General features: G+C 37.8%; 1 protein-coding gene across 2 annotated transcripts; it reads right to left on the bottom strand.

The window, feature by feature from the left end:
- Nucleotides 1-8663: 8663 nt before the first annotated feature.
- On the bottom strand, nt 8664-49850 carry LOC126765224 (uncharacterized). 2 transcript variants are annotated; one of them, XM_050482867.1, is made up of 10 exons: nt 49679-49850; nt 39016-39205; nt 38432-38957; nt 38191-38373; nt 38028-38135; nt 37844-37973; nt 21542-21676; nt 21088-21478; nt 20882-20964; nt 8850-8937 (listed from the first exon to the last, which is right to left on the bottom strand). In XM_050482867.1, the coding sequence occupies exons 1-9, from the start codon at nt 49781-49783 to the stop codon at nt 20885-20887; spliced, it is 1848 nt and encodes a 615-aa protein (XP_050338824.1). In that variant the 5' UTR covers nt 49784-49850; the 3' UTR covers nt 8850-8937; nt 20882-20884. The 2 variants fall into 2 exon arrangements, with proteins under 2 accessions (XP_050338823.1, XP_050338824.1); XM_050482866.1 differs by lacking the exon at nt 20882-20964 and having other exon boundaries at nt 8664-8937.
- Between the last annotated feature and the right edge of the window lie 19228 nt (nt 49851-69078).

Genomic DNA, 69078 nt, shown 5'->3' with positions numbered 1-69078 from the left:
GGGGCCGGGATGGCTAAATGAGCCTTAGTCGCCTGCCCCACACCACACTTACACCCATCACTAACACGCACACTCACCACACTCACTTCGACACCACCACACTCCACATCAACACCACCCACACGCGAGAACCCAGGATCCACACACTCCAACTCACACCACACTACTCAGCAGGAAAAGGGTCAGGCTCTACACAGTTCAGTTAAGATTCGATCGCCTTGGCATCAACTACGCTTTCCCGCCACCGCTACGCAGCGTCCCATCGTGAAATATAAAAATTTGTTAAAGAAAAAGAAACCCCACTAATCGAGTGTTCAACTCATATTGTGAAAAACTATATTGCGTGAATTAATATTATAAAAGAAAAAATAAATTCAACCAATCGAGTGTGCCCTTTATATTGTAAAACCGAAATATACCAGTTTTATTTTCAAACACCTAAAGCGCACAAGTGGTAAGTAAAGCGGGCAGTGAATCCAACACCATTTGTCTTGAGTAGACAGAGCTTTAAATTTATAACAATAAAATATATTGTGTGAATTATTACATCCCATTATGCATTTAAATTCTGCATTTTGAAATTTTGGTGATGTTTTTGAAACTTGTGCTGCTTCTAGTGCATTCAGAAACATCTGTAGTGAATTTAAGGTAGGTATTTCCTTAGGATTTTTAAGGGAATTTTCATACCTAAGTCTTAAATTGTTGTCTAATTTTTGCACAAGCGTATAATTTAATAAAGCTTGTAGCAAATTATCTGCAGACAAACTGAGACTTTCCAATGCTTGTGTACTTTCAGAAATTTTTTCTTGAAAATTTCGTACACTAAAAGCAGTCTCAGTCACTACTGGTGCATCTAAAATTTGTTTAAAATAGGTATTTGCGAGTAACCTTCTATTCGTAAATTTTTCATTAAGAAGGTTCCAGGCAACTGAAAAATTTGTCGAGGTTGAAGGCAAATTTGCAATACAACTTGCAGCCGATCCTCTTAATTTTGTTTTTAAAATACTCATTTTATATGTGTCTGAAACATTTTGAGATACTACGAGTTGCTCAAGCAATTCTTTAAAAGTTTGTCACTGAGCGTAATCTCCTGAAAAGATGGGAATGTCTACTTGAGGCAGCGTAAAATTAGTAGCATTTTTTTTGCTAATGGATTTTAATTTAAGTTTGTAAAATCTATTTCTTAAATCATAGAATTTACTCGTTAACTCATCATTTTCGTGCTGGCTAATAAATTCAAGCACAGTATCACGAGTTTTTTCTATAAGTCTCTCTATACTGTCTAGAGAGACTATTTCGTTTAATTCGCAGTCTTCAATATTCTTTTCTAATTCTGTTAATAAGAATTGAAGCCTGCGAACTAAACCAGGATTTGGAAGGCATTCCATTTTCCTGGGAGCACTATTTTCTTTAATAATAGCGATCAATTCGCTTAACTTGGCGTGGAGTTTTTCCAAATTTATTAAATCTTCATTTATATCCATACTCATGGACTTAAATTGTCCTGCTGAAATGAAGTTTTTGCAGTTCTTCTGCTAATTTTATTTGGTTCTCCATTTTCCCAAAAATAAAATAAACAATTGTATATGAATTATAAAAAAAAAAAATGAAAGATGCTCTTACCTTGTTCAAATATGAATGTGGAATGTGTTGCTGTAAATTTGGTAAAATTTTTCTTTTTTAATATTATTATAATATATATAATAAAAATATACATATATTAATTTTTTTTTTAACACGCTTTTTTTAACACACTTTCTCACAAACACACTTTCACTGTAAGATTTTGAGAACTTTTTTTTTATATATTATTATATTTACAGAATATTTCACTTTCACTCGCGTGTTTTTAAAAAACTACGGGGTCACCAATGAATAAAATGAGACGCGTTTGGTTCGGATTTAAAAATGTACTCAGCTCTGGTTGCCCAGAGCTACTTTATTTATAAAATTTCTTATCCTAATTTGTGTATGCACCACATGCAGAGTACATACACCAATCTTAATACTAATCTATTGTACATACTGAAGTATGTACACATATCTTAAACATAAGTGTTCTCAACGGCATACACACTATTTCTTATCTTTTAATAGTTTAGGATCATTTCCGTTCCTTTACATTGAGTGCATTAAATATTGCAGTCTCTAATCAATATGCCTGTTCAAATATATTGAACAGGCTTATCTTCGCCAGTGTTGAGGCAGTACAAAGCAATACATAAACAACGCATAGAGATACATATAATACATTTATATGAGGCACGTATGCATTTATGTGCAATACGTATGCACTCAACAATTAACGACAAAGATATTTACTTAAGATAACATATTGACTTAAGATATGTATTTAGGCAATTGAATACAAATGTGCATGTGCACTTGAAAACAACCCTATACCATGTAACATAAAAAATACCCGAAATGGGTATTTGTACATATTTATATTTATGACTGTATTTTTATGTGTTAGCGATAATGCATACAAATATTTGACATATGAGATCCGTTTCTATACAGATTTATCCCATTTACAATTGTAGCCGTTAAGAACTGTTCAGAAATCTGAACACCCAGTCATCAGATAACCCACTTCTGCGGGCCTTGTTGAAAAGCCGTCTACAAGACGCCCTGATATCCGAGAGCTCCGTAGTCCACCATAGAGGTTTCTCTTTGCCCTTCGGCGATCTCAGTGGACAAGACCTCTCCAGCGCAGCCTTGCACGCCGAGCTAAAGACTTCAACCCACTCCTCCACCACATCGGTAGTGGCCAACGAGTCCACCCTCGGTGCGCGTGGGAGAGTTTGCCGAAGTCTCCTGCGGTAACCTTCCCAGTCCGTGTTCCTAGGGTTCCTGAAAGATTTCCTGGGCGGACCTTCTCCGACTAGACTAAACTCGATGTACCTGTGATCCGAAAAGGAGTGATCGTCGAGGACCCTCCAGTTCGAGATCAGCAAGGCAATCGCTTGTGAGGTTAGGGTGAGGTCAAGGACCTCCTTCCTGCCTGCGGTCACAAAAGTAGGAGAGTTTCCTCTATTACAAATGCGAAGATCTTCGCCAATAATGAAATCAAAAAGCGACTCACCTCTACTGTTAGTATCTGAGCTTCCCAGATCCGGTGCCGCGAGTTAGCGTCGGAACCGATGATGACGCCAGTGCCAGTCTTAGACGCTTCGGCTAAGGTCCTCCTCAGCAGTAAGGGAGGTGGCTCCACCACATCATCGTGTGGCATGTATGCGGAGATAAGCCAGAGACATCAGCTCCGTCTTTGTCCACACAGAGCAATAGATAGGCGGAGGCCGCCTTCGCATGCTGGAGGTTAATCTGGAGGAATTTCATCCTACAGGAGCGCTATTTCAGCGCCCAAGTCGTGATCGACCCGAACGTCCTAAAACAGTTGTTCGCGGCTGAAGACGGAGTCGCCAATCGACGAACCGCCCCCAACACTCGCCACATCCGAGAGATTCGGATGGACTTCCACAGTCATTTGACCGTCGGCGAACTCTGTCGCATCGATTTCCACGGTCGTTTGACCGTCAGTACCCTTTGTTACATCCACCGCAGCCACCGCAGCTTGGGGGCCATCAGCTCTGGCATCCGATGAAAGTACTTTCAGCACTACCATCTCAAAACCATAGCTTATGGCTCACTTTGTTTTGCTGAGAGGACCGATGGATTCCGTGTTTAGCATTATCAGCGCTTGCCAATACGGTAAGTGAGGGATTACATTATCTGAGGATTTCCTCAATCTCTCTCGGAGTGGAAGGTTCGGCCGGCAGCCAAACGCGAGCCCTAGGACGAAGAGGAAGATCCTCTTTGGTCACGGCCTCCAGTCTGGCTCCCTTTCAAACCTCCCCCACCCGAGAGACTTCCTTCTTGTATAAGATTGCCGATCTCTCGTCAGCACAACTTGTGAGCTGTGCAGCCCCTGGTGCCAACTGGCACTCACACATTTCGGGGGTGGCCCCGGGTTTTCCTTGACCACCCTCAGGATGACCGATGAGATAGCCGCCGCTACCCTCTTCCATTCATCATGAGAGATGGCACCGTCCTCCCTACTACGGTCGAGCACCCCCAGTACTATGGCCCCAGCGCCTTTAGCGATTTCGCTAAAGGTTGGCGCCTTTCCTGTTCGCGGTTTCTTAACAAGGGAGGTTTCTCCCTCATGCGACCTCTGCCGCTTAACCGCCGGTTCTGTCCTGCTGGTTTCCTGTTATTGTTATTTAAATTGTCCATGCAAAAAGGGTCCCCATTCAGAGCTGCTATCCGTCCCCCGGAAAGGTAGTCGCCTTGTCCCAAGGTTATCTCGATGACGAGGCCAAGGCGAGGGTTGACGTACGCCCTAATGAGGCAATACGTTCAGAGCCGACCAGCGCAAAGAAGGAGTCATCTCAACATACACCTACCACGCCAACTTAACGACGACGGGAGAGGAACGTACTCTGAGGCCTGCCAGGGTTTTAACGGGACGGAGGCAGTTGCGACATTAGCCTATCAACCATTTCTGATGAGTGTCACCTCATCATACTCAGGTGTCAGAATGCCGCCACCACCAGCCCAGGGTTCTACCAAATCCAATAAAAAGTTTCTCAAAAACCGGTCCAAAGCCAAAGTCGTCCAGGGAGTTGTTAGGCCGTGAAGGCATCATGATTACTTTGAGGTGGACGACGTTGATTGTGACGAATAAATTAACACTTTTAAAATTATAAACAAAGTCACACTTGAAAAAACAATGAAGTCGTTTTCAATGATTAATAATTGTTTGTGTTTTCCAATCCCGAAATATAAAAACCAACCCTCGTATGCACATATAAATATATAATAAAAGTGAACCTAAATAACTTCACCTTGCATTGGAAATAATTTCGAGATTCCCTTTTTTTAAAGACAAAACTTTTGGCATTTATTTTTTGAAGATACTTCACCTGTAGAGTCCAATTTTGGATGACTCCTTTGAGCATTTCGACTGGTAACTGGAGAATGACAAGCGTGATGTTTTTCGGGATTGTCGGCATAAACTTTAGACCTTACATATCCTCACATGAAAAAGTCTAACGGTGTGATATAACCCGATCTTGGTGGTCAATCGACCGGTCCAAAACGTTGTTGTTGTTGTTGTAACGGTTTATCAATCCTCATTAGGATGGTAAAGGTTATCCATGTTGTCGTCGATAATAAAATAAGAACTAGTTGTGAATATTATTTCCTTGACTTTTCATTTAAAAACGGTTTCTTGTTAATTGGAGATTGTTCACTACTCCTAAATGCTTGTTGCACATTCTCTTAAATTTTTATTAATGATCATTATTAAGAACATTTACTTAAGCTGCCTTCGATTGTCCATTTCTCTGCTCGCATCTGCTCTCTTGTTAAAAAATTTGTAAGTAAAACAACAACAAAGTTATTGAGTTGGATTGAAGCAAGATATTATGCGGATACCTTATTAAAGTGGTATAACTTTTATCTTCAATGCAGCCAAGCTTTGTTTTATATAATTTAGCCTTTCACTTTTACTATTTTGAGTGGTTCAAATTTAATAAAAAATTTCTTTTTTTTGTATTTTTAAAATATAACACTTAAAATCAATTATATAATTTATACAAATCCAAAATAATCAAACGTGCTTCGTCAGGTTCGTGATGGTGAGTCGGATTTGAGATTCATATGCGCTGGTGGTGCTCAAGATAGTAATTAAGTCTAAATCCACATTACCAGTGCGGATGACACTGCATACTCGATTGGCAATCCTATTGCCCCCTCCAGGAAAGTACAAACGTAATTGATCGCTCTAGGATTCTGACTCACCAAACGAAACATTGCCATTAATACCACATTAATACCAAAATTCCATAAAAGTGGTACGAAATCGGCTCACAGTTGCTACTAACAAACACCAGTTCAAACCATCTGGGACTCACAATTAACAAGAGACGTACAGAAAGAGACTACATAAAAATTAAGAGAACCTCGAATTAATACGAAAATACGAACTAATGAAAATTTGTATATGTAGTATATGGGAGCTGGGGTAATCGATTACGTACATTTTAAGCATAACAGTAAAGAGTCAATTCTCTCTTATCCGCCTGTGTCTTGCATCTCACCCATTTTTAAAAATGCATAGAAATCACTCTTTAAGTACCACTCTTTTATGTACCATACAATTGTGAGTTTCATGAAAAATATGTACATAAAAATTATTCTTTCAAAACCATTCATGTTATTTACTATATATATTTAAACACATGCATGTGTCCTTGTGTTAATCGAAATTTAATTAGTAAACAATGGGTCTAATTATTGAATCCGCATTGAAATCGAATTCGTTGCGGAAAGACGAAAACGTTTGTCGTGAGCGCTGAAATTTGAGGAATATTTCAAAAGACGTTTTGGAAATGGATGACTATAAGTGAGTTGAATTATTTAAGCTAAAAAAAAAACAACATTTTATTTACATATGTACATATTTATGTATGCACATATGTAAGTAGTTTCATCAAAAATTTTCGGATCAACAAAAGGGCATTTATATACATTTTGGGGGAATGCGAAATTGAATTTGGAAATGACAAAAGGCAATGTTCTCTGTCTCCAAAAAAATAAACTTGCTGCATGTCTACGTTTCTTAGCCACAGTAGTTGTCAACATTATATTGGAAAGGACTTCAATATAAATATGGCCCAATCGACATTTTGTGTTGTATCGGGTGATTTTTTAAGAGCTTGATAACTTTTTTTAAAAAAAAACGCATAAAATTTGCAAAATCTCATCGGTTCTTTATTTGAAACGTTAGATTGGTTCATGACATTTACTTTTTGAAGATAATTTCATTTAAATGTTGACCGCGGCTGCGTCTTAGGTGGTCCATTCGGAAAGTCCAATTTTGGGCAACTTTTTCGAGCATTTCGGCCGGAATAGCCCGAATTTCTTCGGAAATGTTGTCTTCCAAAGCTAGAATAGTTGCTGGCTTATTTCTGTAGACTTTAGACTTGACGTAGCCCCACAAAAAATAGTCTAAAGGCGTTAAATCGCATGATCTTGGTGGCCAACTGCCCATGCATCCCGAAAAATGCACTGTTTGGTGTGGTTTGTACGCTGGTGGAATCATTGGACCGTATTTTTTCAAAGATGCTGTTGGACGCAACGTTACGGTGAATGGCGATCGCTATCGTTCGATGCTAACAAACTTTTTGTTGCCAAAAATGGAAGAACTGAACTTGGTTGACATGTGGTTTCAACAAGATGGCGCTACATGCCACACAGCTCGCGATTCTATGGCCATTTTGAGGGAAAACTTCGGAGAACAATTCATCTCAAGAAATGGACCCGTAAGTTGGCCACCAAGATCATGCGATTTAACGCCTTTAGACTATTTTTTGTGGGGCTACGTCAAGTCTAAAGTCTACAGAAATAAGCCAGCAACTATTCCAGCTTTGGAAGACAACATTTCCGAAGAAATTCGGGCTATTCCGGCCGAAATGCTCGAAAAAGTTGCCCAAAATTGGACTTTCCGAATGGACCACCTAAGACGCAGCCGCGGTCAACATTTAAATGAAATTATCTTCAAAAAGTAAATGTCATGAACCAATCTAACGTTTCAAATAAAGAACCGATGAGATTTTGCAAATTTTATGCATTTTTTTTTAAAAAAAAGTTATCAAGCTCTTAAAAAATCACCCGATATATAATAAAAGGGAACCTAAATAACTTAACTTTTGCATTGGAAATAAATTCGATAATCCCTACTTTTTAAAAGACAAAACATAGAAAGTTCAAATTTAATGGGAATGGAAATAACATTTTTTGGCATTTTTTTACGATGTTCCATCAGTTGAGTCCAATTTTGGATGACTCGTTCGAACATTTCGTCTGGGAACTGGCGAATGATACGCGTGATGTTTTTCGGGATTTTTCTCATAGACTTTAGACTAACGGTGTGATATAACGCGATCTTGGTAGTCAATCGACCGGCCCAAAACGTGATATTGTCTGCTCACCGACGATTTTATCATCTCACAAACAACACCAAAACGTTGTTTTCTCTGGATGAAATGACAACTCTTGAATCTCTTGCTCTTCGGCAGTTTTGATCGTTTACATACCCATTGACCCAAAAATGGACTTCATCGCTGAACAAAGTTTGGCTCGCAAACGTCGGATCTTCTTGGAACTTTTCGAAAGCCCATAGAACGAAGGAATGTCGCTTGGGATGGTCTAGCGACTTCAGTTTTGGCACAAGCTGTACGCTTTCAATTTAAGATCTCGACGTAAAATACACCAAGTCGTTTCATACATCAGTCCCAGTTGCTGCGAACGGCTCCGAATCGACTCTCCATGGTCTTCGTGTACACTACCAGCTACGGAAGCTCTATTTTCTTCACTGAGTGGTGGACGTGGTCTGTTCGGTCGTATATTATCCAATAATGAATGTTGGGTCTCAGGTTGGGTGATAGTGTTGCGAATAGTACGCTCAGTAAGCCGATTATGTTGACCATAAGTTGAGGGAAGCGAGCGAAAAACATTCTTTACAGTTCATAAACGTTGTTCAGGCGTAAGTCTTTCCATGATGAAATGCCAAACAAAACTGAACAAATATAACATGACAGTTTAATACAGAAAAAAGTGCCTCTACTTGGATAATCCGTTAGAAAAAAGTTCAATTTACTTTTGTGTAATATTTGTACAACAGGTATATTTTTTGTACATACAATAAATTTTACTGAAATATACGACTGAAACACTATTACTAAAACGATTTTATTTAATATAAATCATCCACAAAAGTTGTAAAAATGTTTGCAACCAATTGGTCATCGGCTGAAATATGATCTGAATGAATTTTATTCTCAGCTCCCGAGTTAGTTTCAGCTAAACATCTTGTGGAAGGTGTATCATTCTTACTGATTTTATTCATTGCTTCTGATCGTTGAGTTTCTATAATTAAATATGCAAAAGAAAAATTTAAGTTTATTAGTAACAGGCATAATTTTATTAATGCAAGATATAGTACAAATGTAAGTAACGAATATGTTTAACATTTACATATATTAGAAATATTTGTACTTTTTAAGTATGTATGCAAGAAAACTTTTATGGCTGATTCATATACTTGTATCTGGAATGGTGAAATGGTGATAGACCCAAGTCTCATCCATAGTGATGAATCGACGTACAAAATCCACTTTATCGTGTTTAAAACGCACCAAATGTTGCTGAGGAAGTCGCATTCGAATGTGTTTTTGTTCTATTATTAGGGCATGCGGCAGCCATTGTGCACACAGCTTTCTAAACCCAATATTTCACTTAAAATATGGCCTAATGAGATATGTGGAGCCTCTACTACATCTCTCTCAGTCAATCGACGATCTTCCAAAATAATATCCTGTGTTTTGGCTTTGATTTCTGGTGTTGATGTCCTTTTTGGACGTCCTTCACGTGAATCGTCTTCAAGGCTTGTACGACCACGTTTAAATTCAGCAACCCATTTTTCTACTGTTTTAATTTTAGGTGAACAATCATTTACACTTTTAACATTCGTTCGTGTATTTCTTTTGGTGCTAAATCTTCCAAAAATAAGAATTTTATCACTACACCATATTCAATTTTTTTCCAATGTAAAAAAATACTGTGACACGGCGACAATAAATGGCTTGTAAACAACGAATGAATTGACAGATTGAAATGAAACTTCATATACGTTCATATGAAGAGTGTACCAACAAAACAAAAAAAAATTGGGCTAGTACATAGCAACCCCCTCTATTATCGAGCGATAAAACTTATTGAACAACCTGGTATGCTTCTGCATGAGTACGTTCACATCAAAACGAAATGAAGTAAAGCGAAGCACAACGTTGGGTCATTCTCATCTTTTTACACATTGCCAAGCGACACAGCAAAGCGTTCATTTTGACATACATACCCCTACATATTACCTCAGCGTCGACGTCATAGCTACCTTCGTTGGGCTTAGTAACCTCCAACTCAAGTATGTTAGATTTACTCAAAATATTACCTTTGGTAAAATACATACACCCTGCCATCTACTGGCTCTGAGACTTATAACATAATAAAGGATTCTCGATAATATGTTTTTTTACCGCATCGATTGATACATACTTCTTATGTTTTTTTTAATCATCAGACATAACTATTTAGTTCATTTATAAACCTTTAGCTAAAGTATAGCAAAACTGAGAAGCAATTTAATAAATAAAATAATAAATTGTTGTGAATATTATTTTCTTGACTTTCCATTAACACTTTGAGCCCCGCGTGTACCACCGGTGGACATTGGTGGATTTTCATTATGGGACAATGTGACCACCGGTGGTCACAAAAAAAAAAGAAAAATAAAACAACAAAAAATGGTTTATCAAAAATAAATATCACAAAGTCACCTCAATCACAAAAAATCAATAAAACTAAGTAAACAATTGTAAGCGATGGCAACTCTGTTGCCCATCAAGTGTCAAATAAAATAAAGCAAGTGGCAGCAAACCAAAGACACAGTCAACGAGCAACCGTCAGCGAGTGAGCAACATAAACGAAATATTTGAGAACACCCAGTAAAGTTGAATAAGTGTAACATTTTTCTTATATTCACAATAAAGTTTTGTATTATTATATATAAGTGTTTGACTGTGCACACGAGTTCGGTGTTTCTCTACAGTTCAGAAGTGGGATGATAAACCCATACACGTCTACAAACATAGTAAGTATATGTATGTACGTTGGTGAAGGGCTATAGGCACCGGCAGATATATATACACGATACGTAAAAACGATACGATGGTGAAGATCAGTGATCTGAAGGTGGAACAACGAACTGCAACGATAGCGCAGTCGCAGTCAACGGCGGCGCAGGCGTTCAGAGTCACGCCACTGACGCTATTTCAACGAACGACGACAGCACGGTGGCAACTAACATTCAAAGCAACGGTGATATTTCTGCGAACGGGAATATTTCAACGAACGGGAATATGCGACACGCGTCAGTTAAAGAAATTGCAAATACCCTGCCGGAATTTGATCCAACGAATAACGCAAGCATTACGGTAGAGCAATTTATTGATAGAGTCGATCGAGTAGTGGAAGCATATAGATGGGACGAGAAATTTTTATTGTTAGCTATTTACACACGTTTAAAAGGAGTTGCACGTATGTGGTTGGATGCATCACCCACATTACACACAACTTGGGAAAATTTTGCTGATGCGTTACGACACGAATTTGGTTCAGATCGAGACGAGGCAGAAATTCATTTCGTGATGGCCAATGCAACGAGGAAGCCAAAAGAAATCGAAAAAGAATATTGTTTTAGAGTGGCGGCACTAGGTATACGTTACAAACTGAGTGAGGCAGCCATTATACGTTATGCAAGAGCTGAGTTAAAACATAGAGAACTCCAACAAAGCATTGCAGCAATGAAGTTTACAACAATGAAGCAGATGAGAGACGCCATCGAGGACTATTTCATTAATCGCGGAGGGCTAAGTAAGCCACAAGTACATCAACCAAGTAAGCGAGACAACAATAACGAAAAATATGCTGAGTCAACGAAACAAAATGGTGAATTTAAAGCACAATTGAAATGTTACAATTGCAACGTACCTGGACATTTCGCCAACAAATGTCCATTGCCGCAGAAACGACATTGCTGTACAACGTGTCACAAAGTTCATCCAAACGGAGGAAATTGTGAGAAGACGACAGTAACGTTACGACGACTTGGTGCAATCAACCTTGACGAATGTTTCAAGAAGTTAGTTTACATAAAAGCGCAACCGTATATCGCATTCATCGACACGGGCAGCCAATGCAGCATCATTCGTAGGTCAGTAGCCAAGCGCATCGACGATAAAGCCGTAAAATGCTGCTTACAAGTAAAAGGCATTTGCGGAGGGGTGCGTACGTTCACGGAGGCTATTACCATAGACATCACCATCGACGGAATCAACATCGAGACGCAAGCCTACATCGCTAATGACGAGTTACTAGAACAAGACGTTTTAATAGGTCAAGATGCTATCATCAATGCAAACACTACGCTGAAAATTGAAAATGGTCGCACAATATTCGGAAGCAGACGAGCAGTACAGACAACGGTACTAACTGAGAGCAATTTTTCCAAATTAATGTCCAATTTCAGCAATGAAGCAGAACGAAATAAGATACAAAGTCTTCTGGCAAGCTATGCCGATGTTTTCTCCAGTGGGCTGAAAGATATTGGCAAAACTGACGTAGTTCAAGCTAGCATCGAACTTGAGAGCAATCGCACCATATTTAAAGCGCCTTATCGTATCCCAGAACCGAAGCGTGATATTGTCAACAGGATGGTTGAGGAGTTGCTTGAGCGTGATATTATCACGAAATCGACATCCGAATACGCAAGTCCCGTGGTCTTAGTCAAAAAGCAGAATGGAAGTGATCGGTTATGTATCGATTATCGACGAATTAATAAGGTAACAAAGAAAGAGAATTTTCCAGTCCCGAATATTGAAGAACGGCTACACGAAGCGAAACGTTTCCGATACTTTTCGTCACTCGATTTGAATAGTGGGTACTATCAGATCAAAATGGCACCCGATAGTAGGAAATACACCGCTTTTATCACGACGAACGGTCTATATGAGTTCAAACGCATGCCGTTTGGTTTAAAGAATGCACCAGCTGTGTTTAATAAACTCATGGCAGAAATCCAAAGACGGGTGGAGACGGGCGACATGCTGCATTATATGGATAACATCCTAATCGGCAGCAATTCTTTCGACGAAATGTATACAAAGCTTTCTCGTATACTCCAAGTACTACGTACCTGCGGACTCACATTGAACGTCAACAAATGTGAGTTGTTCACGCAAACAATAACGTTTTTGGGACATCAGCTATCTCCTGAAGGCATGAGTCCGGGCAACGTCAAAACCAACGCTATCCTAAATTTTCCACAGCCGAGAAATGTCACTGAAGTACGAAAATTCTTAGGTCTCAGTGGCTACTTCCGAAAATTCGTCGCTGGTTATTCCATTATTTCTGAACCATTACGCAAATTGCTACGCAACAACACCGCATTCGCATGGGGACTACAGCAAGAGTCAGCATTCAACGAACTCAAAACCGCATTATCATCGAAACCAACCATGGTCAACTACCGCATCGAAGCCGAACACGAACTACATACAGACGCAAGCTCTATCGGCCTTGCAAGCGTTTTGTTGCAAGTCGAGAATGGACAACTGCACCCGATCTCATATTTTAGTCGCTCTACTACAGACAACGAAAAACGTTTCCATAGCTATGAACTCGAAGCATTAGCGATTGTGGAATCATTGGAAAGATTCAAATACTACGTATACGGAAAGAAGATCAAAGTTATTACCGATTGCAACGCTTTACGAACAACGATGGAAAAGCGAGAGCTTATACCACGCATTGCCCGATGGTGGTTGAGAATCCAAGAATTCGACATTGAACTTCAACATCGACCAGGAGCTCGTATGGCCCATGTCGGTGCGTTGAGCCGTGCACCTTATGAAGATGCACACGAAATAGATGCCGCTGATCTCAAAATTTCCAAGATGATTATCGACCAGGCAGATTGGTTGTTTAGTGTTCAGCTACAAGACGAGAAAATAAGAAACATCGTTAACGAAATACAGAATGAGGTGAAGCCAGAATATCCCCACTACGTTGTTGAACTGGGACGCCTATATCGAAAGCACGACAACAAACTACTATGGGTTGTTCCAAAGCAATTAAGGTTCCAAATACTGCACGAATGCCACGATAAGGCAGGTCATATGAGCGTTGACAAAACAATGAAACGAATTCTCAATCTCTTCTGGTTTCCTCGAATGCGCAATTACGTAAAGAGCTACATCAACTCATGTGTGGGTTGTGCTTTAAATAAAACCCCTGGCGGACGACGTGAGGGTCGATATCACTACGACAACGTTAAGCCAATACCGTTCACGACAATACACATTGATCATTTGGGTCCGTTCCCAAAAAGTTCAAAACGCAACGAGCATGTGTTGGTGATTGTAGATTCATTTACCAAATTCACAATCCTACGAGCAGTCAAGAGTACCGCAACAAGCCATGTAATTCCGGTATTGCTTGAGATCACGAGCTAGGAATGCCTGAACGTATCATATCCGACCGAGGAACGGCCTTCACTTCAAAAGCGTTCCAAAAGTTTTGCGATGAAAACAACGTCAAACATATTCTCAACGCAGTGCGGACGCCACGCGCTAACGGACACGCTGAACGAGCAAACCGCGTCATCCTATCCATGCTACTACCTTCTACTGATGACGAAAGACGATGGGACGACAAATTACGTCAAATACAATGGAGCATTAATACCATCCCGAATAAAACCACAGGTTGTACACCATTCCGACTACTTTATGGGTACGTGCCTCGAGACATCCTGCAGAATCAACTTATCCAGGCACTTCAAGACGATGATGTTGACCTGATAAACGACACCGACCTACAGCAACTACGAGTCGACACAGCTCAACGAATAAACGACGTAAGAGCACAAGCCAAGAAGCTATATGACGCAAAGCATAATCAACCGAAGACGTACAACGAAGGTGATCTCGTATTGACTACAAACGAACCAATAAGCTCCGGTACATCACGTAAACTAGAACCACGATTCAGAGGACCATTCATCATCACCAAAGTCCTGCCAAATGATCGTTATGTAATTGAAGACTTACCTCATGCCGAGCGAACGCAACGTCACTACAAAGCCGTATTTGCATCAGATCAACTTAAAACTTGGTGCATGTTACCACCAGATGATCCAGACGACATAGACAACGAAGATGAGAGCACGGGCGAGGGCGCCACATTGGGTCAGGAAAGCCGACTGTAAGCGATGGCAACTCTGTTGCCCATCAAGTGTCAAATAAAATAAAGCAAGTGGCAGCAACCAAAGACACAGTCAACGAGCAACCGTCAGCGAGTGAGCAACATAAACGAAATATTTGAGAACACCCAGTAAAGTTGAATAAGTGTAACATTTTTCTTATATTCACAATAAAGTTTTGTATTATTATATATAAGTGTTTGACTGTGCACACGAGTTCGGTGTTTCTCTACACAATCAATAAAACAAAAACAAACAAACCAACTTGTTAACTAAAGCACAACCCTTCGTCAGCATGCGGTCCACCGGTACAGAAAAAAAATGACCACGGGTGGGCACGCGGTTCCTTGTTAACCAACAAAGCTATCGAATTGAATTGAAGCAAGAGATAAGGCGGATACCTTATTAAAGCGGTATAACTTTTATCTGCAATGCCGCAAAGCTTTGTTTTGCATAATTTGGCTCACATTTACAAAAAACAAATTTCTTTTCTTTTTTTAAATATACGACTTAAAATCTTTTTTATAATTTATAAAAATTCAAATAATCAAACGTTCTACGTCAGATTGATCGCTATAGAACCGAGTCTCACCAAATGAAACATTAATACCAAAATTCCATAAAAGTGGTGTATACTCTCAGGCCCGAAATTGGCCCACAGTTGCTACCAACAAGCACCAGTCCAAACCATCTGGGACTCACAATTAACAAGAGACGTACGGAAAGAGACTGCATAAAAATCAAGCGAACCACGTATTAGTAAGAAACTCTGAACTAATGAAAGTCGTTATACTTGTATGTTGTACAAGGTTTTTTTTCAAATTAATTTCGTTGTGCTTCGATACAGCGTTTAGCCCGGTCAAATAGCATTTCAAATGGGTGTTTAAGGTCATTTTTCGGAATCCTTTTGAGAATATCGGTCGTCGCCTTTTGGATAGCTAAAATGTCCTGAAACCAGTGTCCTTCAGGCAAATGAAGTTTTCCAAATAGGTAAAAATCACAGGTTGCCAGATCAGGTGAGTGATTAATGGTTAATATGGAGTTTTTTGTGAAAAAATCAGTGACAAGCGTCGACGGATGACACGGCGCATTATCGTGCTACAGGCGCCAGGACCCTGCCTCACGGTATTGTGGTCGAGCACGACGAATGCGTGACAAAAGACGCTTCATAACACCAAGGTAAAACACAGCATTAATCGTTTGGCCAGGTGGGACGAATTCTCGGTGTACAATACCCTCGGAATCGTAAAAACAAATCAGCATTGTCTTTATTTTTGACTTCTGATCGTCACAGAGGTCCTCACGACCTTCTTGGAATCCCTTAAACCACTCATGCACATTACTACAGGATAGGCACTGATCACCATAAACTTTTTTCATCATTTGAAATGTTTCAGTAAACGTTCCAAAACGTTTCCAAACGTCCCAAGTTTAAAACAAAATTTAATATTTGCTCTTTGCATTTTACGACCGATGACCAAAAGCTGCTGTCACTTTTTGATCGATAACATTGATTGTAGTTAACCAAATGTCTTAAAATTTCTACGAAAAGTCAACAAGAGATCAAACTTTTTATTTCATATACCCACCAATAGGTGGCGCCACCAGAAACAGTTATATTTAAAAAGTTCTGTTTCTTTTGCGACAGACCTTGTAAGTATAATATACCACTTAAGCATGATAACGGGACATGGTTATCATGCTTAAGTGGTATATTGTTGCTGACGATTTTTTTTGATAAGTTGCATTTTGCAGCTGTTCAAAAGAAGTTCACACCTGGCTATTATTAAACATTTCTCATTTGAAAATCGAGTGTTGTACAAGAAAGTTATTGATTTTAGTGTGGAATTTTAATTTGCATAAATATATAACAATTGTTATAGGAATATATTGTACTTCAGAAAACATTGAAACATTGAAATGTTCTCGAAAAACAAAATATTGCTACTACAAGGTGCGTTCCAAAGTAAACAGGACTTACAAAAAACAGAACAAATAGTTTTTTCGGCAAAATAGTCTCCTTTTACTTAAATACAGCTATTTGCACGGTTCAAAAGCATGTGGAACAAGTGTTTTAGCTCGTTGGCCGGTATGGCCGCCAGTATGCCGGTGTAAGCCTTTTGAATTCTCTCTCTACATTTTTCCGAAAAGGAAGAAGCCGCACGGTGCCATACCAGGTGAATACGGGGAGTGGTAAATGGTTAAAATGTGATTTTTGGTCAAATAATCGGTCACAATGATGTCCTTCGAATGTTTTTGGTCGTCAGTCATTTTGTGCGGAACAAACCGTGCACACACCTTTCGTAAGCCCAAATGTTCAGTCAAAATGCGAAAATGCAAGAGTTTTTTTATTTTTTTTTTTTTGTAATTTGTAAGCAACATTTAAATTATAAACAATTCTTACGATTTTATTTATTGAGAGAAAGCAATATGGTCTTTTTAATTACGAAAAGTGAAACAGATAAATCAAATATGCAGGAATGGAATCTAAAATCATGACATATGCGATGGAATAGCTCCTAAAGTTCAAAAAGAGATATACAAGATTTTAACAGTAAGGGTTTAAACAGCTTTGAAAATCGAACCGGAATATTAAATTGAACTTCAGACAGGAGAAAAGAACTGCTAACTGTTCCATTCAGGATTTTTTCTAAGAATATAACACTAAACAGTTCTCTATGGCTCTTAAATCTAGGTAGATTTATAAATTTTAAACAGCTAGTTTATGGAGGAAGACTTAACTTAGAATCCCATCGAAAATGCCCTAAAGCGAAAAGTAAAAATTGTTTTTGAACCTACTCTAACTTGTCAGAATGAATTTGGTTCCATTACATACTTAGGTCTAACCAAAGTTGTAAAAAGTGTTTTAGTAACATTTGGAACTCTAAATTCTTTAGGCCAATGTTTAACAAAACTGAGAATATCTTTTGCTTTTAAGACTAATGTATCAATATGAAGACTAGAATTAAGTTTATGGTCCGTCCATAATAGCTCCCAAAAAAGTTAAAACTTGCTCTAGTAAATAGTATTTTATTACATAAGGAGAACGGAACTCAGATCTACGAGAATTCGACGAGATTCAATAGCAAATCTTTTCTATCACACAAAGCAAACAAAATTTTTAAGTCTATTTGCAAAAAAACCCCTTTCATCATTTGAAGTATATGATTTAAAAAGCTTTACATCGTTGGCATATAATAAAATATTTGAGCATTGAAGAAGAGATATCGTTAATAAACAACAAGAACAGAATCGTGCCAAGATGACTATCTTGAGGAATACTTGAAGAGACATTAATTGAAAGACTATCTTCAAATATCACTCGTTGTATTCTATTATAAAGATCAGAAGATACGCTTTGAAGAAATATTGGTTTAAAGCCCAGAATATCAAGTTTATGTCCGAGAGTCGACAGATTCAATTTATCGCAAGCTTTGCTAAAATGTGTATATAACATCCGTATGCTTGTGTTCCTTAAAACCTAACGACTTATTTTCCAAAAATGATGACCGATTGCAATTCGGTACAACATAATCACCAGTAGCTTTCCTTGAGGCACATGGTAAATTGAAATCACCCTAGACAATGATTTAATCTGAATTATTTGTCATCGATTTCGCACTTTATATTTAATAAGCATGGTCCATATATACGAAAAAGTCTAATTTTGGAGGTATATACAGTCCTGGACCGAGAAATAGCACACTTTGAGAATGTAATAAATTATATTATATTTTCGATATAAACAGAGAACAAATTTTATTTTTTCATTAGCAAATAAGGGAGTTATTTACAAAAAATGATTAAGCTTTATTAAATAGTTCTTTAAAAAAATTATTAAATTTCCCATTGCGATTTTAGGTCTGGACATAGAAATACGTTAGGCTGGTTTTGCACGTTTATGCACTTACAACGTTAGTATCTTGGTGTGTGTCCATAATTTTTCAAAAATGCTTGACATCGTCGGGGCAAGCGTACCATACCTCCTTGATTCCAGTCCAAAGTTCTTCCGCATTTTTGAATTCTTTCTTAGCAATCTTTATCTTAACGTTCATCGGGACTTTGGGTTGACCAGCTCAGGACGTCAATACTTTCTGCAGTGAACCAGCTCTTCACACTTTAGAAACAGCCTTGATTTTTTTGATGATGGCTCTATCAACAAGTTCCGTTGTTTTACGCCCAGGAGCTTAGCGGAGTTTTTTATTTTTGAGCAAATTGAGATCACTTTTAACAAAATTGAGGGCGTTATATACCATTTTCCTCGAACAACTCATAATTTCAGCAATCTGAGTTGGATTTTTGACTTTTTTGTGAAGATCAAATAATATTCTCCGTTTTTCGATATTACAATGCACATTTCTGCCCATTTTGAGTATATGTTAATTTTCTTTTATAGTTATAGTTAAAACAGCGTATTTTTTGCACGATTGCTATTTAATAATGAATATTTGTACAAATAACTATTTCATTGTCCAATCAAATTTGGTTACTCTCCGATTGAAACGAGTAACAACAAAAAAGTAAGCATGATAACGTACACTTACCGTTAAAAGTTGTTAAAATCAAGCCATACACTAACTTCGGAAATTGTTACGATTCACTTACTTATTAAAACAGAAAACTTATTTTATAAGTGTCGTTTTTCTTTGTAAATGACTGTAAGACAATGTTAAATAAATAAAGCAACTATTAACATAAACTACATTTAAATTCAAAAGAGCCGTTACCAGGACCGAGGACATCTTCACAAGCAATAGAATAATTTACGGCAAATAGAACACCACCCATAAGTTCAATTGTAGAAGTACTCTTCTGTACAGAAGAACTATGTATTACTTCATCAGAAGGACGTTTACGCTTCGGGGCGAGCTTGGAGAAATCATAAGAATCATTTAGTGTAGTAGCGTGGAAAAAAAAGCTCAATCACAATTTGAGATGAGTGTATAATGGCTCACAAATATTCTCGAACCATTGCACAGAGCTATGGAATATTTAAGCGGCAACTATGAAGTTTACCCACGACAGTCGGGTCTACGTAATCGGAACGGACACGGATTTTTATCCGGCCAAGGACTGTCAACTCGGTAGAATTCTGCCGCTACAGCAACAACAAGTTTCGGTGGTGCTGCTTTAGTACTGTCTGGGAACTACCGACAGATCGGCCATTTTTGGCTTATATTAAGAAAATGATATTAGCGATTAATGTTTAAGTAACCGTTCTTATTGTGAAGTGTTGAAACAGTTCAATTGACCATAAATATGCGAGTACAATTGTAAACTGATCTACCCTCAGAAATAATCAATCGCTAGATACAGGGTTGGTATAATAGAGGATAATGCATTTTACCGGCAGGCAATTTTTGCATACTACACAAAAAAATTTATTGATTGAAATTATTCCTGAAATTAAGAAGTTAATTATTTCAATTATAACTGGTAATCGGGTTACACTAGCGTTCAAAAATGCAACAGTTATTACTGATGAAAATGAGAACGTGTACATACGTATATTCAAATTGTGCTTCTAAATTATCTAGATATAACCAGAATAATGTGATGGCTTACATAATCTTTAGTGGAAAATGGGTTTATCATTAAATACTATACATATATTGTTAAAAATTAAGAATGCTTTCATTGTCTTAAATGTCATCATTTAAGGATTTTGAAAATTACTCAGCAACGCGTACCCGCTAGTTTATTATAATAAGTTGATGTGATTGTCCGACCAGCGGGTCGGAATTCATTATATTAGGGATATAAGGTTTCAACCAATTACATTCATATTCAGCGTTAAACCACAAAATTTTTAACATAAATTCTCCATTTGCTTTTAATAAAGTATAACACATGTGGAAAGTCGGAAAATATTATATAGGGAATAATAGGGGCTGCGAAATACTTGTAAACATATTTTCTAGCAATTTTTTAAATATCTGACACGGCTATTGCGAACATTTTTTCTTGGTTTTTTGCTTAAATATTATATTTAACTGTTCAAACCCAAGGTATTATAACCGAATAAAGCAACACCTCATCTTCTTCCGAAACATTCGAAGATTTTTGCAGACTAGTTGCTATGATGGTGAGCAATAAAATACCACGGTTAACATGTTGGTAGAAGGAAAAAAAATTAAAAAATAAAAAAACAATTTACTAAATTAATGTAATGTAATGTATGTACAAATTTCTAAACATACCTGGTTGCGTTATATCTCTTGTAGATTTTACACTCATCTTATTAATATCTTCATAATTCGATTTTATTGAGACATCTTCTAGCATTGGAAAACCAATTCCTAGATCAATCTCAATCGAAGATTTTATATTATTCTTTTGAGGGTGTATGCAGCTTTCCAAATGTAGCATCATTAAAGCACATTTAGTATGATCTTCAATCCTTTGGTCTGTTAAAGGTATATGTCGTAATGTGTTGACAAAAATTTCAGCTGTTGATGGATCTAAATAAATATTTGCTGTAAACATCGAGAATAGAGTTGAAACAAAATCAGTCCGACATTCATAATTATATTTATTCAGTGATAGATCATACATCCCACTAAAAGCAGTTAAAACATTTGCCACAATAGTCTAAAAAAAATTAAAAAGTTTTAATAATAAAAATCGAAGATTGTATTATCAGAAAGAAAATACCTTGGTGATATCATATTTAACATTATTTGGAGATGAATTTAGAACTTGGAATATGCATTTTTGTTTGGAACAAATAAGTTCTTGAACAATGGTCTCCAAATCAGTTCCTGAAGAACAGATTTTACTGTTTAATATCTGGAAAAAATATATTTATTATTTTACTATGATTCGAATTGTTTTTTCACAGGCAAACATTCTGAAGGAAATTTTAAGCCTTTTTAAAGTATGACTATACCACAACAATTTGTAACATCCGGTTTGTTTATACAAGACCAAATTTTATAGAAATTCATAGAAAAAAAAGATTTAAATTTTGAAATTCTTTTCTCATACTTTATTTTATATTTACTTCATGTTTTCAAACACAAAGACCTCTCAAAATCTGCCAACAATCGTATTTAATGGGTCATATGCAGTTATAATTAAAAAAAAAATCGATTTTTCTTAATCCACATATACATAATTAAGAATACACACAGAAAATTTCATATCGTTCGGGTAAATATTTTCGAAGTTACATTCAAATTTGAAAAGGCGTCAGAGTGCTTGGAAGTGCATTTCATACTTTAAACGCGTTTTCTTCAACATTACTAGAAAACAGCTGTTCGTATCTCCTAAAACTAAACGAGATAGGGTTATATATAGAAATGATCAGGATAACGAAAAAAGTTGAAAATCGGTTGACTGTCTGTCTGTCCATCCGTTCGTGCAAGCTGTAACTTGAGTAATAATTGAGATATCTTGATGAAACTGGGTATGTGGGCTCCTTAGGAGCGTTTGTAGATGGACATAATCGGACCACTGCCACGCCCACAAATTGCCATTAACCGAAAACATATAAAGTGCCATAATGCGCACTAAATTAAGATATAAAGCTGTAATACCACTAAACCACTACCTAAATCACTTAAGTTACAACCACCAAATTTGCTGAGTACAAATCTTATGAGAACTTCTTCCGACAGTGTGAAAATGGATGAAATCGGAAGATAACCCCGCTTACTCCCCATACAACGGTACTGTTAAAAACTACTAAAAGGGCCATAAGTCAATAACTAAATACGCCAGAGACATTAAATTTTACCACCAAGATAGTATGAGACAGCTTTATGGGAATCGATGTGAAAACTGGACGATGGGCGTGGCATCGCAAACTTTTTGGTGAATTTTTAGACCCGGTACCCATAGTTGATTAAACTGATTGGACCTTATCAGTGTGGCTTTAGACCTGGCAAATGAAAACTGACCAAATATTCACCATGCACCAAATTTTGGAAAAGACCCGTGAAAAGAGAATCGACCGTACCACCTCTTCGTCGATTTCAAAGCTGCTTTCGACAGCACGAAAAGGAGCTGCCTTTATGCCGCGATGTCTAATTTTGGTGTCCCCGCAAAACTAATACGACGTTTAACAATACTAAAAGCTCCGTCAGGACCGGGAAGGACCTCTCCGAGCCGTTCGATTCCAAACGAGGTTTTAGACAACTTCTGGAGAAAATAATTCGAGCTGCAAAACTAGAGGTACAGAGAAGGTACCATCTTCTATAAGAGTGTACAGCAGCTGACGTAAACCGATGATATTGATATCATTGGCCTAAAGAACCGTGCCGTTAGTTCTGCACGTTCTAGTGGTGAACGAGGGCAAGACGAAATATCTCCTGTCGTCAAGCAAACAGTCGTCGCACTCGCGACTAGGCATACACGTCACTATAGACAGTCATAACTTCGAAGTCGTAGATAATTTCGCCTATCTTGGAACCAGCATCAACAATAACGTTAGCTTTGAAATCCAACGCAGAATATCTCTTGCCAACAGGTACTACTTCGGAGTGAGTAGACAATTGAGAAGTAAAGTCCTCTCACTATTAGCGTCCTGTTATATTGTGCATCAGCATGGACAATGACAACATTTGATGAGTCGACTTTACGAGTTTTCGAGAGAAAAGTTCTGCGAAAGATTTATGGTCCTTTGAGCATTGGCCACGGCGAATATCGAGGAAACATAGTACACAGTTTACAATTCGACTTAGTTGATTTTATTTATAGCATTTTTACTCTATAGCACCAAAGTTTTGTTTCATTCTGATTAGAACTAGTTCCAGTTGAATTAATATTTCCAACCATTTCTGCATTGAGGATTTCACAGATAATTAAACAGCTAAACATATTGTACTGTAATAATACTTGCCAATACGGGAATATATCCTTTCAATTCTTTGATTTTGATTGTTCAGTGGTCCGACATCGGCGATTCGGTCTATTGATCAGTTTCTGAAGAGAAAATGGTGTGTGCAAAATTTCAGATCAATATATCAACAAGTAAAGAAGGGCTAAGTTCGGGTTCTATCAAACATTTTATACTTGCAAGACTCAAAGTCAGGGAAATACCTTAAGATGTAAAACATCAACCAGAGGAAAAAAACTAAGAAAAGTCAAGTTTGAACATATTTTTAAACAACATAAAGTAAATTTTTTTGGTCAAAAAGCACTTATTTTCAATTTTTAAAAAATTGTCCAATTTTACACTTTGTTTGGAATTTTCTTAGTTAAACTAGAAGATAAGTTATTAACAAATATGAATCTCTTTAAATTTTTTGTTTTCGATAGAAATTGCAACGTGCATCCTGCCTGCCGTCCGACAAATGCACATGCGAGATGCATCGGGCAAGTGCAACCCAAAGTCAGAATATCAAAGATTTCGTATCCAAAAAATTTTCGTATGATGTTTAAATACATAACTATAAACCCTAGACATTACGCTTAAATCAATTAATCCTTCCAAAAAAATTTTTCTAAAAATCGATTTTTTGAAGCCTCTAAAGTAGGCTCCCCCCTTAACTAATATTTATCATGCCACATACTGAAACAATGTTCCCTAGGTTACATCAAGGTACCTCATATACAATCAGCATTCATATGGAGCAAACCGGATATTCGAAAATTCTGGTAATAAATATATGGGGTTTTCACCCAATTGTATCTAATTTATGCTCAAAATTTCTCCCTTAATTTCAATTGTATATCTCACACATTCAACTATAGATACTAGGGCCAAATATTCGGTATCTAAGTACTTGAACAGTTTTTCTTTGATTTGGAATGTTTTCGATCATAAGGTGGCATACTTTAAAGAAATTATTCGTGCGAAATTGCATCCCGTTATAACGTTTACTTTTTATGTTATGTAATGGAAAGTGAGAGAATCAAGTGGAATTTAAAACTTCCCATATAACGGAAGTAGGCGTGGTTGTAGACCGATTTGGCCCATTTTCACACTGTGATATAGGAATATGAGAGGAATGCAGCGTACTAAATTTACTCGACATCGGTCGATCGAGTCCCGAGATATGTGATTTCACAAAAGAGTGGACGGTGCCACGTTCATAGTCCAATTTTCACACCGGCTCCCATAAAGCCTTCTCACACCATCTCGGAGGAAAAATTAATTTTCTCTGGTGTAATTAGTTATTGATTTATTGCGCTTTTAGTAGTTATATTGAAAGTAGGCGGAGTTTTATAATATTTGCGCTAGGCAATTTTGGTTGTTGCTTTAGTAGTTTAGAAGACATGTACATTAAGCTTATTAGAGGGCGGGGACACGCCCACTTTTTCGAAATTATTTTTCCACACGTTCCCCTGTATAAAATTACAGTTTAATATTTTAATTTAGTGCTTTGTTATGACACTTTATCGTTATAGTTTAATGCCGATTTGTGGACGTGGCCATCTACTATCTACGAACTCGTAATTTTTTTTAGTTCTAGAAAACCCGCATACCAAGTTTCATCAAGATATCTCAAATCTTACTCAAGTTACAGCTTGCACGGATGGACGGACGGACAAACAGTCACCCGGATTTCAAATTTTCTCGTCGTCCTGCCCATATATACAAAGTGCTTTACAAAGTAAACAGGACATTAAAAAAACAAAACAAATGGTTTTTTCGGCAAAATTAATTTATTTTATTCAAAATAGTCTCCTTCTACTTCAATACAGCTTTTTGCACGGTCCAAAAACATGTCGAACGAGTGTTTTAGCTCGTCGCCAGTATGCCGGTGCAAGCCTTTTGAATGGCCTCTACGTCTGCATAACGCTTTCCTTTTATGGATAAATGCAATTTTCCGAAAAAGAAGTCGCACGGTGCAATATCAGGAGAATACGTGGAGTGGTTAATGGTTAAAATGTGATTTTAGGTCAAATAATCGATCACAAGCGTCGATCGATGAGACGGCGCATTATCGTGCAACAAAAGCTAACTTTCATCTTCGCAATATTGGGACCAAACACGTCGGTTAAGCCCAAATGTTTGGTCAAAATGCGATAAATCGATGTTATGGAGATGTTCAATTCAATTTCGATGAATTTCAATGATGATTTCGGCTGATTTTTGAATTCGATAACACAAACATACTGACACTTAAAACCCAATAACTTTACTTCCAATAGATGAAATGTCATGAAATCTCACTGGACAATCGATAAAGATAGCAGATTCTAACGCACCTAGTACTACTGTGCCTAAAAAATAAGGTGACATTGTATTTATTTTGAAAATTCTTTATTTATACTTCCAAATCAATTTCATCCCCTTAAAAGTAATCCCCTCCCGATGCAATGCACTTATGCCAACGGATTTTCCAATCTTCGAAACACTGGTTGTAGTCACTTTCCGGGATGGCCTTCAGTTCCGTCTTCGCTGCGGCTTGAATCTCATCTATCGTATAAAAACTGTGTCCCCGGAGCGGTCTTTTGAGCTTGGTGAACAGCCAGAAGTCGCACGGCGCCAGATGAGGTGAATACGGTGGTTGCGGAACGATATGGGTTGAGTTTTTGACGAAATGGTGTAAAAACCAAGAATTGTCTTTCCACAATTCCGGCCTTTTTAGGCGGATAGCGTTACGCAAACGACGCATAACGTTCAAATAATATTCCTTGTTGACTGTTTGACCGGTTGGAAGGAATTCATAATGCACCACACCACGATAATCGAAGAAAACAGTCAACATGACATTGATTTTTGAGCGACTTTGGCGCGATTTTTTTGGTCTCGGCTCTCTTTTGGCACGATATTCGCTCGATTGATCGGTTGTTTCGGGGTCGTAAGCATAGATCCAATTCTCATCGCCAGTTATAATGCGTTTCATGACACCCTGGTAGTCGGAAAGCATCGTTTCACACACTTCAACGCGACGCCTTTTTTCCAAAAAAAGCTTGAGGCCTAAAACATCCTTCAAAATGGTAGTGGCTGAGCATTTCGATATGCCAACTTCATCAGCAAGGTCTCTAATTGTTAATCGCCGGTTTTTCAACACCAAATCTTTGATTTGTTGAACGTGAGCTTCGTCGGTTGACTTTGATGGTCGCCCTGGACGCTCTTCGTCTTCGACACGTTTACGGCCGGCTTGGAACTCACTATACCACTTGTAAACATTTTTTTTAGACATAGCCTCATCACCAAAGGCTTTCTACACCATCCTCAACGTATCCGCAGCAGAAAATTGATTCCGTAAACAAAATTTAATGCAAATTCTTTGCTCAACAACTTTCGACATCGCAAAAAAAACGAAAAACTCACTTTTAGCAGCTCACAAAACGACACGTATCTCAAACACGAATGAATATTTTGACATGAAATTTGACATAAATGTGACTGACAGTACTACCAACCTAAAAAAAAATAATTCTCGAAATCCTTCGACGCGCGCAGTTTAAATTCAAATGTCACCTTATTTTTTGGGCACACTTATGCTCACATAATTAAGCCACTGCAAACTAAATTACGTTTCAGAAAATAAATTCATCGAATTAGCTTTGAATTTGTATAACGGTATGGAAAAAAGTTCCGTTATATGTTTGGAAGTTACTAAAATCATATTAAAAAAAATAAGTATCGTGTTTGGCGAAAAAAATTAAAATAAAATCGCAGGTGATCTAGTTGGGTGTACTCATATAATGAAGCCAGTGTAACGAAAGCTTTGCAATCACGATCTGTGTAACAAAAATGATTAAAAAAGTGAAAAGTTTATTGCTTCCATGAAATTTAAACGAGTTTTTTGAAAGTTCTCTAAACAATGGAATAAGCACGAGAGTTCAGTTCCATGTGAAAGAAGAGGTATACAGAAATGTTACCAAAAGTTCAAAAATATTGCGAAAGTAGTGGAATACTTAACATTTTCTAGGGAAAGTTAAGAATGCTTTACAATATTTTATAAAAATATATGTCTTTTGAAAGTCTGCCCCGTAAAAAACCTAGAAAGACAACTCCTAACGACGCCAAGCAGAGAGTACGGATGAATAAGGTGGATCCTTTTTAGACGTCGAGCGAAATTAAAGCCCAAATGGAATATAAGCCTGGTGTACGGGTATCAGCACAAACAGTCCTCCATAGACGACAGGAAAATTCCTTAAATGAGCGAGTCGCACGAAGCAACCCGATCGGTACAAAGAACAACATCAAGCGAAAGCTAGCGTTTGTGAGAAAGGACCAACAAAAAGATTAAAAATTCTGAGATTTTATGGAATGAAGTGATGAATCCAAATTTAATGTCTTTGGAAATAATGGTAGAGCCTATGTCAGGCGACCACCGCTACAAGAACTGAACCCACGGTATACTAAAAAAGCTGTCAAACATGGTGGATCATCAGTTAGTATGGGGGTGTTTTACTTCATGCGGAGTAGAACCACTTGTACAAGTATAGGGCACAATGACTGGCAGTATGTAAAGACATTTTAGCAAAACATTTAAAAGGAAATTACGCCAATGATTTACCACTAGCTTGGATCTTCCATCCAGGATAACGACTCAAAGCACGTTAAGGACTGGCTTGCGATGAACCGCATCAAGTGTAATGAGTAGCCTGCTCAAAGCCCGGATTTAAACCCTATAGAGAATCTATAAGGAATTATTAAAAGGGCAGTTGCGGTGAGAAAACCGTCAAATAAGGCCACATTGTGGGAAATTTTAAAGGAAGAATGGAGAAAATTACTCTAAACCAGCGTTTGAAAAACTACGCTACTCTCGTAGCATTTCATTTTACTCTTCCTACCGCTCTCACTTTGTCGGGAGCCACAGCATAGCCTTAGCATAACAATGTAAAGTATGTGCTCTACTCTGCTCCGAGTTTTGTTAGGTAAAAAACTATAGCTGGAGCGGGAGCAAAAAATTAAATTCTGCGCTATGCTCTGGCGTAGCGGTAGCAAAAAATTGGGAGCGGTAGCACAGCAGAGCTAATGAAAATTTTCATGTGCTACAGCTCCCGCATATGTTTGTTGTTTTTTTTTTCTTTTTTGCTATTTTCTGTCATAATATTTGAATTAATTGAATAATTCAAACATGAAAATGTTATGCAAATCATGTTGGCACTGGTACAATGAGCCAACGCTACAGGGAAGTAATTTTGCAAAAGAGATTTAAAAAAAATATTAGCCTAAATAAGACAAGTTTTTTTTGAACTTTTGAACTTCTTCTGGCAGTTTATTTTTGCAGATGGCTTAATTATATGAGCACGAAAAATGCATATCAATGAAGAAGAAAACTAAATTTTGCTTTTACATTAAAACTTAGTTTGAAAACAATATGAATACAATAAAGTTTATGTAATTTCTTTTAAATTTTTGAAACTTTTTCTTCGATTTATCAATCAAATTCAACATTTATGAATTTGCACACCATAACGTTTATGTGGCTTAATAATGTAAGCACAAGTGTATTTAACCTTATATCTTAGTTTTAGGTGATACGTACAACCGTTAGGTGAACTATACTATAATACTCTGTAAAAACAGGTTGGAAGCATATACGCTAGGGTGTGTCATTCTGAGGCAACCTTTTTTTCAACTGTAAAACAGGCTAAAAACTTTCGAAAATGTGAAAAAGAAAGTCACTCAAAAGATGAGCTCTTAATATTAATATAAAGAGGTGCCTCTTTGAAATTTTCTATTTTCCATATAAATTACATGGAAAAAAAATCATTTTTTTGTGGTGGTTATTCTGCGGAGGTTATTATATGGCTGCCAGTAGGGATGGTAAACTCGATTCCGATTCTACTCGAGAATCGAGTTTTCTCGTAAAATAATCGATTTTTCGAATGTCAAGAATCGATTCTAAATCGGCTTCGACTACTGAAGATCGATTCCGAAAAATCGATTACTTTACGAGAAAACTCGATTCTCGAGTGGAATCGGAATCGAGTTTATCATCCCTACTGGCAGCCATCACGTGCACATATAATAACCTCCGCACAATAACCACCACAAAAAAATTATTTTTTTTTCCATTAAGAAACCAATACTGTCGAAAAAGAATATTAAAGTACGTTTGGCATTCGCTCATAATCACAGATCGAAATATTAAAATTTCTGGGAAACATACTTTCTACGGAAAAAACCGCAATAAACCACATTGGTCCTGATGGAAAAACATTTGTACATCAAGAGAAAAAACAAGAAGTCTGTTTAAGATATACCAAAAACACCGTCGAGGAAATTTAAAAGTTTGGGGGTCGTTTTCAAGGCGTAGTGTTGGACCACTACTAAAGATATAAGAGAATGTGGATAAATTTGCATATCTTAATATACTAACGAAAGGAAGCCCTATATTCAGCAAATTTTTATGCACAATAACGATCCCTAACATATTCTCCTTCTTTACTGGCGTAGACATATTACAAAATAAAAAAAAATCTGGCTTACGCAAGGAAAACTTCCACTTGCGGGATGGTCAGCGCAAGGTCCCGATCAAAACTTGTGGAATGAAGTCAAAGCTAAAATTGGGCAAAGAAAATTTACAAATTGCGCGAGTTTTGCGCAGGAGTAGAGGAAGCACGGAACTCTATTCTTTTGGACAGATGCCAAAGGTTAATTACAGAGCTTGTCACCCAGCTATGAAGTGGTGATTAGGACTAACGGTTATTCCACAAAGTATTAACCAGGGTAAATATAATATCAAAGAATTTCACGCACCTTGTTAATAATATTTATTTTGCTTTATAGATATTTTAAAGTGCGCTAAATACTTGTCAAAGTCAATTTCGACTTAAGACTGTAAACTGAACCATATAGTACATTGTGTATTTATTATAAGAAACTAAGTATTTTGAATTATTTTAGTTTTTAAGTATTGTATTTCACAATAAGAAAGTGCGCAAAATCTCTGCCCATGTAAATTTTCACGTTTTTCTGTTTATGTACGGATTATTTTTTTATTTTTGCACGAGTAATTTATTGTTCCTGTTAACCATGCAAATTGTAGATCCAGTGTATTATACCATGTGCCAACAGGTTCTAAGATTATATAAATCAGATTTACCCCCTTTAATTATCTGAATCCGGTAACGAACTGGCTGATGAAACTGCTCCTCAAGGAGTATATGAGCAGGACAATTTGCAAACACTTTACAGGCATAGGTTCAAGAAACTCCTGTTCAACATGAGTATAGTATATAGAGTATATATAGTATACAGTCAAACCTGGGTAAGTGAGAACTGGATATAGCTACAAAAAAATACATACACACCAGAGGACTGCAACGAGTAATAAAGTTTTGCTCATAATCGAGTATTGATCCGTTACTCTGTCTGATTCTGTCAGTTCGATTCAGGTACACGATACCTAATATCGATAGAGAACAACTTTGAATCACTAGCGATCAGCTTATAGCAGAAAATACACGTAAATGATTCATACTCACATTTCAATGATTGAAACGTTTGACAGCGTTCGGTTTGTATATTATCCCCTATACACTGATTTACTCGTGCACTTCTTTTCTATTCCAAATACATACATATGTATGTACATTAGGGTGTGTCATTCTGAGGCAACCTTTTATTTCAACTGAAAAAAAAGGCTAAAAGCTTTCGAAAATGTGAAAAAGAAAGTCACTCAAAAGATGAGCTCTTAATATTAATAATAACAGGTGCCTCTTTCAAATTTTCTATTTTCCATATAAATAACATGCAAAAAAATCATTTGTTTTTGTGGTGGTTATTCTGCGGAGGTTATTACATGCGAGAAAAAAAAAAATTTGATTTTTTTTTGTGGTGGTTATTCTGTCGATTAAGAATCGATTCTTGACATTCGAAAAATATTATATGTGCACGAGCGATGGCTGCCAGTTGGGATGGTAAACTCGATTCGGATTCTACTCGAGAATCGAGTTTTCTCGTAAAATAATCGATTTTTCGGAATCGATCTTCAGTAGTCGAAGTCGATTAAGAATCGATTCTTGACATTCGAAAAATCGATTATTTTACGAGAAAACTCGATTCTCGAATAGAATCCGAATCGAGTTTACCATCCCAACTGGCAGCCATCGCGTGCACATATAATAACCTCCGCAGAATAACCACCACAAAAAAATGATTTTTTTTCCATGTAATTTTATACATATGTTATATATATAATGGAAATTCCATCGACACATGTATGTATACCCGATGGAATTTCCATTTCTTACGATTCGAAACTTTGTAACATGCGCACAAGTTCAAAGCTGATACATTTTTTGCCAAACATGATCAAATCAATCCAGCAGAATATTTGCTGTTCTCGTAATTTATACTATGTTCGGACCGACAACGAAAACATGTTTTCGTGGGAAAAACTGGTTTTCGCACGAAAACTTCTGTTTTCGTCCATGTAAAATCTGTCAAACGAAAAAACAGTTTTCGCTGGAAACTACTTGAAAATTTACATTCCACTCATTATAATCGCGACCTGCTCTAGCTTAATCGATGTTTTTGGAAGACATATTTTGCCGGCCCTAAATTGTCACTTGATATTTGTTTACATTCCATATACAAATACAGCGGTTGATGTTGTCATATTAGGGGATTCTCTTGCTCTTGCAAAACCTTGCACGGTGCAGAAATTGCAGAATTTTGCTCTTGGTGCAACGGCACAACAACAAACACACGCAGAAAATTATTTGCAATGGCTGTAAAATATGTCAGACCAAAACCCATGTTTATTTTCGTGTCGTCATATATCACTAGATTCTGCAATTGGTGCTCTCTTGGCCTTGCATATTTCGATATAGGCTTTTGTATTTTGTGTCATCGTGCAATCTTGCAAGAGCAAGAGAATGCCGCTATTGATAGTTCTAAGTGAAAACTCATCGAAAGCACACATTGTCGGTTGGAACGACTTAGATTCCACAACATACAAATGTGTTTTCAAAATGTTTTCAATGTTGGTCCGAACATAGTATTACCCGCAGCTTCACATCGATTCAAGCAATCGTCGCAACGCTATGAACTGACATTATACGATTTGAACCGAAATTAGCCATACCGTTTACTCTATCGTGATTGCCGAAGAATAGATTATTCATGTTGCATAAAATCAGTTTACGATGTTGTCAATGATGAACTGATTTGATTTGATTGTGTTTTTGGCACGACTGTTTGTACGGATTTAATCTACTCGTTGCAGCTCTCTGATACTTACATAAAAGATACACACATATAGAAATGACAAAACTGTTGAAAGTACTTGCAACACAAACTACTTGTTGTAATTATTATATTCTAATCATTGTATATTTCTTGTGATTTGTCTTATAAAGAAAATTTATTTTTCTTTCTGAATAAACGATTCTTCCGAACAAAAACGTTTCTACATTTAAATTATAAACTTTAACAGATTATGAGACTTAAGAAAGGCATAACCGAGATTCGTAACCAGTCAAACGTTTAGTAAAAGAAAATTTAGGCATCGCAACTTAAAAGTGAATTAAAGAAAATAATTTTTGCAACTAACAATGGCTACTTCTGGATTGTTTTCCATTGATAAGCTCGATGACACAAATTATTCGTCGTGGTCAGTTCACATGAAAAGTGTTCTAATTCATGCCGATTTATGGGGAATCGTATCTGGTAAGCATGTGAAGAACGAAAATGCAACGCTAGAAGAATCAGCCGCGTTCGACGCAAAAGATGAGAAGGCGCTTGCGAGCATTACGCTTTGTGTCAAGCCATCGCAGTTAAATCATATAAGACACTGCACTGCTTCAATAGAGGCCTGGAGGAAATTACAAGAGATCTACCAGCCAAGTGGACCAGCTCGTAAAATTACGTTTTTCAAGAAAATTCTGTACCTTAGTTTGTCTGAGGGCGAAAATGTCTCGGAGCACATAAAGCAGTTCTCTGATATCATTAAAAAAATGGCTGAAATTGGTATAGTAGTTCCAGAGGAAATGTTAGTCATTATTCTGCTATCAAGTTTACCGCAGTCATATGAAAATTTCGTGGTTGCTATAGAAACGCGTGATAATTTACCGTCATTAAATGCATTGAAAATTAAATTACTTGAAGAAGGTGAACGTCGTCAGGAGAAGGATGCAAATGTTGAAAATATCGAGAATCAACAGGCGTTTTCGGCAAGGTCGAACTTCAGGAAAAATGTAAGTGCGCACAAAAATCTTAACAAAAATACACGTAAAGGATATACTTCAAATTCGGTAACGAAGCAATCTAACGTTAAATGCTATAATTGTGGAAATAGAGGTCATCTGGCTGCACAATGCAGAGCACCTAGGCAGCAAACTCAGAATGCTATTGGAAGTGTACTTGCAACATCTGGTGTACAAGAATTTAACCTTTGGACATGGTGCGTCGACAGTGGAGCGACATCACATATGTGTTGTGAGCGCAGTTTGTTTCATACGTTTCAGAATCATACTGAAAAGGTGAGTTTAGCGGGTGAACATTTTATCGAAGCGCAAGGTATTGGGACTGTGATCCTACGATCAGGAAACGAAGATGTTATCATGAGGAATGTTCTGTACGTCCCAGATCTTCAATCAAATTTTATATCTGTTGGAAAGGCTTCGAGCATAGGGTGTACAATTTTGTTTAATAAGAAATTTTGCGTTATCAAAAATGCTGCAGGAAAAAATTTACTGAAGGCGCACAAACGCAATAATTTGTTCATTTTTGGGAAAACACCGAATTCATGTTTTTATTCTAACGCTAATGAAGTAATGAAATGGCATAACAGGTATGGTCATTTGAATTTTAAAAGTCTACATGAATTGTCTAACAGAGAGTTAGTACATGGTATGAAAGCTTTTAATATTTCACAATACAATGAATGTATTACGTGCATGAAAAGCAAAATATGTACGAAACCATTTCCAAGTATGTCCAACTCAGTATCTAAAGATCTTCTTGAGTTAATTCATACGGACGTTTGCGGTCCAATTAATAAAACATCAATTGGTGGTTCAAAATATTTTCTAACCTTTATCGATGACAAATCGAGGTACATGTTCGTATATTTCCTTAAAACTAAGGGAGAAGTTTTACAAAAATTTAAACACTTTAAAGCTATGGTGGAATGCCAAACTGGGAAAAGAATAAAAGCTATTCGCAGCGACAATGGGGGTGAATTTTTAAATAAAGATTTCGACAATTACTTAAATTTGTACGGTATTAAGCGTGAACTTACTGTACCATACACACCTCAACAAAATGGTGTAGCTGAGCGCGCAAATCGCACTTTAGTTGAAATGGCGCGATGCATGTTAGTTCATACAAGTATGGATGAAAGTTTTTGGGCAGAGGCAATTTCTACCGCTGTATTTCTACGCAATAGATCGCCAACAAAGATTCTAGTAAATAAAACTCCTTACGAAATTTGGTTAGGAAGAAAACCAATGGTTCATTTTCTAAAAACTTTTGGATCATTAGCTATTGCTCTAAATAAGAAAGAGATTCATAAGTTTCGACCTAAAGGTAAAGAATATATTATGGTTGGATATGCAGAAAAGGCCAAGGCATATCGTTTATATGACCCAATAACACGCAAATTCATCATAGGTAGAGATGTTATATTCATTGAAAATTCTCAGAAAATTAATGAAGTCAGTGATAAGGTAGACGTGAGCGAATTGATACTCAAAACAAATAATGACGAAGCAGTAACTGACACGGAGTGCAAAGAGAATCTCGCTGGAGGAGGAGAGCAAGTAGATACCAGCAATATTCCGATAGAAAAAGATGATAAAGTTGAAGTAGATCCTATTAATATGATAAATAATGAGAAATCTAATACAAGAGGAAGAGGAAAACCAAAAATAATCCGAACTGGCAGGGTTGGTCGTCCTAGAAAGCAACATAATATATTGAATTCAATGAATAACAGCATAAAGATACCTGAAACTGTTGAAGAAGCATTACTCAGCGAATATTCTGCAGAATGGAAGAAAGCCATGCAAGTTGAATATGATGCGTTGATAGACAATAACACATGGACGCTGGAAGAATTACCTTCATGTCAAAAAGTTGTCGGATGTAAATGGGTTTTTTCTGTGAAGCGAGATATTGATGGTAATATTGAACGTTTTAAGGCAAGGCTAGTAGCAAAGGGTTGTAGTCAGCAATACGGTATAAACTACAAAGAAACTTTTTCACCAGTGGTACGCTACGAAACTCTTAGGATGATAATTGCATTAGCAGTAGAGCACCAAATGCATTTACATCAAATGGACGTTGCAACAGCTTATTTAAATGGGGAACTTCATGACACAGTTTACATGAAACAACCAGAGTATTTTGTAGATAAAATTTTCCCAAATCGTGTCCTTAAACTTCACAAGTCGTTATATGGACTCAAACAATCAGGAAGAGAATGGAATTCAAAACTCGATTTCATTTTGAAGAAAATTGGTTTTTCGTCATGTCTAAGTGAACCTTGCGTTTACACGAAACATTCAAATGGGTGTTTTAATATAATCGCTGTTTATGTTGATGACATTATGCTTGCATCAACCAATAAAGCGGATTTAATTGAAACCAAGAAGAAAATTGGAAATGAATTTAAAGTAATTGATAAAGGACCACTGAAACACTTTTTAGGAATGACATTTCAGCGCAAAGGGGAAACTGGAGCAATTACAGTCAGCCAATCTAATTATATCAATGAACTTTTAAAGCAATATGATATGATTAATTGTAGGCCAGTTTTAACTCCACTTGAACCTAAATTTCAAGTTAAATGCAACAACGAAAATTGCAAGAAAGTTGATCAAACGAAATATCAGTCACTTATTGGTTCGCTTATGTATTTAGCAATTTTAACAAGACCCGATATTTTACACGCTGTTTCTAAATTATCACAGCGTAATAAAGATCCACACATCGAACACGAGACAGGAGCCAAACATATATTACGATATTTAAATAAAACATGTGATTATAAATTGCATTATTTAAAGACAGGAAAGTCGATTGAAGGCTATGCAGATGCTGATTGGGGTAGCGACGCTACGGACAGAAAGTCTTATACGGGATATGCTTTCTTTTTGGCAGGTAGCGTATTCTCTTGGCAATCTAAGAAACAAAACACAGTTGCACTCAGCAGTACAGAAGCGGAATACATGGCGATGTCCGCAGCAGCAAAAGAAGCCACATATATAAGAAAACTTATGCAAGAAATCGGGATTGATCCAACGAATAATCCTATAAAAATCAACGGCGATAATTTGGGGGCACAACAATTAATTAAGAATCCTGTATATCACTCCCGCAGCAAGCATATTGATATAAAATATCATATACGCGAAGTTTTAAATAGTAGACAAATTTCAATTCATTACGTTCCAACAAATGAGATGGTTGCCGATATACTAACGAAAAACTTAGAAAAATGTAATCATCATAAATTTGTTAAACTTTTGGGATTAGAATAATACATAAACATATTTGGGCTGTTACTGTTGCAGTTAATATTGTGTTGAGGAGGAGTGTTGAAAGTACTTGCAACACAAACTACTTGTTGTAATTATTATATTCTAATCATTGTATATTTCTTGTGATTTGTCTTATAAAGAAAATTTATTTTTCTTTCTGAATAAACGATTCTTCCGAACAAAAACGTTTCTACATTTAAATTATAAACTTTAACAAAAACAAATTAAAAATTTAACATCTGCTATTTTATGACTCATTTTTAACTATCGTGGAACTTCCTACCATTATTTTTGTTTTGTTTTCGTAAGCATCTTGATACCTACTTATGTATATGGTGAAATCTAATGAACGTAACATATACACAATATTAAAAATATATATGTACATAATATATCTGTGCATATTATGCATATCACATTACATACATATTTACTACATTCGTACTTGCTGTGACTTGTTTTTGCTGCATACCTCTGTAAGAGAAACCCTACCCATGTACCTGCATTAGCGAGAAACTGGGATTAGTTAGAAACCTCTATAAACCAGAATGAGATTGTGCAGGGTAAGCTTGAATTTATTTCCATCTGATTAACATTTTGTACACCTACCTTCGATAAAGTAGAGGATATATCTTGCATATCCTTCAGCATTAAGTTAATCAATAAATCACTTCGACTACCTTGATTAACAATTTTGCACCATAAAGTAATGACATCGTATATTTTCCCATTTAAACGCCTAAAAAAAATTTATTTAATATCAGTTATTGCTAAATGTAAAAGTTTAACTTACATATAAGTTTTTTTTTGTTCAATTACGATTGTATGTGTACTAAGTTTAAGCATATCTCCCAAAATCATCCATATTTGTTTATAGTTCTTCCTTAAATTGCTTTTCAATCTAAAAATATATACACAATTAAGTATAGCATTACTATAATTTCATTTCTGCTTACGTTATCATTAAAGCCTTCAAAATTTGTAACAGAATGAAATAAAATTCAGGTAGGAGTAGATTACGCATCATACCAATAATTGTTTTTTTTCTGTTTGTGAATAAATGAACAACGTTCAAGGCACCTTTTATAATTCCAAAGATTTTGTTTGTGTTGACAGGTTTTTCACTTAAAAATGGTTCCCTTTTTAAAAAGAATAATTAAGTCAATTATTTAAAAATTAAGTAACTCATTAATTTACCGTAATGTCACAATAAAATATACCGCCACATTTTTAAAGCGTATGAAAACTTGTGAAATTCTTTTTATTGGATCATCACAAAGTTGCAACATGGGAATATTCAAAGGTTCGCAATTAATAGGTTCAATCACTGGATAATTTAATACTCCTAAAAATGAGTCCGACAACGTTTGTAACATATCTAAGAGTCCTTCTTGATACGTCTTCCAAAGATCCTTCACTGCTATTCTATTCGAACCATATTTCGATATAGAAAGCAGATGATGATAACATTTAGCAGCACTTTCCATTACATTATGATTGGGGGAATCCATAAATTGAGACACAAAATCTTTAACTATGCCACTACTTTGAACACTATATTCAGGGTAAAATTGTAACAGAATAACCATAATACGAAGAACCGCCAAATTATTTGCAGGAGTGTAACAATTTTGACTTATTATTTCAAGAATATTCTTGACGTAATTGCAACCAAAAATTTTGCGAGATTCCTCTGAAGTGTAAGCCGACTTAGCAAGTACGCCTAGAAAAAAATGTTTTGATCAAAACTTAATTTACACCAATCAAATTATAAAATATACCAAGAATTGCAAGTAGTTGGGTGGCATCCCGACTCTCTTTGCATGACACATATAGCTTTAAAAGTATTGAAGTCCAAAGGCAAGTTTTTTTATTCGTCTTTTCATTGTAGATCCCATTTAGTAACCGAAGCACTAATGAATAATTTCCAGAATTTCGCATAGAGGAACATACGACTTTTTCCAAGGCAACCTGTTTTTTAAATAAAAGGATCAATAACAAGCAACAAAGTTGAAGTCAACTACAGGTAGGGTAGGGCTGAGTTTGATTAATTGAACAATACATTAACAGATTCAACATTCATTCGGTTCGGTCATTCGGTTAAACCGTAAATCATTATATTGCATATTGGGCGCCTAATATTCACTATTTTATTCGATAACTTTAAGATACTTTGAAGGTAATTTAATGACACAATTCTTGTAAGCCCCTGCAGTATTTATTTTCCGATTTCTTCCCGAGTCCTCCTGATTAAAAAATATACAGGGTTATAGGTACCGCAAACGCTTAGTTTACGAGATATTCGACCTTAAAGTTCAAAAATTCGCAAAATTCGAACATTTCAAGAAGCTATTTACCACGTTAAACCCACTTTATTCACATTTTTCTCTTCAAATTAATTAAATTGCACTATAATCTTTTGAATAAATCCACATTTTACACTTTTAGCAGGTTTTTTATTTAAAAAATCTCTATTTTAAAAATTACATTTTACACTCGTTTGAACCTCATTTGTTTACCAAAAATTATGAAGAAATGGAGCGCTGACATGTGATGACAAGGCAATTCGCTGAAATTCCTCTTTTTCGCAAAAATTCCTCTATTCATGCATATGGATACTTTCTTTTTTAAATTTATTAAGCAAATAAGTAATATTATATACATGTATTAGTGATATTATATGATAATATTATATATACATACATATGTATAAGTAATATTATATAATAATGTTACGTAATAAAGTGTAAGGTTACAGTACAGTACGAAAACTCAAATTTTGTTTCAATATGAGTGCATGATAACCGTAAAATATAACCAATAATAATTTTATGATAAAGTAAATTTTTTTTGGTTTTTATATCTATCAGCGATTTCCATTTATTTTTTATGATACATTGGTTTGTATTTTAGGTGAAGATATATATATTATTATATTTAAAATATGAGTTTTGGATATAAAGTGGTTATATTTTACGGTTATCATGCACTCATATGGAAACAAAATTTGAGTTTTGGATATAAAGTAGTTATATTTTTTGGTTATTATGCACTCAAACTCATATTTTAAATAAAATATATATATCATCACCTAATATACAAACCAATGTATCATAAAAAATAAATGGAAATCGCTGACAGAAATAATAATCAAAATTTATCAATTTTATACCGAAAACTTAAATTTTGTTTGAATATGAGTGCATAATAACCAAAGAATATAACCACTTTCACCACTTTATAACAAAAAGTCAATATATTTTTTTATTTTTAACGCAGAAAGGAGTCTTACGCGAAAGTACTTCAGTATTCGCTCGGCCGAAGGCCGCCAACGCAGAAAAGAGTACTACGCGATATTACTTCAGTCACCCCGGGTATTCGCTCGGCCAGGGTTATTGTCTGAGAGCCCGGCCGAAGGCCCCCAACGCAGAAAGGAGTACAACGCGAAAGTACTTCAGTCACCCCGGGTATTTGCTCGGCCAGAGTTATTTTTTTAGAGCGCGGCCGAAGGCCGCCAACGCAGAAAGGAGTACTACGCGATAGTACTTCCGTCACCCCGGGTATTCGCTCTGCCAGGGTTATTTTTTTAGAGCGCGGCCGAAGGCCGCCAACGCAGAAAGGAGTACTACTCAAAAGTACTTCAGTCACCCCGGGTATTCGCTCAGCCAAAGTTATTTTTAGTTAGGAGTACTACGTGATAGTACTTCAGTCACCCCGGGTATTCGCTTGGCCAGGGTTATTTTTTTACAGCGCGGCCGAAGGCCGCCAACGCAGAAAGGAGTACTACGCGCTATTACTTCAGTCACCCCGGGTATTCACTCGGCCAGGGTTATTGTCTGAGAGTCCGGCCGAAGGCCGCCAACGCAGAAAGGAGTACTACGCGAAAGTACTTCAGTCACCCCGGATATTCGCTCGGCCAGGGTTATTTTTTTGGAGCGCGGCCGAAGGCCGCCAACGCAGAAAGAAGTACTACGCGAAAGTACTTCAGTCACCCCGGGTATTCGCTCGGCCAGGGTTATTTTTTTAGAGCCCGGCCAAAGGCCGCCAACGCAGAAAGGAGTACTACGCGAAAGTACTTCAGTCACCCCGGGTATTCGCTCGACCAGGGTTATTTTTTTTAAAGAGCGGCCAAAGGCCGCCAACGCAGAAAGGAGTACTTCGCGAAAGTACTTCAGTCACATAAATTACGTATTACACAAAAAAGAATCACACGATAAAACAAACAAAGAAAAATTGTTAAAAATCCTACATATTTACTGTTTAAGATGTGGCAAGGCCTCATAATTGTAAACAATCTAACGTTTTCAACGATGGGTGTGCGAAGTGATTTTTAAATTAATAAATTTAGGTAAAATATAGCAAAATAAAAGTAAAATGTAAGCTTATTTCAAAGCTTAGAGTGTGTATTTAAATATACAAAGTAAAAAATGTGAAAAAATTTTGTGAAACATAAAGAAATAACATGTTTTCTTAGTGCAAATTTTTGAACTTTTAATCGTGAATATTTTAAAAAATATTAGTAATTTTTACATTATTTTTGGATATTCCTCCTCTGGAGAAGCTCCCCTATCCGTACATACCCCCATTTATACGGAATTTCGGTGTTTTTACCCCTCCGCCAAAGTAATCGGAATCGTGCCCTATTTACCATGACCTGACTTTTTTTTTTGGTTAACTGCTATGGCATCCATATATTGACCTTCTTTTTGTATCCAGCTTTCACTCCAAAACAGAGGAAGAGGGAGGATTCTAGCACTGAGCTCTCTTACTGTGTGCTCAGAGTAAGTCAAACACTGTCTGTCCCCACAACCGATAACATCGACCAACTTCATTATTGTAGTCGTTCAGATGTCTGAATATAGCGGAATGAAAACTCCAAAGCCGAGGAATTTATAAGGGAGGGAACCTTTGTCCCGATTATGTCAGGATGGAACCATGGTGAGATAGTCAAAATTGATATAACCGCCTTATCAAATTTATGCTTTGTCTATTCATGATCAATACTTAGGAGTATTAAAGTATCACTATATACTAACGTTCTCAGGTGCCCAAGAGGAATCATTATTGGCTCCGCATCGACATTTTAACCAAACTTAACTTATTTTAATGATACTTTACGGATTTAGCTCCTGGCCAATAGAAACAGTGCTTAAATTACATGCTTTCTACAATTGGTCTTCCAGAACTGCGTCTTTGACAAAAAAATGACCGGAGCGGAATCGACTAAACAAACATTGCCCATAATTGGCTGTTACATTATCAGAACTACATTTTCAGCCGCCTTGTTCAAATACATATACCGTAATCTGATCACAATTATGCAACATGAGTTTCAGATTGCTAAAACCATACAGTTATGTGAAAAATAATAAGGGCAGTGGTATGCAGTTAATGAAATTAAAGATTATCTTGAAATGTGGGGGAATCAACGGCAATTAACTAATCAAATTAATTGAGAACAAACTAAAAATAAGTTTTTTTTTTCAATTTTACCCATTTTTTTTTTGCAAACACTTGTATTTTATTTGCATTTGTTTTCAATTTTGCGATGTTAACATGTGAATAAAATAAGGACACTTCGTAGTTTACTATAAAAATACCATAGGGGTATTCTCTTGCTCTTGCAATATTGCAGATTGCAAAAATACTATACCGAAATATACAAGAGCACGAGAGCACCCATTGCAGAATCTAGTGATATATGAACGGCTGATTCGGTGAATTTATTGTGAATGACTATTATGCAAAACTTTTGTGAAGTGAACAGTTTAACAACGCTCAATCCATTAGGCAATTTTCAGTAGAAATGCAGTTAGCTATAACCTTATATCGTTTGGGTTCATCGGGTGAAAGTGCGGCGATTCGGAAAGTAGCTACACTGTTTGGTGTAGTAGATGGTGAATCGCTTTACAAGATTACAAAGAGAGTATTTTCGTCAATTTTGGAGTTAAAATCTAGATATATCACTTGGCCAGATACCAATGAAAGACAAAATATTGTTAAAACAACGTACAATGAGTTGCCGCATTGCATAGGGTATATTGATGGTACTGAATTGAAACTTGCAGAAGCACCAGTTGTTAACCATTCGGCTTATTTTTCAAAAAGCCGAATCTATTCCATAAAGGCACAAGTTGTATGTGATTAACAGTTAAGGATTCGGCATGTAGTAGTGGGACACTTTGGTAGTGTACACGATGCTCGCATGTTTCGTACTAGTGCTCTCTCCACTCAGGAAGGCTCACTATTTTCTTCTTCTCAATGGCTAGCAGGAGATTCTGCTTATCCATTGCAGACCACTCCTATCACGCCATTTCGAACAAATTCACAACAAATGGACTATTCAAAGCGTAATGCATTCAACTTGCGTCATAGCAGATATCGCGTGAGGATTGAGCATTGCTTTGGGATTCTAAAAGAACGCTTTGGCAGCCTCAAAGAATTAAGAACACATATTCAGGACGAACAAAGTCATGTTCCAACTGGATTATTGTTTAACATCTTCAGAGCTACTTCTAACGATATTGAATACGTAGACAGTATAGTTGTCGATAACGACGAAGAATCAGATGAATTTCCTTCACATAAAAATGGCCGCCGAATAACTGAGGCAAAAGCCAAGCGCATATCTTTGTACACAATAATGTTTGGTGATCAATAAAACGTTAATTAGTAATATATGTATGTTATACTACTGGTATTAGGTATACCAACTCTATTTTTGATATAACTATTTATATAAGTTCATACTTACGAAACCTAAAGAAATAATCTAACTGCCATGAATAATCATAAATAAATACAAATGTTATTTAGTATATTTAATTGTTTTTATTTTCATATTTTTTTCAATTTCATACATAGCCAATCTTTCTTTCATTTCTAATTCTAACATTTTGAATTTTACCTCAGTTTCTATTTTTTTCAACTCTATGTCTAATTTTTTTGACTCAATGTCTAACTTTTTTTCTTGAACTTTGTTTTCCTCCTCGAATTATATTTATCAAACTCTAGTTTTTTCGCTTCCATAGCAATTTTTTCTGCTTGGATAGCCGCCAATTGTCCAACGGATGATTTCGGAGGACGAATTGACCGTTTTCATGTTGATACCGGTGCGATCGGAGATGCGGCATTTGATGGCGCAGCAGGTACACATTCTTCCAGGAATTCTGCTTCGAATTCTGGTGCAGGACTAACCGGACATAACTGAGGCGAAGGAAGGTTGCTTTCAACCAGTAACGGTGGCGTGGCCGGCAACCGCTTTTCAAATATTTCCCTCAGCTGGACGTAGTATGGACACATTTTAGCAATTTTTGCTTAAATTAGTAAAAAAAATGTTTTATTTACAATAAATTTAAAATATCTGTATAATACTAACCTTCGATAGTTCTGCCGCCTGCTTCATCTTGTAGTCCTGCACCCGTTGACGCGAGCCAGTCATTGGCTTTACGGTACTGCGCCTTCAAATGTCGGACCTTCCACAGCACCAGATCTCATGAGACATCCAACTGCGAGTTATGTAAAAATCGTTTATAAAACAATTGCGCAGTTGGAGCCTGAAATAATAGAAAACCGAATTAAATAAAAAATTTAAAAAAAAAAACGTATCAACTCACCTCAACTTCCGCCTCTTCCATTAAAAACTCTATTATAGAGTGCACCTCACTCTCCTTCCACTACTTGTTGGGCTGCTGCCTTTTCCTCTTCGCCGAGGGCGCAACTTCGCTGTTCATATTTGTGGAAAACTGTAAAAATTCTTTAGAAATTAAAAAGAAATTTTAAAATCTGTTTAAAACTTACCTTTCTCAACAATTTAACGACGTAATATGTCTTTATGTAAAATGGCAACTACAAAAGGGTTGCAATTATATTTTTGCGTGACATTGCACGCAAATATACATAGGTTTTGGTCTGACATATTTTACAGCCCTTGCAAATATTTTTCTGCGTGTGTTTGTTGTTGTGCCGTTGTAAATCTGCAATTCTTGCACCGTGCACCGGGTTTTGCAAGAGCAAGAGAATACCCCTCATATTATATAAAAAAGTAACTGGTTTTCATTCAATTGTGATAATATAAATTTCTAAGTAGTTTAATATTTTGTTGAAAATCGATGGTTGTTTAGAACTTATCGACACCGCTTCGGCATAAAATCAACCAGATTTAGGCAGACGAAACCCGAAATTGCATTCGAAGAATTTTGAAAAGTTGAAAAAGCTCTTCATTATTACTTGGGCACTTTTTTCTGAACGACTCTTTCACTGTATTCAACAAATTTTTAATGGATATTAGATCGGGGGACTAGGGTGGCCACTCCTTTATTGACCCTAAACCAATCTTTTGTATACTTAGCCGTGTTTTTTTCTCGTTGTCCTGCATAAATATCCACCTAAGTGGCATATTATCTTCAGCGTTCTATAGCATAAATTGCTATTGCCACACAATCAGTTGCCTTCATAGTTCCCTTTATCCTATGCAGTTAGCCCAGACAATTGTATGAAAACGATCCCCAAACCATAATGTTTCCGCCAACATGTTTAACGGTCTTTATCGTATACATAGGGTTATGGGCTGCATTATTCGGTATTTTTACATAATGAATGCCTCAATCAGAATTAAATAAGTTGACTTTTGTTTCCTCAAGCCCGAAAATGTTACGTTTGTTATTTAGGCCAAAGGACATATCCTTCAGCACACTTAAGCCTTTGTTGTACGGTCAACATAGGCCCTTTTCTCGTGCTTCGGCTCTTCAGATTTTCCTTTATAAGTACTTTGCGGTTAGCTGATGATCATATTTTATAAGCTTTGACGAAATAAATGGATTTTTCTTAACACAACACTCTATATTTTTTTGACAAACAATGCTAATTTTGACTTCCTGCCGCGTGTTTCAATCTGGGGAACCCATTTTACTGCTTGTCCAACCAGTGTTTTGGAAGCATTCAGTAAATTCGCTACTTTTCTGTACAAATTTCATTGTTTCAATAAATATTTAATATGTTCTCGAGTTTTCGGATCGCAGTACTTATCCTTTCACATATCGATGCAATCAAAAGAAAAACAGGATTTTAATTGATTTATATTAAAACTAAAAGAATTATTTTTGCCTTCTCTCTGCAGAAAACACGTTTTAGTAAAACGATTTTCGTTATTGTTTTTAAAAAGCACACTGTCCTTATTAAATCGCACAACTGCTTGCGAGGTTTGTTAAGAACAAAATGGCTATTTACGAAATGTGTGCAAACACTTTGTATTTGTGTAACAGAATCTGTTTTTTTATAAATAAGGAGTGTTAAAAAATGCCGTTAACTGACGGAAATTTTAATGATCTACTTCAATTTTATTCTTGTCTCGTTTTTATGCATCTCTGTCCTTATTATTTTTCACATAACTGTATACTGAAAAAGTAATGGACATCTTTTTGAAGACTTATTCATAATTAAAATTGCTGAATTTATGAAGTTTATATAAAAAAAACTGGGCACGATCCCGATTACTTTGGCGGAGGGGTAAAAAACCGAATTTCCGTATAAATGGGGTATGTGCGGATAGGGGACCTTCTCCAGAGAAGAAATATCCAAAAATAATATAAAAATAACTTTTATTTTTTAAAATATTCACGATTAAAAGTTCAAACATTTGCACTAATAACACATGGTATTTCTCTATGTTTCACTGAATTTTTTCACGTTTTTCACTCTGTATATTTAAATATACACTCTAAACATTGAAATAAGTTCACATTTCACTTTTATTTTGGTATATTTTACCTAAATTTATTAATTGAAAAATCACTTAGCACACTCATCGTTGAAAAGGTTAGATTGTTTACAATTATGAGGAAAACAAGCCTTGCCACATCTTAAACAGCAACTATGTAGGATTTTTAAGAATTTTTCTTTGTTTGCTTTTTCGCGTGATTCTTTTTTCTATATTAACTATAAAAAAATTCTTTCTACATATGTATATGTGTAATATGTGATTTATGTGACTGAAATACTTTCGCGTGGTACTCCTTTCTGCGTTGGTGGCCTTCGGCCGCGCTTTAAAAAATAGCCCTGGTCGAGCGAATACCCGGGGTGACTGAAGTATTTTCGCATAGTACTCCTTTCTGCGTTAAAATAAAAAAAACATATTGAGTTTCGTTATAAAGTGGTTATATTTTTTGGTTATCTTGCACTGATATTGAAGCAAAATTTGAGGTTTCGTTATAAAATGGTTAAATTTTGGTTATTATATCTGTCAGCGCTTTCCATTTATTTTTGTAATACTTTTTTTATATATTAGGTGACAATATACATATATAATATTATCATATAATATTATTATATAATATTATCATATAATATTATTATATAATATTATTATATAATATTACTATATAATATTACTTATTTCTTTATTAAATTAAATAAAGAACACATCCACATGAATGGATAGAGGAATATTTGGGAAAAAAGGCATTTCAGCGAATTTCCTTATTATCACATGGCAGCGTAATTTTTCGTCGTAATTTTTAGCACACACATGATGTTCACTACGAGTGTAAAATGTAATTTTTAAAATAAAGATTTCTTGGGTAAAAAGACTGTGTAAAATGTGGATTTATTTAAAAGTTTATAGTTTAATTTAATTAATTTGAAATGAAAAATGTGAGTAAAGTGTGTTTAATGTGGTAAAATAGCTTGTTGAAATGTTCGAATTTTGGCAATTTTTGAACTTTAAGGTCGAATATCTCGTAAACTAAGCGTTTGCGGTACCTATAACCCTATATATATTTTTTAATCAGGAGGACTTCCTCTTTCAACGGTACCTTCAAATCGCGGCGCCAAAGAAATCGGAATTGTGCCAAAAACTGATTAAAAATATTGAGTATGTACGTTTTAGAAGAGCAAAGAGTATGGACTGATAGAGGAGGTTCTCCAGATTAAGAATATAAATCAAACTTCTACTGACTTATGTATTTTGAGGTAACTTTCCGTTCAATTCTATTTACTCAGATAATAACAAAAGGTAGCATACTCACAAATAATCAGTGATACCATATCTACATATTTTGCAAACGAACCAAAAGAAATAAAGAACAAATATCACATTTTGGGTAACAGACAAAACTATTAACAAAATACATTTGACGGGTAAATTTTAGAATAGCATCCCCGGATTTCGGGGTTAAAATGGGTATGTACGGATAGAGGAGGTCCTCCAGATTACGAAAATATATACATATAGCTGCCGCTGACTTATGCTTTTGAGATATTTGCATTCAAAGTTCAAAAATTCAACTATTTAAAATGCGTGTTTCTCCCATTTACAATGCATTTTATAGTTATATTTTTAACTTTTATATCCACTAACACTTCACTAATTCCTTTCTAAACATTTATTTTATATTAAATAGTGCAAAAGTAACATTTATCCAACATTTAACTTTTGTTCAATTATTTGTGTTCACACAATAACATAGGGTTGCATTCTAACTAATAATCAGTGCTACCTTACGTTCATGTTTTAGAGAAGAACTAAATGAAATAAAGAATACAAATAATACCCCAATGACAGGAAATATATAACACATTAATTTTCCGCATACAATTCCTTTAAGCATTGGAGGCCTTCGGCCGCCCTTCAAAAACATAACCCTCGGTCGGACCAACACCTGGGCTTGCTCAGTTCTTTTGCGTTGAACTCCTTTTTTGGTGGGGAGCCTTCGGCCGCGCCTCAAAAAAAAATAACCCTGGCCGATCCAGCACCGGGATTTATAAAGATAATGAGAATTCTGAAAGGTTTTACATTACTCATCACACGATAATGAATTTAGTTATGACCCCAGAATCTTTCTTTTTTCTTATCTTTATTCCGTTACAACATATGGTAACACTAATGTTTTGATTGTTTACAACAATTTTCTTATTTTATGAATAAATGGATTTTTGCTAAAGTTTGATAAGGAATTAAAGTTATTTTTGCACTATTTATTATTAAATAAATGATTAGAAACGAATTAGTGAAGTGCTAGTGGATATTAAAGTTAACAATATAAGTGTAAAATGCATTATAAATCGGAGAAAGACGCATTTTAAATAGTTGATTTTTTGAACTTTAAATACAAATATCTCAAAAACCATAAGTCAGCGGCAACTATATACTAAATATATATATTCTTCCCATTCCCATTTTAACCCCGGGGGGTGCTATTCTAAGTCGCTGCCCATTTAACAATGAAATACAACGTAACCTAAGATTAACCATTGTTTCAACACATTTGCTTAAAATATTTTAAAATCGATGTGAGAATATTTTTTCAATGAATCTACAAACAAATTATGAAACTGGCTTCATACCATTATTGGCCTTTTGTTAAGAGTGTTAAAATGTATAATTTATACTATCAACAAAATAACAATCACAGATTAACAACGCTTTTAACACACATACTTAAATACCTTAAGGTCAATGTCAGAATACTCTTCTAATGAATCCACGAATAAATTAAGAAACTTGCTTCCTACTATTTCTTCAAACAACTTCATACTTTCGTTCATATTCATTTATGTATTAGAAACTTTGCCGTAATGTGACTTCTACAAACCAAAAGTGTTTAACATGTTATATGGAATATCGATCAAATATATCGACAATTTATCCACATGCAATGTTTCAGAAATCGATATATGTACGAGCCTATTTGAAGTGAAAGCATACCTAGCAATAAGGGTTTCCGTTAGCAAGCGGGTAAGCGACTTATTATTGTTCACTTTTGCAAACGTTGAACTATATTCTCTTGTTCTACTTAAATTATATAGATTTGTTACATTTTTTTGTTAAGAATGAATACAGAAGGTGCGCCAATTCACAATCGTCTTTCTCAATAAATTGACCGAATCAGCCGTTCATATATCACTAGATTCTGCAATGGGTTTACTCTTTTAACTTCGTCCGTTCATATATCACTAGATTCTGTAATGGGTGCTCTCTTGGTCTTGGATATTTCGGTATAGGATCTTTGCATTTTGTGTCATCGTGCAATCTTTCACGAGTAAGAAAATCCGCTTATTTGCTAGTATTGGTCAGAAAGTGGGAAAAAAGAAACACATCGCCATTTGTTGTTAAATGATTTTCTCGCTCTAACTAATGGCATATACGGCATGCTGTCTTGTTCTAACAGGATAGGAAGATTCACATGCTCTTGCAAAACCCTTGCACGATGCAGGAATTGCCGATTTTTTCCACCTAATGCAACGGCACAACAACAAACACACGCAGAATATTATTGCAAGGGCTATAAAATATGTTAGACCAAAACCCATGTTTACTTCCGTGCAATTACACGTAAAAATATAATTGCAACCCTGTGCTAGCTGTCATTTTACTTATATACATATTTTGACGTTAAATTGTTGAGGAAGGTAAATTTTAAATAGAATTTACAATTTCTATTTAAATTATAAAGATTTGTTACGGTTTTTTTTAGTTAGTGTTATTGTTAGCAGTTTGTTACCTTTAACGTATAATCATGTTAGCAGTAATAAGCATATCTGCTACCTCGATTTGTTACTTCTAACAAATTCAATTCCTTTAAATAAAATTTAGTATTTTTTATATTACATTAAAATCATATTTACTTAAGCTAATTACTAAAATCAAACTTGGCGGCGAAGAACTGATAAAGATCATGCATCAGCTTCTTTGTAAAATATGGTCGGACGAAAGCATGCCCAACGATTGAAATTTAAGTGTGCTCTGCCCAATCCACAAAAAGGAAAACCCGTTTTTGTTTTTTAATACTTAAGTTGTAAGGAAGCTTTTTACTGCCCCTGCTTTTTACACGTATAAGTTGCTGAGGTATACTCGTCGTGTCCAGGGTTCGTTACATTAAATTTGTAAACATTGGGGCTCTTCTGCGAATCGTACTTTATTTTTTTTGTATTATAATTTTAATTAAATTTACAAAATTTTCTCTTGCGTTCTAATGTCGGCGCCCAAGGAAATTGCTGTCATGGTAACGGGTGTCACTTCATCTGCATGTCTGGTTTCTCAATCTTCTTGTGTTTCTAAAAGTTGCGTGGTTTTCCCGTTGTATTGTGAACAATAGGGTGTGCCTTTATGGGTTGTATGGACTAAATTCTTTATAGATATTTAGTTCTTACAAAGTACCGTCACTATGAAATTATGCCCTTAAATTCGTGTGACATAATTTATGGATGGCCCCTTATCAGTGTGGCTTTAGACCTGGCAAATCAACAACCGACCAGATACTCACTATGCGCCAAATCTTGGAAAAGACCCGTTAAAAGAGAATAGACACACATCACCTCTTTGTCGATTTCAAAGCTACTTTCGACAGCGCGATAAGGGGCTGCCTTTATGCCGCGATGTCTGAATTTGGTATCCCCGCAAAACTAATACGGTTGTGTAAACTGACGTTGAGCAACATCAAAAGCTCCGTCAGGATTGGGAAGGACCTCTCCGAGCTGTTCGATACCAAACGAGGTTTCAGGCAGGGCGACTCCCTATCGTGCGACTTCTTCAACCTGCTGCTAGAGAAAATAATTCGAGCTGCAGAACAGAATCGAGCAGGTACAATCTTTTATAAGAGTGTATAGCTGCTGTCGTATGCCGATGATATTGATGTCAACGGCCTCAACACCCGCGCCGTTAGTTCTGCTTTCTCCATACTGGACAAAGAAGCAAAGCTAATGGGTCTGGCAGTAAACCAGGACAAGAAAAATATCTCTTGTCGTCAAACAAAGAGTCTTCGCACTCGCGTCTTGGTTCTCACGTCGCTTTTGACAACGTCCGGAGTGTTTTACGTGGGCACCTGCTGACGACAGCCTTACTCCACGGCGCTCAAAAGCACAGCGGATCAAATCAATGCGTTGATCAGCGCCCTGAGAATGCTAAGCATTTTCAGTACCAATTGGCAGTGTGGAATGGACACACTAACCAACTTGGTAGGGTTCGAGGCCCATCTAAAACCTCTGCCGTGCTTTGGGTCTGGCACCCGGTTGCAATGCAACTCATCATTCAACTGACAAAGTCAGTTCTTCCCGCGATTTGGGTTTTAACCACAACCACCACGATATTCCCCGAGGGGCCAGTCCGCATGAGCAGGTTGGAGTTACCTCCAAGGGCTCTTGCTCCCCGTGGTACCAGAATTAAGTCTCCGGTCAGACCTCGTAGCCGAAACTACTACCAGTTGAGCTTCCATACGGCTCTGGACTGGTGGGCAGGGGTTGGACCCCATACACAAATCACTTACACATACCAATCATACAGAAACTAACCCTAACTTCCAGCTAACCGCCTTCGCCGCTTAAATAGTTCACGCGCAAACGACCCTAACTGTTCGGTATTCCGACTAGTGGAGATCACACCACTAACATCTAATTGTCCATCAGTCCAGCTAATCCCCATACCACCCAAATCCCTAATGTCCGAGTACATCGGGCACTCCGCAATCAAATGCGACCAATTTTCCGACCCTGCCCCACAAAAACACCCCGACGTATCCGAAAGGTGACTCTGATGCAAAAATGCATTCAGAGGCCCATGCCCCGTAAGCAGGAAACCCAGACTCAGACATAATCTGAAATCTGGGTTATCTTCAACGAACCCCACGTCCCGAATGTACTCGTACGTCACTCGGCCGTTAGGACTATTGTCCCAACGTTTTTGCCACCTACACCTGATCCTATCATCTAGGAGCCTCTTGCTCCCTAGATATCCCTCCCTCTCCACATCATCGTCGGAAATCCAGTCATTCCGCAGCAATGACACACTCAAGCCACTTCTTAACCTGAATGCAACAGCACGCTGTATGACAATCAGGTCAAGAGGGGGAGCACCTAACAAGACTTGCATCGCATTCGTTGAGACGGTGCGACATACAGGCAAACATGCAACGCTGGATTGAGAGGAGTTTTTGAGACCGCCGGACAGTCGTGGCTGTCTCCCACCATACAGGGGCTCCATAAGTGGCACAGGCCACAAACAACCCACGATATATGGTGCGGACAGCACGACGTCCGAGACCCCAATCGCTCCTCAAAATCCGTCATATTTTTCCTACAGTTGCCTGCAGTCGCTCCTTCACATTCGCCAAGTGTGGAGTAAAACACATCCTTTCACTCATGGTCAGTCCCAGATATTTGACTTGTGTCACATATCTGATGCTGACCCCATTCACATGGACAATCGGTGACAATCTGCCCTTAAGCAGCATTGTCACCCTTTTTTCCCTCGATATGTCCACCCCCACACCTAAACCCCAAGAATTAACAATCTCTAAGAGATCTTCTCCCGCCCGCTCTAATTCAGACCTCGAGCGACTTTCAACCATAAGAAGAAGGTCGTCCGCATACGCACAACACTTACATAGTGGCTCGAGCTGCCCAAGCAGAGTGTCCATCATAAGGTTCCAAATGTATGGACCACAGATGGAACCCTGCGGGCAGCCACGAACCACTCCAATCTCCACACTCCCATTCATGCCAACAAGAGAGGCCTTTCTGTCCGAAAAATAACTCCGCCAAAGAGTAATTTCCGGACAGCCAAGCTCCTCCAGCCGTTGCACCACTCGATCCCAGCTTAGGTAGTCAAACGCCCCCTTGAATTAAACAAATATGCCGAGGACATACTTGCTGACATTCTCCCTAACGACATTCTGGACATAGAACCACGCATCCTCTATACTGCGTCCTTTCCTGAACCCAAACTGTCTATCCGACCACATACCCCGCGTTAGCTCCTGAAGCCGTTCCACCATGACTCTTTCCAGCACTTTTCCAAGTACTGGAAGGAGACTGATGCCCCGATAAGATCGGGGATCGCTCCTGACCTTATCAGGGAACTTCAGGAAAGGAACAACCCTAGCACTTTTCCACTCGCGTGGAAAGTATCCCTCCCAGACGCACTTATCATAAATGGCCTCCACGTATTCCGGAATGAACTTCCATAAGCTTTTACATACCTCTCCGTTCAACCCATCAAAACCTGGGGACCGTTTGAACCTAACCAGGCCAAAGGCGTACCCCAACACCCCATCATCTAATGGGGGGACAGGCACCTCTTATGCTTGAGCTACCTGCACCTCCGACCTAGGAAAGAACGCACCTAGCAGAACCCCCGCACACTCTCTCCACGGCGATAACAAGGTGTCACCGACGCGAATAGAGGTGACATCCTCCCTCCTACGACCCCGGCAGATCCTGACCCCGGGGGTCGTTTCTATTTTCCCTAACAAAGCTCCTCCACTCCTCTTCCTTGATTTTCACCAACATCTCTTTGTATTCCCTATCCGCACAACTAAATTCGTACCTAAGCTGGGACAGCCTATCAGAATTGGACCGTCGGGCGCGTTGAAATTTTCGCCTCAATCGCCCGACAGTCCTCCCATTCAAGGTTAGCTCACGGGTCCACCATTTAATTTTACTAACTTTAGAACAATCATACCTTCGAAAAACCCTATCATTAACCCCCCAAACAACCTCATAGAGACGAGCAATCTGCTCGTCAACCCCCAACTCCTCAAATTCACTAAGCGGTATACCGGATACCGCTTCCCTAACCGAGAGTCCATATTGGTTCCAGTCAGTACCAGTGGTACCCTATCGCCGCAATGGACTCTCATAAGGCAAGGGAGGGGATTGAGGGGTAACCATATTTGAATCAAATTATGGTCACTCAATCCCCACCCTCCCTTAACCTCCCATCTAACGCTAAAAGCCCTACTTGCTGCCTCATTCATAAGCGTCACGTCAATGACGCCCTCAGGCCCATCGAACGTATACCATTCTTTCGGCTCATTCAAAATGTGGAGGCTTTTAGCCACCACCCATTCGCTTAATGCCTCGCCTCGACTGTGGCTTTGGTATCCAGACGAATGCCGGGATACCTTACTAAACCACATCGAGGACGAGGCATTCGCATCCAGCCCTAGGATAAATGGACTGCTACTCGCAAGTAGTAGCAGCTTATCCATGTAGCCCAGGTAGGGCTCTAGGGGCTCGCTATATTTACAATAAATTTGTACTAGCAAAAATCATCCTACCGAACTCCCCTTCTACAGCTACTCATATACCCAGTTGTGAAGAATCCACAACTACGCAATCGTAGCGTGGATTATTCACAACTATTGCAGCGTTATCTCTAAGGTCAGTGAAGACCTTAAAACCCCCAGGAAGACCCTGAACCACACCATTGGTGGCGTGGGGCTCCTGGAGTAGAGCAATACTGCACCCACCCTCTACCATGCAACCCCCCAACTCGCACATTACGGCAAAAGAGCCCTGACAGTTGAGCTGAATAAACCCCCCCATCAGTGTCTGCCGAGGGCACGCTCAATAATGCCACAATATATAGGGCAGACAGCTGACATCATCATGATCCCGATGATCAAATCCCATGCAACGGAAGCAGCCAGCGACGGGGCTATCCGGTCGCACCGGGAAGAAGAACCTTTTTATGTAGCACTGACCTTTCTCCAAGAGGGCGGACATCAACTTGTCCGTACCCACCAGGACGACGTTGGTGCTACCGTCAGCGGTCACCTTCCATGGACGACTGACCATCCTCACGTCAGTCCTCTGGGACGCAGGGCTGAAATCCTTGAGGTTCAGCCGGAGTAGTTCCTCCATGAATTCCTCATGGGGGATCTCCGTATGGACCCCCTGGACCACCACCCGACGACCCAATTTCCGGTTGACAGAGACGTCCAACCCCATCTCTCCGAATTTTTTGTTACTCGCCACTCTCTCTCTCTCAAGAACAGAGGGAGTGCGACTAACCGCCCCTCCACCCTTGATTGGTCGCACTTCGTGGATCCTCACACCAAGTGAGGGTCCCACCTCCTTGACCACTTTATTAATAACTTCCTTAGAGGAAGTTGCGGGCCCCTTACTCCTGACCACGACCGACCAGGTCTCCACAGGCTGCGGCATCTACCTGACCGCGAAGGTGGACATTCTCGGTTATAACCGTCATGAGGAGCGCCTCATACTTTGAGGCAAGCTCCATCAGCACCTTAGTGGTCCCAGCATCGAAATTTCTGGTATCGAATACCAGATCGTTAAGCTCCCCCGTTATTAGCTTGGCAGCCGCAACATGGCTGACTGCCCCACCCCCAACAACCACAGCTCCCTAGAAAGAACCCACATTGCTTTTTTATTCCCACTCGAGACACGAGTGCCCGCTTTCATAGCGCCCTCCTTCGCGACGCCTCTTTTGCCCACAGTACTAGCCGGATGGGCCACGCTCCCACTACCGCTCCCTCCGTCATTGCGTGACGACCCCATACGCGCAATCACTTTCTCGGTGGTGGCCACGATGGCACTCCCACCACAACACCCGCTCCCTCCCTCGATACCCCGTACGTTACGCGGCGACCCAGCACGCGTAACCGCCTTCTCAGCGGAGGCCACGTTGGCACTCCCGCTCCCTCCCTCGCTTCCGCCATCATGACGCGGCGACCCCAAACGCGCTTAACTCCGCGGTGGAGACCTTACCGTCGTTCCCGTCGCTTCCACCTCGACGACTGTGGAAGCGGCAGATTCTCCGCTTCCAGCGAGGACCTTCGTCTTCCTCTTCCGTTCTCGAGGCATCTCGCTTCCCAACTTACCCTTCAGTCAGACTGATCCGCTGGCGTACCACTAGCGTAGAAGGTTCACGGACAGAAAGACTCTGGAGCAGCTGCTCTCCAGGTGCGTGCGTCTGAACGCGCTGAAAAGTGCAACCCACGCAAGGGCCGGCTCAATAACAGCGACCACCCAAGCGGTCGATTATGGCGTGCTCGTTGGCCGACGGCCGGACAAGTCCCCGTAACGGTCCGGAGTCGACCGATGTGGCGCTGTACCGAATCGCACCGTGGGCTAAAAGGTAACGCTGTTACGACCGTTGGCCCTTACAGGAGTCGCAATCTCCAACGCTGGACAGACGCTTGCACCCTTTGGGCAATCCTGTCCAGACTCTTCTGACACCAAACCAACTACCGCCAGATGCTCGGCACAGAACTACTGACAGGCAGTCTAGTCAGCAAGAGTGCCAACAACACGGAGCTACACTGAAACCGTGCGAAGCTTCCGCCAATAACAACAACGTGGATGACCACGTTGTTCGTATGTACAGTAGTAATAATTAAATTACTTACCGCTGTATTACTCCGAATAGCGACGATGTGGCACACAAAAATGCACAAAATTGCACAAAAATGTGTAACCGCACAAAAACACTCGCGGTCACCGATCCTCACTACTCGCGATCGCACCAACAATTCCACCGAACCGCTACGCACACGCGCCAGGCAATAACGGTGCCAACTAATCGCGTAAACAAATAACCGCACAAAAGGAAATCGAAAAAACACTCTGAAAAATATCGCAACGATGCGCACGCACGTCTATGTCACTGTTGACAGTCATAACTTTGAAGTTGTAGATAGTTTCGTATATTTGGGAACCAGCATCAACACTGCCAACAATGTCAGCCTGGAAATCCAACGCAAGATAACTCTTGCCAACAGGTGCTACTTCCGACTGAGTAGGCATTTGAAAAGTAAAGTCCTCTCTCCAAGAACAAAAGCCAAACTCTATAAGTCGCCCACAATTCCCGTCCTGTTATATGATGCAGAGGCTTGGACGATGTCAACAACTGATGAGTCGCCGTTACGAGTTTTCGAGAAAAATATTTTTCGGAAGATTTATGATCCTTCGCGCATTGGCAACGGCGAATATTGCATTCAGTGGAATGATGAACTGAATGAGATATACGACGACATTGATATAATTCAGCTAATTAAAAGACAGCGGCTACTCTGGCTAGGTGATGTCGTCCGAATGGATTAGAACGCTTCAGATCTGAAAGTATTCAACGCAGTACCCGCCGCTAGGTACCTCGAATTCGCGCCAAATTGTGAAAAGAAGAAACGACTGGCGTACTTTTGTAAGTAGCCGCTGTCTTTTAATTAGCTGAATTATATCAATGTCGTCGTATATCTCATACTCATCGTTCCATCGAATGAAATATTCGCCGTTGCCAATGCGCGAAGAATCATAAATCTTCCGCAAAACCTTTTTCTCGAACATGTTTAAATCTGACTCATCAGAAGATGTCGTCCATGAGATAGATATATACTAAAGGTTACGATATTGCACTGCGACCTACGGTCTATTGTGGGGAAAAATTTAGTATACCGTCCCAGGATTTCGGGGATAAAATGGATTTGGTCGGATAGAGCAGATTCTCCAGATCAAGAATATATATAGTTATAGCCGCAGAAAGCTTACAGTTTCGAGATATTCGCGTTTAAAGTTTAAAATTAGCAATATTTTAATTGCATATTTTCTATATATAAAAATAGTTTTGTACTTATATTTTTTCACTTTTATATACACTAACACATCACTAATTCATTTGTACATATGTATTTATTTTATATAATATAGTGTAAAAATAGCTTTTATTATACATTTAACTCATTGTTGAATTGATTATTTAAGAATAACAAATGAATTACAAACTGTCAAATAATCAGTGTTACCTTATCGACATCATTTGTAAAATATTTAAAAGAAGTAAAATAAACAGATTATACCCCAAATACGAGAATCAACATCCTATAAAAACCATAACCCTGGTCGGTCAAACATCGGGGTGTATCAGATTTTTTTCGCGTTGATCTCGCTTTTTGCATGGGCGGCGTTCGGCCGCGCTTCAAAAAAAATAACCCTGCTCGGACAAACACCGGAGTGTACCAAATTATTTTTGAGTTGAACTCCTTTTTAAGTGGGTGGCGTTCGGCAGCGCTTCAAAAAAATACCCTTGTCGATCCAATACCGGGCGTATACATTTTTTTCCTCTCGTAGAACTCATTTTTACATATTACATATTATTATACATTTACAACATGGGGCAACGTACGACTCACTCCACTCACGTGTGGTGCACAGGCCGGAACACGCCGGTTAAGTGCAGGAATTGCACTTAACTGATGTAACGTTCCGACGTATGACGGTCTGACACACGGAACAGACTGTGCGAGGAAGGGATGAAAGTTCGGAGGGGGACAAGGCAGAGTGGGAGCTATGTTGCCTGTTTGAGCTCCAGGGGACCGTGGAGGTCCTTTGTTGGCCGCTCGGGGTGAGTAGCGGCGCAGCGCGCGAACTATGTGCAGATTGCACAGCCGTAGAGGCTAGTGTCGCAGTATTGCGTAGGCAACATGAGGCCACGTAACTCGTGGTCCACTCCCTGAGAGTCTTAAAGCCTGAGCAGGTCTTAAGATGGCTCCATCCATTGCCTGTATTACACCTGACTGAGGTGGAGTTTGGATGGAGCCTTTTTGCGCAAACGCAGCAGAAAAATTCCTCCGGGCCTGGGTTGGACTCAATGCCAGCACGAGTCAGGAGGATACGGAGCAACCCTGCTGCAAAGCATTGCTCCAATGATGACAAACACAAATTAACACTCACCGATCCAAACAGGGTCAGATCGCCGAAAAAACAGCCCTTGGTCGGATGAAATCTGAGTCAATTCCGGTGCGTAGAACCGGCTGTCGTGGGAATGTTAAGACCTCGGAGCGTACGCACATCTTAAACACTGGAGACGCTTCTTACGCCAATCACAACATGATCGATCTGGCTGGTGACGTTTCGATCCCGAGAAAGTCAGGTAGCTTGATGAATTTTCCTTTACGGGAATCTAGTAATTCAAATAACTTTATATCGGTCCCCGGCCAAATCGATCAGCCTCAACCCATTTGGGTATGGTTCATCATGGAGTCTGAATTTACCGACCGTTGTGCCTAAGATATTTACTTTCCCCACCCTGGCGTAAAAGTCGCGGCAATGTCATTTTTGTTCGTATCCCATAATTGACGTGGATTTGAAGGCTGATATGTCGAAATGATCTTCGCGAAAAAAGTGCGAACTTCAGTGGCATACGAAGTAGCTATCGCATCGTCCATCGTTTGATTCCAGCGATTATCATGTTCCAGCAATAGCAATTGCTGGCATGCTTCTCAAAAAGTTGCACACACAGTACCATTCACAATACGCAATGACTCAAATGAAGTTGAACCACGTACATTAATCAGCAACCGAAGGTAGAAGCAATCGGCGTTTTTCGGGTTTGTATAAATTAGTCCTATTGCATTAGTTGAGAACACACCTGGATGCTCATCTACTACTTGGCCTTGCTTTCTGCGTAACCATTTCTTCGACGATACATTCCATGTATAATATCAAGGCATTTCCGAATAGAGGAATGTGTTTCCGCTGGCTGTACTGTATTATCTGGGTTGAAATACACTCTTTGGCCTTCTCCAAATGAACTACCAGATTCACAACAGTCGGAAAACGTTCATGAATTGCAAAAGTAAATATCTTACAAAACGCTTCATTGCCAGTACACGTATAGACCCATTTGATATTTGCTGATTTCATCTCGTTCAAGACCAATAACTGACATTATGCTTTCTTTGGTGACGTACTTGCAAACGTATTTGATCGATTTCACTAAACTGCAATACTCAACATTGATATGAGTTTTAAATGTGACGTTGAGGATAATGGCGAATATGGTACGATCCATGTGTTGTCAACTTCGATATTCACTCCTATACATTTTTTTTTCAATATTATTTTATTTATAGGATCTGTTTTTTTAAAGCCTAATAATAAGTTATAAAATCTTAAATCTATTTAAAAATAAAAAAAACTATACAGGCTCAAGCAAGTGATTGAGCTGTTTTGGTGATACGTTGCTCCTAAGTACGCAGGCATATCTCTTCTTTTAATGCGTGTTTGATAGCAGGAATGTACCAACGCATTAGCCAAAGGTTTGGGCGATCTCGGAGTTTAGATATATAATTCTGCTATCTTCTACTTCTTTCTTTACCATAAAAATACCAAGGTCTTTATGGATATTTTCATTACGCATGTACCATGGTGAACCCGTGATTGTTCGAAGCATTTTCGATTGGAACCTTTGTATTATATCAATATTAGTTGCACAGGTCATACCCCACAGTTGAATGCCATACATCCAAATCCGCTTTATATCTAGGCTAAGTTTGGAGTTTTTATTTAAAATCCAATTTAAATTTGCAGCTCTTATCTTAACACATGTTACTAGAGATGTGTTTTCTCCACGAGAGCTTTCTATCTAGGTGAATACCAAGATAAGTTACTTTGTTCGCTTGGGGTACTAAAATATATAATAATATATAAATATAATATAATAATAATAAAAATGTATAATATATAAATATATAAATTGAATGCTGAATGTTCTGCCATTGTCGTCTGGTGAGCGACGCCGATATAGTGGATATCCATTATTTTCAGTTTGGGTTTCCGAAAGAAAAGCACGAAGATAATATTTCATGCATCTATTGTCAGATATGCAAGGTCTATATTGGTTTTCACCACTTCGTATAATTCTGGATCAGGAATTTCCGCAGAAATGATTTCATCAATTTGATCTGGTGTAACCACCATCCACCATCCAAAGAAGAATGTGTGCGTGCGGCAAACCCCTGTTTTGCCACTCAACAGAGTACATCCAGCATCTAATAGCACCATATATAATACATTGTTTCAAGATGAAGTCCTTCAAACATTGTAGCTGTTGTTTGAAAAGTACTCTCACATCGCGACAATTTTGATAGTTGATCACGGTTCAATAATTTCGTAATCTATAGTATGGCCATTTTGCATTGCAAATGAATGTAACTAACAAATCCGCCCGTCTATAATTCCGCACGTACATATGTCATCGCATCCTGTGAGTACTCGTGCATATGCTTTGGTCAAAAAAACGCCGACCGATATTCGTGGCATTTCGAAAAATTTAAAAAAAAAAAACTGGTGCGTGGAGTACCTACGCGCGGAAGAAGTGAATCTTCTTAGTGATATTCCAAGAAATGCATATCATTTTGTATGAAATGCATTCATGCATTCATACAAAATTAAACTCATATCATAATTATGTTTACTTGTCAATATTGAATTGCTGAGGGCAAAACGTAAAAGCATACATACATACATACTTATGTATATGCATACATACATTGCACATACAAGCGATTCCCGGGTTGAAAGCAAAAATTTAAACAAGCAAAACGAAATTCTTTACATTCGTTGGGAGTGTAATCATGGGCATGCATATATATATTTATGTCTCTTCATATTCTTTGCTTGGGCATACATGCCACATCATCATATGCCGAAAATACATATATTTATTTCTCTTCATATTCTCTGTTTGAGTATGGGGAGAACTGTTAAAAATGTTAACATTTCAAAGCATGAATTCTTTGGTAGTGAGGTGAATTCCTTACTACAAATCTAACAAATGTTCGCTGTCGAAAATGCACCTTCTCTATGCTTTAAGTTCTCTGGTTGAACAAGATTGAATTCTGCATGATGGTTCGATTGGGCGGCTAACAGAGCTGATAGAATTGTAGTAAGGAATTCACCATTCTTTCTGCTATTTAGCAGAAATGAGCACGTTCAATGGCAGAAATATATGTATGTAAAACGACTGAATTCATGCTTGAATGCTTAAAGAGAAATGCTTCAAAGAAAAACATACAAAGTCACACAGAGGATGTAAAAAAGCATTCTCTGAGTCACATATGCGTGATTATTTTTCGTTAAAATAAGCATTACCGGCAATCACCTTGGAAATTCAAAGGAACCTTTTTTTTTAAATTAAAGTTGAAGCGGATGAACGTATATGCGCTCGGATCGAAAACAAAAGAGAGGCTGGCGCCATCCGTCGGTGCCTTTTGTTGATTATGTTCTGGTGTCCTCGTGTGTGGTGTGAAGGTATGGTGTAGATGATGATGCGGTGGGCATCATGCCGATGTGTTGAGAATGGGGTGTGTGGTGTGGGAGGAAAATATGATGCGCATGATGCCAATATGTTGAGTATGGTGCGTGTAGTGTGGGTTGAAGGTATGGTGTGTATGTGTGATGTGTAGCTGTGTTATATTAATAGGGGGGCTCAGAAGCTCACTTAGCCATCCAGGCTCCCCTAAACGACTGTTTAGCCTAGAAGGCGCTGCAGCTGTTGCAGCGTTGCCACAATGCTGCTCAGCCCCGTAGATCGACGAGGTGGTGGTCCAAGCTGCCGACGCCGCAACGAGGTTCCGCTTCGCTAGGGTGCGCCACGAGCTGCGGATTGGAATCGGGGTATGCGGCCGCGATGGATGGGTGGCCGATTCACTTCGCGTGCCGCGCTGCGATGTAGCAGCGTGTGATGCGGCCTGTGGCATATTTGGCACAGCCCTCGTGACTCACACGCTGCAGTCACATGTGTATGCGACAGGCAGTTATGGCAATGCCCGTGGGACTGGGCACCCGTGGGACCCCGAAATATGCCACAATGGTGCAGGCGATGTGGGCGCCAACAGATGGGGCACCTTAGGGTCTCCGAAGTCCGTGATGAGTGTGGTGGTGGTCGAGTGCCACCACGAGGTGCGGATTGAAGGACCGCTGCAGGCGCGGTTGCCGGTACGGGTGCCGGCGTTGTTACAACCACAGTTCGGGGCGCTGGTGAGGGCCCGGTGCGTGGCGCATTGGTAGCCCGAGCGGTTGGCGTGGTTGAAACTGGCGTATCTACCTCCATAGTAATCTGTATAGAGAAGATTATTGGTTATAAATTTATCATACAATGAGTTTTGAGCCATCGTGCCACGATATGTGGCATGAATTGGTCGTCGTATTGAGCGACCGTTTTGTTAGTTTTCGACGGTTTATTATTTTTTAGCGGTTTGTTATTAGCGTATTTCTCGTTTTAGTATTTAATTTAGTGATTTTATTATATCGCGATATTATCGGTTCGGTTTTTTAGGTTTTCGGATTCGCGGTAGTCTGTGGTTGGTAAAAAGCACAGCTTCACGAGCGGTCTGGTTAGTGTTCCGTTTTGCGTACGGAGATCCACTACCCGTATGTGACCGTCGGAGCCATAATGTAGCTTTTCTATGCGGCCTAGCCGCCACTCGGTAGGGGGTAGACAATCATCGTGAATGAGGACACAGTCTCCAAGTTTAGGCGCTTGTTCAGGAGTCTTCCAGCGGTATCTTTTGTGGAGATCCTTTACGTATTCGTCCTTCCAACGGTGGCTGAAATCATGATGGAGAATCTTAATTCGTTCCCATCGATTTAATAGGGATAGCGACTCCACGCCTGGCTCAGGAATGGCCAGGATGGGTGCTCCCTTTAGAAAATGGCCTGGAGTTAAGGCGGTGAAATCTGAGGGGTCTTGCGATAATACGGTGAGTGGCCGTGAATTGAGAACGGCTTCAATTCGATTTAATAACGTCGTGAACTCTTCGTAATTGAATTTATAATTTCCAGCTACCCTTTTGAAATGGGATTTGAAGCTTTTTACAGCTGATTCCCATAAACCGCCCATATGAGGAGCGCTTGGGGGTATGGAATGCCAATTTATACCTTGAGGGGCGTACTTTTGTACGATGTCGGGTGACACTTGTCTTAAAAAATCCACAAATTGCTTTTCTGTGGCTCGTTGAGCTCCAATAAAGGTTTTGCCATTATCGCTCATGTTTTTCGAAGGGTAGCCACTCGAGCGACGAAGCGAGCAAATGCCGCGAGAAAAGCCTCCGTCGTCAGATTACTACATAGCTCAAGATGTACTGCCTTTGTCGTGAAACATACAAAGACAGCCACATAGCCTTTCATGAGAGTGGGAGACTTTAACAAGGACGCCTTTACCTGGAAAGGCTCAGCAAAATCAACACCTGTTGTGGTGAAAGGCAGAGCGAAATTGGAGCGTTCAGGTGGAAGTGCTGCCATAATCTGGGTTCGCATTTTCTGCTTATGCATAGTGCAGATCAGAGAGCTGCAACGAGTATGATAAAATCAAAACAAACAGTCGTGCCAAAAACACAATCAAATCAATTCAGTTCAGCATAGACAACATTGTTAATCAATTCGTGTATCTGCCAGCGTCAACTGACCTGATGCAACACGAACAATCTGTTCTTCGGCAATCACGATCGTGTAAACGTATGGCTGGCTTCGGTTGCAATCGTATCATGTCACTGATTTGAGTCATGTGTGGCAAAAAATGTATCAGCTTTGAAAATGTGCGCGTGTTACAAATTTTCGAAGCGTAAACAATGGAAATTGCGTCGAATACGTATGTACATATATACATACATATATACATACATTTGTTGTATGTATGTATGTACTCGATGGAATTTCCATTTTACATATAACATATATATATACATACATAAGTAATATTTTTTATTAACAAAAATAGGTTTTATTAGAATAGCTTTAAATTACATTAAACAATACTTTGATTGAAGACCAACAATTACGACTTCTCGAGTCGGATGATGAAATGAGAGTGTGACGTGACAAACGCGATTTTACAAATGGTGCCGCTTAATGTGCGGGACCGCTTTCAATGGCGAAAATGCTGAATTGAAGCATGTTGGCAATGTTGCATTCAATGCTTTTGCTGGCAAAAGTCTCCAATGAAACATTAGGATATGTCACTCCTCCCATCTTAAAATAATGCAATGTCCTCATTGCAATTTTTCTTTGTTTACAAGTTAAAGTTTTTAAATAGAATTCTTATAATATTTAAAGATGTTTTTAGCATACAAAAATGATTAAGTAATAATGAATAAGTAAAAAGGAATGATAAGATTGATAAGATATAATTTTCAATTCTTAGATTTAGTTTTAGTTGGTTTTCTTTTTTCTTTTAAATTGGTTTTTATATTTTCTTACATTTTGACTTTTAAACTTTACAATATGATGTTCGCAATCTTCTTCAGTTTTAATAAGACTAACTTTTTTGTATGGATTACTAAGTTTATCTAATCTCTTCCTCGAAACTTCTGCGTTTACAAAGTTTGTGTCAATGTCTTTTTCTTGACGGTTTTTATTTACATTATTTATTCTTTTTTCTTTAATAATTTGAGGATCTTGTTTTGGTGACTCTTTATTAAAAAAGATTGTATATGGAACTTCATTGGTAGTAGAGTGAACAATTATATGGTTATAAGTGAAAAGTGTTTGTTCAATTTCTAAATATTTTAGCTCTTTATCACCTGAAGTGTTGATTATTCTAAGTTTTTCATTCAAAGTTTTATGTAGTCTTTCAATGTCACCTATACCAGTTTTACCGGTTGTTACTTCTACTTTTATATTTAATGAATTACACCATTGTTTAATGTTTATATTATTTAAACCTTGGTCTTGATCGAACTTAGAGTATAAATCGATACATGTTAAATAATATTCATTATTCCATTTCCAAAAATCTATAAAATATTTTTCTCTTATTTTGTAAATTGGCGGTGTAATTTTGAACGGCATTTTGTTAGAAATATGATCGTTCTTACAATGATTACACAGTTCACATTCGTTTATTATTTTGGTGTTTTCCTTAAGATAATTGGGGTAATAATACTGTAATTTAAAACATTTTGCAACCTTCTCTATACCTTGATGAAGTCCACTTAAATGGATTTCAAATACTTTACTTTTAAAATTTGCAAAATCTGTAATGTTTTCTAATTCTTTAGTACACCGATAAATCTTGTTGCGACTTGTTGTTATTAGTGTCTTATAAACGTTTTGAAATTGTATAAAATCAGTATCAGTATCAGCATAAAAATTGTTGTATTATTTTTTAATAAATGGATTTTAATTATATCTTTAATATAATCTGTAGTTAATTCTTTGTATGTAATTACAATTAGGTTATTAAAAAAAACTTTCGTTATTGTGGTTGAGTTATTACCATCTCTTATTAATTTAATTTGATTTTTGAATACATTTAATGGTCGCTCTGTTATCTTAATAAAACTTTCGGAATCTTCATCGGCAGAATGAACAGTGTCTACGTTAGATTCAGATTCTTCATTTAAAAAGCATTCCGTAATTTTAATACGAGAAAGAGCGTCTGCTACACGATTTTCTTTACCTGATATGTATTTTACGTCAAAGTCATACTCATTAAGCCGAATCTTCCATCTTTGTAACTTGGAGTTTGGTTCCCTTAAGTTGTGGAGCCATTGCAATGGTCTATGATCACTATTTATTATAAATTTCCTGCCGTATAAATATGGTCTAAAATATTTAGTAGCCCAAACCATGGCTAAAAGTTCTTTCTCAGTAGTTGAGTAGTGCAGCTCATGTTCATTGAGTGTGCGACTAGCAAAACAAATTGGATGTCCCTGTTGACTTAACACTGCCCCTAATGCCACATTTGACGCATCAGTCGTCAATGCAAATATTTTCTCATAATTTGGATATGCCAGAATTGGATCATTAGTAATTAAGATTTTTATAGTGTTTATAGCTTCCACGAATTTCTCATCTGAGCTATTTATTTTACTGTCTTTTTTAAGACAGTTAGTCAAAGGTTTAGTTATTTCAGAAAAGTTTTGAATAAATTTACGATAAAATCCCGCCAAACCAAAAAATTGTTTTATTTCTTTTTCCGTTTTAGGAACGGGATAATTTAAAATTGCTTTAATTTTATTAGGGTTAGGCTTAATACCTTCTGGCGTTATGATATGACCAAGAAATTCGGTTTCTTTTTTGAAAAACTCGCTTTCACCCATCTGAATTTTCAGATTTGCTTCGTTTAATTTATGAAAAACGCTGTCTAGAGATTCTATGTGTTCCTGTAATGACGTACTGAATACTACAATGTCGTCTAAGTAAACCATACAATCTTTCCCTATTAAACCATCTAAAACCGTATTCATCAGTCTCTGGAAGGTGGCTGGAGCATTTTTAAGCCCAAATGGCATTCTTAAAAATTCAAAATGTCCGCTCTGAGTAGAGAAAGCTGTTTTTTTCCTATCTGCCGGATCCATTTCTATTTGATGGAAGCCTTGCGCTAAGTCTATTGTTGAAAAATACATACACCTACCTAGTTTTTCGAGAATTTCATCCATGTTTGGGATGGGATACTTATCATCGATAGTAATACTATTGAGCTTGCGAAAATCGACAACAATCCTCCACTTCTTTTTACCTGAAGCATCTGACTTCTTTGGTACCACCCAGATTGGTGCTGAATATGGGGAATTACTATGAGAAATGATTTGATTTTCGAGCATTTATTTTATTTGTTTGTTTACTTCTGATTTATGATTTTCAGGATATCTATACGACTTTACATATATTGGATCTTCATGAACCGTTTTAATTCTATGTTTTATTTTATGAGTAAAGGTGAGTTTGTCCCCTTCTTTATAAAATATATTTTCAAATTTATTTAAAAGTTCTTTTAATTTATTTAACTCTTCTGAATTTAAATGTTCAAGTCTGAGTTTACTATCTTTAGTGTTATGATTTTCGTTCATATTTAATTCTTGAAGGCAATTATCAAATTTTACAGAATTTGATTTATTCTTGAAAAAGTTATACCGAACACCATTCATATGTATCGTATTTTTTTCCAGATCGATTTTAGCTTTAAGTAGCTTAAGTATATTACAACCAAGTAAACCATCGTAGTTATTCGAAAAATCATAAACGAAAAATTTCAGTTTTTTTATATGTTCATCGCTAAACAATTCTTGGGTTTCATTTAGACAAACTTTTCCTATTGCTGTTGTTAATGTTATTGGCTGAACATAAATAATGTTTTCGTTGGATATTCCAGGCTTTATTAAACTAACTGATGAACCTGTGTCGACTAAAAATTTATAATATTTTTTATTAAATTTCAATTCAATTGTGGGGGGCCTTCCGAGGCTGTTAAGTGAAAATTTACCTCATCTTGCTCCATTGGTTCAGGATAGCCAAAGCGTCTTAATCGAGATTGGTTTGACCCATGAATTTTA

This window comes from Bactrocera neohumeralis, unplaced genomic scaffold, assembly GCF_024586455.1.
Source record: "Bactrocera neohumeralis isolate Rockhampton unplaced genomic scaffold, APGP_CSIRO_Bneo_wtdbg2-racon-allhic-juicebox.fasta_v2 cluster10, whole genome shotgun sequence".
Lineage (NCBI taxonomy): Eukaryota > Metazoa > Arthropoda > Insecta > Diptera > Tephritidae > Bactrocera > Bactrocera neohumeralis.
The sequence above is the reverse complement of the archived record's forward strand: the minus strand, read 5'-3'. Positions and strand labels throughout refer to the sequence as shown.

Excerpts from the sequence above, each read along its gene's own strand:
- LOC126765224 (XM_050482866.1), bottom strand. The coding sequence starts at position 49,783 with ATGAATATGAACGAAAGTATGAAGTTGTTTGAAGAAATAGTAGGAAGC. Across the intron at positions 39,206-49,678 it reads ATTCTGACATTGACCTTAAG|GTTGCCTTGGAAAAAGTCGT; the intron begins GTATTTAAGTAT and ends TTTAAAAAACAG. Across the intron at positions 37,974-38,027 it reads GAACAAAAAAAAACTTATAT|GCGTTTAAATGGGAAAATAT; the intron begins GTAAGTTAAACT and ends AATTTTTTTTAG.